Source organism: Helianthus annuus, chromosome 6 (genome assembly GCF_002127325.2).
Source record: "Helianthus annuus cultivar XRQ/B chromosome 6, HanXRQr2.0-SUNRISE, whole genome shotgun sequence".
Taxonomy (NCBI): Eukaryota; Viridiplantae; Streptophyta; class Magnoliopsida; order Asterales; family Asteraceae; genus Helianthus; species Helianthus annuus.
Genome location: NC_035438.2, coordinates 70,830,515 through 70,902,603, shown reverse-complemented (window position 1 = coordinate 70,902,603; position 72,089 = coordinate 70,830,515). Strand labels below are relative to the sequence as shown.

General features: G+C 37.1%; 3 protein-coding genes across 4 annotated transcripts; 2 read left to right on the top strand and 1 right to left on the bottom strand.

Annotated features, from left to right (window-relative positions):
* The first annotated feature begins 26,726 nt into the window (after window positions 1-26,726).
* On the top strand, window positions 26,727-30,358 carry LOC110865628 (probable serine/threonine-protein kinase PIX7). 2 transcript variants are annotated; one of them, XM_022114949.2, is made up of 6 exons: window positions 26,727-27,398; window positions 28,093-28,385; window positions 29,115-29,250; window positions 29,333-29,466; window positions 29,552-29,675; window positions 29,795-30,358. In XM_022114949.2, the coding sequence occupies exons 1-6, from the start codon at window positions 27,269-27,271 to the stop codon at window positions 30,244-30,246; spliced, it is 1,269 nt and encodes a 422-aa protein (XP_021970641.1). In that variant the 5' UTR covers window positions 26,727-27,268; the 3' UTR covers window positions 30,247-30,358. The 2 variants fall into 2 exon arrangements, with proteins under 2 accessions (XP_021970641.1, XP_021970643.1); XM_022114951.2 differs by having other exon boundaries at window positions 26,812-27,398; window positions 28,099-28,385.
* Window positions 30,359-49,570: 19,212 nt separating this feature from the next.
* On the bottom strand, window positions 49,571-56,959 carry LOC110944857. Its single transcript, XM_022186502.1, has 5 exons — window positions 55,946-56,959; window positions 55,515-55,904; window positions 49,832-49,948; window positions 49,718-49,759; window positions 49,571-49,645 (listed from the first exon to the last, which is right to left on the bottom strand). Exons 1-5 carry the CDS (start codon window positions 56,957-56,959, stop codon window positions 49,571-49,573), a joined length of 1,638 nt encoding a protein of 545 aa, XP_022042194.1.
* A 4,098-nt stretch (window positions 56,960-61,057) lies between these two features.
* On the top strand, window positions 61,058-63,470 carry LOC110864061 (auxin-responsive protein IAA12). The gene is made up of 4 exons (XM_022113196.2): window positions 61,058-61,380; window positions 62,224-62,522; window positions 62,731-62,803; window positions 63,246-63,470. Exons 1-4 carry the CDS (start codon window positions 61,070-61,072, stop codon window positions 63,289-63,291), a joined length of 729 nt encoding a protein of 242 aa, XP_021968888.1. The 5' UTR covers window positions 61,058-61,069; the 3' UTR covers window positions 63,292-63,470.
* Window positions 63,471-72,089: the final 8,619 nt, after the last annotated feature.

Below are 72,089 nucleotides of genomic sequence, written 5' to 3'. Positions count from 1 at the left end.
TTAATATCTCATTTCCGAACAATGACGGCTCCTGAAATACACGACTGCCCTTCCCACGTACTCCTATCTAGTACTGGGCCAGACTGGGTCATTAGTTCACCTCCGTCCTCTACAGGCACGGGGTGAGGGTGCCAAACCTAAGTAGCGCTACTAACTAATACCCGATGAGGGACTTACAAAAGATGATAGGTGAGAATATTAACCAATATACTCGTTTTTACCCAAAGACTCATCCCCCCCATGGGATACCCACTGTCTGTCCCCAACCACTGGGACGCATGCTCGAATGTAGTGAACTCACCTTCGGGTTGCTCGGTTAGATTAAACGTCCGTTCACAGTTGGTAAATCAGATCCTAGTATGATCACCAGTGTTAATCAGTTTTTACGTTTACATAAATCACAATCTCTCGTGCACATAGAATAAATAATCACAAGTATGATTCATACAATCACATAAGCTGTAACAAATAGTTTCAACATCGCGTATCCATAGTGTGCATTCAAGCCCTATATCTATTCCGTTTAATTTACATACACAACTCATCATAACATTACTAACATATAACATAACAGTCATGTAATCACATTTACCCCGGTTTGGGCCCTGGCCCAACCTGAATTTCGTGCAGCCGTGCGGCCCAGATTCAGCAAGTGTTGTGGGCCGATCGGTTGGGTTGCCCCGATTCTCAATCCGCGATATACTAAATCATGACTTAACCAATGTTTCAAAGCATTTTGGTGAATTCATCTTATAACAGCAACCATCCAAATCATTAGGTTCTATTCCCATATACGATGAACTGAGTTGATCTTTGTAATACGAATAGCCTACTCCAATCATCAAGAACTTCAACAAACATTTAATTTACAACTACATATATCATCTCTATTATGTTACACGAATCCAACCCATGTACCCAGCCCATTAACCATTCCATACAAAGCTAGCCGACCACTGGCCCATGTATTACCGATGATTCACGTAACCCAACCCAGTTGCGGTCCCTGTGATGTCCGGCCCACTTATCCTACCCTTAAAAATATTGGCCGGCCCAACCCAATGTCATTCAGACCTTTATTCCCAGGGGTTCGATTAGCATAAACTATCCAGAAGCATTTCACATATCTCACTAATCCATCACTAATTATTATAACCCATTCATTATTATAGTCCCTTACCCGAGCCCTGCTACTTATGCATGCATATACAGTTAACAACCTTTGCTATTTATCATCATTCACCTTATTGAAATGCATTAGTAACATCCCTTCTAAGCATCGTTTTTATTACAGTCGGCACATGAACGTATATTATAAACTCGTTATTCTAATCTAGTGCACAGATCATTCTACTTATTGATTACGCCACCATGATCGCTTCGAGATCGTGGTAACGGTTCGTCTCGACATTTACATGCATATAGTTACAACACAGATTTGAATTCACAATTATTAGCAGGTTGCAATCATTCTTAATATATGAAATCAATAGTACAACTACACGCAACATAATTTATCTAGCACCAGATTGTTTCCTCATGCATGCGATTCCTATTAATTCACATATACATCAAGATCCGGCAAGTGAACACTTACCCGAAAGTGACTGACTTCAGTGATCGGAAACCTTGGTTACGGAAGATAATATTGCGAGGGGGGGGGTCTTGAAGTACGCTGCCGTCGCTCTCTCAATAGAGGGATTAGGGTTTAATGTGATGTGTATTTTCTTTGGTGAAAATACTCTACGTTCCTGGGGTTATAAGATAAACACATGTGGGCCGATACAAGTCATTTAATAACACCCAAGTGGGCCGAGTGCCTAAGGTTTTGGGCCAAGATTTTTGTGAGTTTACATTAGCTCATGTGCATACCAAGGAACTGGCCACTTGCATTTGCTAGACATTTGGTGCTTTGGGCCGATTTGGGCCGATTATACTTGCTGACCAAAACGGTCATTTGGGCCGGTTGTTTATTGATGTTGCTCGCCCAGATTGGGCCAAGTCCGATCACTTACGTCAACGGGTTTCTAAATCAACGAGTATATTCACATTGGGGTCCAATTATACGTTACACACACACGCACCACACAACTACCAAGCATATACTAGCACGCTAAACAGGATCACAGGTTGAATAAATAGATTTAAAACAAGAACGGAATCGAAGACACTGACCTTGAAGTTTCGGGTTGTCACATCATCCCCAACTTGAAAGAAATTTCGTCCCGAAATTTGACGAGTAAACACGAAGAATGAAGTGAGAATTCAAGATTGTTGCGGATTTTGCTCAGGTGTTACATCATCCCCAACTTGAAGAGGAATTTCGTCCCGAAATTCACCAGTGATAATCATGGTTGGTTCAACCTCTTGAACCATTGAAGATATTAAAGTTTCAACAGATCCTTATATCCCTATGCAGACTCCAGTCCACGTATTGAGGTTTAACAAACCCACACAATTGTCATGCAACTTATGCTAGCGAACCTTGACTCCTTAGCTCGTGTTTTCGATAGGTTCCCTGATAAATACAACTGTTCTGATGACTTCAGATTCCGACAAGGGTATCATAAGGGTTTCATCAGACAACACGGTCTTACATCCATGGCGTACATACCATTACGACAGTATTCCCACTCCATCAATTAGTCCGAGTTTGTGAGCCATGTCACCGTTTCATCCCAGTAATTCGAATGTTCCCACGCGTCGAAAACTAAGATTACCATGTTTACTATAGCGTACCACACCCTCCTAGGGTGATACTTTAGATTATGACACGTTCGTCCACAACAAACTCCCAGAGTTTCTTAAGCTTATCAGTTTTCCTAGCAGTTACGCGTTGCCATCAAACAATTTCCGATCTAAACAATCTTCAAGAGTTTTGAGCTCAAATCCTGGACCTGTGATTAGGTTATCACCCACCTTAATTCAACAAGGAGATTAGCGTTACTGTCCAAGCGATGCCTCAAACAAGGCTATATGCATACTAATACGGTAACAGCTGCTGTAGAACTCACCCAAAGATAAGCGTCCTTCCAGTTCTACTACAGTTAACCATACACATGCTCACAGCATGTCCTCGTGTGCAAGGATGGTTCGTTTACTCTGATCGTTTGCCCCACGGTGATACGAAATGTCCATGCCTAGACGTAAGCCGAGGATATCGTGTATTGCCTGTCATAAATTAGGTATAGCTCCAATATCAGAAGTAACAGAAGTTGGCACCTCGTGCCTGAGACCGCCTCTCTCAGAAGAACATCCACATCTTGTGAAGACCCGCTAGTTTTCTTGATTGCAAGAGAGTGTGCTGGTTTCGTGAGACAATTGACGATCACCAGGTGATATAAGTTCCGTTCTGAGTTTTAAGTAAACCAATGACAAATTCATGGTGTTTGTTCTCGTTTCCAATGGGTGTTTCTGGTTACTGCCCAAACAAGTAGGTTTCCGGTGTTCCACCTTGACCTTCGCACATGTCCAACATTGTTCATATGTAGTGCTATGGGGCCTTCTTGCCCGGTTATCCATACGAGACTTAAAATCTTAATATCTCCTATCAAGTCCAAACTGCTGGAACATCGGAGTCGGTGTACTTCGCTCAGTATGAGTTCCATACGGTTGCTGTATAGTGGAGTCCACATTTGTTCCATGAGATAGCGAATAGCGTCCGCCTTGCCAATAGTTGCTCCTCCATGCCTTGCATGAACCCATCTTGTGAATTCTCTTCCAACAGGTCTTCACTTCGAACAAGGTGAGTCTGGTCAGAGTGGATAGCGAACTGCAAGGTCATGCACGTTCAGGTTTCACGGTCGTAATCATCCAAAAGTTCCATCCAGCGTTCTCATCAACTGACAAAGCTTCTTTCGTGGCCAGGGTACACGGGAGGCCCTTGTGATCGGTCTAAGTAACGCGTTCGGTACCGCCCAAGTAATGCCTCCAAGTGAATCCAAAGGTCACGATTTCTACCACCGGTTGTGTGTCGTGCTGTTCTTCTTCGTAACTCCATTACGTACGTCGTCACTTTCTTGTGTTGCGTCGGCGTGTAACTGGGACTCCGATTCAAACGTGATGATATACCACTGTATTACCCCCATCCTCGGGTAAAACTATGCTCAGCGCCTTGCAGAGTTAAGATTCGAAAATTGGAAAGGCGTCCTCTTGTTCTGCCTTTCGCAATCACACCACTCGGTTGTACTAGAGAGGTCCAAGTTTTGTGACTTCCGGAATCCTTGCGATTAATCTGCGGTAATATCAAGCGGAACCAGGTAATCGCTGTAGTCTTGGGGAATTCTTCAGTGTCGATCAGTTTCCAACCGAAACGAGTCTTAGCGAGATCCATGTGCATCCCTGCTTCGTTGATTATATGACCCACCAAAGACCCCTCTCGAATCCAGAAGTTACATTTATCGAGACTTCGTACGGTATGGCTCCTCCCTTAGGGCTCTTCTAATAAAATGCAAGAATGTTTGTGATATTCTTTTCTCTTGGGAAAGATTCGAAACGTCATCGAATAACATGGTTGGTTCACATGATACGTAAAGCTGCGGGTGTGATGACCACCCCAAAGATCATGGAATACAAAGTCGCATAGCTGAATTGCGTCGGATATGTCGCTTTAATAATCTTTTCCCCATGGACTTTCATATGATAAAGCTCGTTCCTTGCAACTAGTCGACGGGTCGTCAATACACGGTTATAGAAAACAGTTCCTTGACTGTCGCCTTGATGAGTTCCCGTTAATCAGTACACACACCAAAAAGGGCTCATCCTCCCGGATGTATCTGGGGCTTTCCAAAGCGAAAGCTAGGTCTGACAACCTTCTTGCCGAACAGTTCTCATAGTGGCTTATACTGCTCTTGCACCCCTTCTGATGCAAGACGGTAAGAGTACGAGTATTCGGAGCTTCCTCTGATCGTGAGATCAACGAGTTTCTGACTAATAGTTGTGGTGATATGCCTGAAAGTTCTTCGAGTTGCACATTGAGATTAGTCACAACAATTGGTAGATCCTCGTTCCTATCGTCCTTTATCTGATTATTAGAGTTAGTTGCTACTACAGTGAGGTCATCCTTTCATAGACGCTTTCTGGGCTGTCATTACCGACATGACGCTTTCAATGCATAAGGTGACACTAAATTTCTTCTCACAGGGTGCGTCTGAGTGATTTGTCTAGTTAATGAACCATTACTGACTACTGTATCATAACCACCAAGGATAGCAGAAGTGAGACCGGTGTCGAATGCCTGCCTCCCGTAAGGTCAAGTTTGTGTCCCAACTAACATGTGCGGTCGCAGTTGACTTGCCATCAGCCGGTTCCATAACATGTTTGGTTTTGCGAATCATCAGGGTTAAACAAAATTAGGGCGAAGCGATTTGCTACCCATCCGAACCACCATGTTGTTATTGTCCTATCGTTGCCCACATCAATCCTAACTTCCTTTCCGTGAGCACCACTGCCGGTGCAATTGTTACAGTCACGCGGATTCCTCCCGTATTGTCATCGCTCTCGTGGTTGTGGTCGTTTTTGAATTATCAACGTCCAATACATGCCGAAAGCACCTTCATTTCCATACGGTAGGCTACTATTACAAGTACCTGGGTGTCACGAATACTGTTGCTCTAATGTTGGTGCTTGAAGCCGAACGCCACGTTCTTCCACCACAATGCCCCTCTCTTCACACTTCGTGCCGAGTTCCAAGATACTACTTGTTGTGTTGGAATTTACACATCCCACACTAAAATCGGTTGTCATTGCTAAAGTTCAGATTGGTTTGTAACAGTTGACTCCCACGAGTCGCTGACCAGAGTTAAGTCTTAGATTGAAGTCAGTTCGCTGGTGTCCGTTGCTGGTAATCGGGGTCGTCCAAATATTGAAGTCGGTAGGATACTACACTCATCCTTTTGTCCATTCCAGCAAGTGATTCGAATTATTCCCAGTGTGTTTCAAGAGTGTTGCAAAAGTGTTCGCACTTCGAGGTTTAGGGTGTTAGTGTGTTGGGTCCAAACAAATGAAGATAAGTGAGGAAGGTAATAACCATTCATTCGACGCTACCACATCCAACCCAGGGACGTCCGCACAAGCACCTAACATTCTACACGGTTTGCTAGGCGTTCTGATGAGTGTTCAGGCAATGTTTGTTAACATCGAGGTTCGTAAAGTTTGATGAGAAGTGAAAAGTTCGTGTTTCAAAAATTTGTGTTCATGTAAGAGTCACTCACTGCTATGACTCCTATAGGCTGTTGTGTGTCACATTAATCAAGTAATAGAAGTGAAAAGCCGTGTACACAATATAAGGGTAAGAATACTTGGTACATTCCGTACTATCTTGATAGGCTGCTAAAGCCTCAGCCACGCGGGTGTTGATTAGGTCGGTCAACTCAGCCTGAGTCATGGTGATGTTGCCACGTCCGTGTCCTCGTCCACTCATGTTTCTATAGTTGGGAATTAAACCGATTTAGAGGTCGAACGAGATGAGAGTCAAGTATCATACTGATATTTACGTACTACCAAGTTCACACATAGTAGGGCAGAACCCTCCTCACGCTCGATAAGTCTCACTGGGACTTGCATGCACCCCGCGTTATTATTAAGTGTGCACCCATAATAATAAGGCAATTTGCATGCTTATCTCAGTGCTTCTTAGCTCGCGCTCAAAGTTTCCCCCGTTCAAACAACACAACAGATGATATCACAGGTCTATGGCTCGCATGAGTCGATGTGTGGGGTCACACTATCAAGTCACTATGGTGCTAATTGTTTCAGTTCATATACATTGTGAGTGTGTGACTGTTAAACAAGTAATGTATAAAGTGAGAGAGAAACGAACCTTGCAATCTGGAGCTGAGTGTCATGATCGATTTTCGAAGTTGTTCGGTTATAGTCTGGTTTTATAAAACGTTTTAAAACCTAGTTCACTATAACCAGTGGCTCTGATACCAACTGTAACACCCCCAAAATTTCACCTGCGGAAACTCCGCGAGGCGTGTCACGCATCAGAGTTCTAGCCACCAATCACATTGAACTAATGATAAATATTAAAATAAGTCATGACACTATTTTACCAAAATAAGTTGCCAACATAATATTAATTCTCAAAAGTTGTGTAGCGGAAGCATGTAATAAGTTGTTTAGCAATTGTTTCGTAATAACGCTTAAAACCATTGTATTAAATGTATTTTAATCCAAGAGCCTCGATCCATGACCACTCCAGCACTCCTAGATAGCAAGCTTCCCAATTCCAAGATACCTAACGACCTGCGAGCATGTAACACGTGTATCAGACAAAGCTGGCGAGTTCACAGTTTTAGAAAATGTTTATTACCCGTTGTGTGTAAAACCGTTCAATAACCACTGCAAGTAATATTGTTAATATCTCATTTCCGAACAATGACGGCTCCTGAAATACACGACTGCCCTTCCCACGTACTCCTATCTAGTACTGGGCCAGACTGGGTCATTAGTTCACCTCCGTCCTCTACAGGCACGGGGTGAGGGTGCCAAACCTAAGTAGCGCTACTAACTAATACCCGATGAGGGACTTACAAAAGATGATAGGTGAGAATATTAACCAATATACTCGTTTTTACCCAAAGACTCATCCCCCCCATGGGATACCCACTGTCTGTCCCCAACCACTGGGACGCATGCTCGAATGTAGTGAACTCACCTTCGGGTTGCTCGGTTAGATTAAACGTCCGTTCACAGTTGGTAAATCAGATCCTAGTATGATCACCAGTGTTAATCAGTTTTTACGTTTACATAAATCACAATCTCTCGTGCACATAGAATAAATAATCACAAGTATGATTCATACAATCACATAAGCTGTAACAAATAGTTTCAACATCGCGTATCCATAGTGTGCATTCAAGCCCTATATCTATTCCGTTTAATTTACATACACAACTCATCATAACATTACTAACATATAACATAACAGTCATGTAATCACATTTACCCCGGTTTGGGCCCTGGCCCAACCTGAATTTCGTGCAGCCGTGCGGCCCAGATTCAGCAAGTGTTGTGGGCCGATCGGTTGGGTTGCCCCGATTCTCAATCCGCGATATACTAAATCATGACTTAACCAATGTTTCAAAGCATTTTGGTGAATTCATCTTATAACAGCAACCATCCAAATCATTAGGTTCTATTCCCATATACGATGAACTGAGTTGATCTTTGTAATACGAATAGCCTACTCCAATCATCAAGAACTTCAACAAACATTTAATTTACAACTACATATATCATCTCTATTATGTTACACGAATCCAACCCATGTACCCAGCCCATTAACCATTCCATACAAAGCTAGCCGACCACTGGCCCATGTATTACCGATGATTCACGTAACCCAACCCAGTTGCGGTCCCTGTGATGTCCGGCCCACTTATCCTACCCTTAAAAATATTGGCCGGCCCAACCCAATGTCATTCAGACCTTTATTCCCAGGGGTTCGATTAGCATAAACTATCCAGAAGCATTTCACATATCTCACTAATCCATCACTAATTATTATAACCCATTCATTATTATAGTCCCTTACCCGAGCCCTGCTACTTATGCATGCATATACAGTTAACAACCTTTGCTATTTATCATCATTCACCTTATTGAAATGCATTAGTAACATCCCTTCTAAGCATCGTCTTTATTACAGTCGGCACATGAACGTATATTATAAACTTGTTATTCTAATCTAGTGCACAGATCATTCTACTTATTGATTACGCCACCATGATCGCTTCGAGATCGTGGTAACGGTTCGTCTCGACATTTACATGCATATAGTTACAACACAGATTTGAATTCACAATTATTAGCAGGTTGCAATCATTCTTAATATATGAAATCAATAGTACAACTACACGCAACATAATTTATCTAGCACCAGATTGTTTCCTCATGCATGCGATTCCTATTAATTCACATATACATCAAGATCCGGCAAGTGAACACTTACCCGAAAGTGACTGACTTCAGTGATCGGAAACCTTGGTTACGGAAGATAATATTGCGAGGGGGGGTCTTGAAGTACGCTGTCGTCGCTCTCTCAATAGAGGGATTAGGGTTTAATGTGATGTGTATTTTCTTTGGTGAAAATACTCTACGTTCCTGGGGTTATAAGATAAACACATGTGGGCCGATACAAGTCATTTAATAACACCCAAGTGGGCCGAGTGCCTAAGGTTTTGGGCCAAGATTTTTGTGAGTTTATATTAGCTCATGTGCATACCAAGGAACTGGCCACTTGCATTTGCTAGACATTTGGTGCTTTGGGCCGATTTGGGCCGATTATACTTGCTGACCAAAACGGTCATTTGGGCCGGTTGTTTATTGATGTTGCTCGCCCAGATTGGGCCAAGTCCGATCACTTACGTCAACGGGTTTCTAAATCAACGAGTATATTCACATTGGGGTCCAATTATACGTTACACACACACGCACCACACAACTACCAAGCATATACTAGCACGCTAAACAGGATCACAGGTTGAATAAATAGATTTAAAACAAGAACGGAATCGAAGACACTGACCTTGAAGTTTCGGGTTGTCACATTATTCCCCGGCGAAACGCTTCTGTTTCGCCATCATCGGCGTTTCGTCAAGTATGTCAGTTACGTCGATACAACAGTTACACACAATAACCCTAATTTTCTTGAACAACCGTTTTACACTAATCATCAACAATCATCGATACCATTTAGCATAACAATCATCCTGGCACATAACTTCTAGCATGAACCCTAATTCATCAATAGCAGTTTCAATGAAATCATCATGATTCCCAACGATCTATAAACATAAGTCATCATCATGTACTTGACCCTATTACAGATTCAATACATATCACACAATAGAACATCAATCTGTAACATCAACTTCCGTATAGCGAAACATGGATATAATCACAACACCAGGTTCAAATCAAAAGTTTAGTAACCAACTAATAAACCCTAATGGACCACATACGAGGGTACAGTTTCTAATAACATCCTAGGATCCCTGTTAATACATGGCAGCCTTCAACAAATAAGTCAAGCATAATAATTCGAGTAATCCAATCACATACTAACCGTTCGTAGGACAAACTAGCAAGAGTTCGAGAGAGAGATGATGGTGATAAGTGATGGTTGCCGTCGCACAGGAGAGAACGAGAGAGCTAGGGTTTCACAATAACAAGCTACGTAACCTATGTCCTTTAAATACGTAGGATTTACCGTGTTGGGCCCTTACTGGGCTTCGGAGTGAAGTGGGCCGACGAAACGCCTGTTTGGTCGAAGTGTGGACGGCGAAACACTCCTGTTTCGTCGATCCCTGTTTCGTCGAATTGGGTTATGGCGAAACGCCTGTTTCGTCGGACTCACTCAAGTTAAAACACTTTAAGTTTTTCAAACAGGTTACATGTTATATCATCAAGCACTTTAATCATATTAAACAGATAACATATCCAACAAACATCTCAACATATAATCCAACATGTGCAATTACAAGGCAATCAAGCAAACAACTGAACAGTTAACATGCAATTAATACGAAGATGGAATCTTGGAAACTCGAGTTGTCACATTATCCCCAACTTGAAAGAAATTTCGTCCCGAAATTTAGCATGCGGTTACTGAGGAAGCTAGTTGTTTTGTGTAGCTTACTGGTTTTCCTAGGGTGTCACATCATCCCCCCGTTGATTTGGAATTTCGTCCCGAAATTCTGTAGTAGCTTCAGCCTTAGTAGTAGTTGCATTGTCCTCGAACAACTGGGGATACTTGAATTTCATTTGATCTTCTCGTTCCCAGGTGAACTATGGGCCACGACGGGAGTTCCAACGAACTCGAACAAGAGGTATTCTGGTGTGCTTGAGGACCTTTACGTCATGGTCCGTGATTTCAACTGGTTGCTCGATGAATCGCAACTGATCATCGATAGTGAGCTCCTTCAAGGGAACTATAAGGGTCTCATCTGACAGGCACTTCTTCAGATTTGACACGTGAAAAACGTTGTGAACTCCACCAAGTTCTACTGGTAGGTTCAGTTTGTAGGCCACCTTGCCTATTTTCTCGATGATTTCGAACGGTCCAACGTAACCGTGGGTTAAGTTTACCTCGTTTGCCAAAACGAACTACACCTTTCCACGGTGAGACTTTGAGTAGCACTCGATCCCCAACGTGGAACTCGAGTGGTTTCCTGCGCTTATCAGCGTAGCTTTTCTGACAGTCACGAGCTGCCGCCATTCGTTGTCGTATCTGAGCAATTCGTTCCGTTGCGTCTACTACAAGTTCTGGACCCGTGATCTGACTATCACCCACCTCTGCCCAACAAAGAGGTGATCGGCATTTACGCCCGTACAATGCCTCAAATGGGGCGGCTTGGATGCTGGTGTGGTAACTGTTATTATATGAAAAACTCCACTAACGGGAGATGTTTTCCCAGCCGTTGCCGAGATCGATAACACATGCCCGGAGCATGTCTTCTAGGGTTTGAATAGTGCGCTCAGACTGCCCATCCGTCTAAGGGTGGTAAGCTGTGCTCATGTCTAGTCGAGAGCCAAAAGAATTGTGCATTGCCTGCCACAATTCCGAAGTAAAACGTGCATCACGATCGGAAATAATAGAGGTTGGCACCCCGTGCCTCGAGACAACTTCCTTAAGGTAGACGTCTGCTAGAGTGGAGAACTTATCCGTTTCCTTGATAGCCAAGAAGTGTGCAGACTTTGTGAGTCGATCCACGATCACCCAAATAGTATCATTCCCACGTTGAGATCTAGGCAGGCCAGTAACAAAATCCATGGAAATTTGCTCCCATTTCCGTTGCGGTATTTCTGGTTATTGGAGTAGGCCCGATGTTTTCTGATATTCCGACTTGACTCTCGCACAAGTCAAACATTTGCCAACGTAAGTTGCTATGTGAGCCTTCATGCTAGGCCACCAATACGTAGTTCAGAGGTCGTGGTACATCTTATCCGAACCAGGATGTATCGAATAACGAGACTTATGTGCTTCATCCATTACAAGTTCTCATAAATCGCCGTAGAGTGGGACCCAGATGCATCCTGTTACGTAATAGGCGCCGTCTTCCTTTTGTTCTAACCTCTGTCTTGAGCCGCGTAAGGCTTCAGCCCTGACGTTTTCTGGTTTCAGTGCTTCCACATGAGCATCTCGTATCTGTTCCGGAAGACTAGACTGGATGGTGAGTTGTAACGCTCGCACACGCCTAGGTGTAGTATCCTTTCGACTGAGGGCATCGGACACAACATTGGCTTTGCCCGGATGGTACTTGATCGCACACTCATAGTCATTCAGTAACTCGACCCATCGACGTTGTCGCATGTTTAACTCCTTCTGTTTGAAGATATGCTCGAGACTCCTGTGATCGGTGTAAATGGTGCACTTGGTACTGTACATGTAATGTCTCCATATCTTAAGCGCGAATACAACAGCTCCCAACTCCAGATCGTGTGTAGTGTAATTTCTTTCGTGAATCTTAAGTTGGCACGAGGCGTAAGCAATGACTTTATCCCGTTGCATCAACACACAACCAAGACCCTGAATTGATGCGTCGCAGTAAACCACAAAGTCATCTGTGCCCTCTGGCAATGAAAGAATAGGTGCGCTACAAAGTCTATTCTTCAAATGTTGGAATGCTGATTCTTGGGCACCACCCCAACGATAGGTGACACCCTTCTGTGTCAGTAAAGTGAGTGGCTGCGCAATCTTTGAGAAGTCTTTGATGAACCTTCTGTAGTAACCCGCCAAACCCAAGAATTTGCGTATTTCTGTTTGTGTGCGAGGTGCAGGCCAGTTCTTAATCGAATCTACCTTGGATGGATCAACATGAATCTCATCCTTGTTTACCACGTGGCCTAGAAAGTGGACTTCGCGAAGCCAGAAGTCGCATTTTGAAAACTTGGCATATAACTGTTCTGTTCGAAGGAGTTCCAAGATACGCCGTAGATGCTGCTCGTGTTCCTCCTGACTCTTAGAGTAGATCAGGATGTCGTCAATGAAAACAATAACAAACTTATCCAAGTAAGGTTTGCACACCCTGTTCATAAGATCCATGAAGACTGCAGGCGCGTTTGTTAACCCGAATGGCATGACCAGAAACTCGTAGTGGCCGTAACGAGTTCTAAATGCTGTCTTAGATATATCCTCATCACGGACTCTCAGCTGATGGTAACCTGACCTCAGGTCAATCTTTGAATAGTAGCTCGACCCTTGCAGCTGATCGAACAAGTCATCAATGCGTGGAAGTGGATACGGTTCTTCAAAGTCACCTTGTTGAGTTCACGGTAGTCGATGCACATTCTGAAAGTACCGTCTTTGTTCTTCACAAATAACACCGGAGCTCCCCAGGGCGAAGAGCTAGGACGAATAAAACCCTTATCCAAGAGCTCTTGTAGTTGCGCAGATAGTTCTTCAAGTTCTGATGGGGCTAAACGATAAGGTGCTCGAGCTATTGGTGCTGCTCCAGGAGCTAGCTTGATTTAAAACTCAACCTGTCGATGGGGTGGGAGACCAGGTAATTCCTCAGGGAATACCTCAGGAAAATCACGCACAACTGGAATATCTTCTATCTTCTTCTCTTTCTTCGAAGCGTCAGTAACGAGGGCTAAAATAGCAGTGTGCCCCTTTCGCAAACACTTCTGGGCCTTGAGAAAAGAAATGATGCCAACAACAGCACCACTCTTGTCGCCATGAATCACTAAAGGTTCTCCATTTGAACTAGGAATGCAGACGATCTTCTCCTTGCAAAGGATCTCTGCTCGATGTTGAGATAGCCAATCCATACCAATAACGATTTCGAAACTACCCAGAACGATAGGAATGAGGTCGATAGAGAATGTCTGACCAGCTAAGATAAGATTACAACCCTTGACTACGTGTGTGGCCTCTAAACTTTTACCATTTTCTAACTCTACGACATGCTTGGTGCTCAAAAGTGTGGGTGTGCGCTTTAACATTTGACTAACTTTTAGAGACACATAACTGGTATCGGCACCCGAATCAAATAAGACAGTAACATAGAAGTCGTCGAGAAGAAGCTTACCCATCACCACGTTAGGATCATTCCTTACATCACCCTGACCAATCACGAACGCACGGCCCCGGGCGCCATTGTTTCCATTGTTTCCCCCGTTGTTATTCCCATTGTTGTTTCCGTTGTTCCCCTGATTGTTGTTGTTATTCTGGTTCTGGTTCAACTGAGGACAATTTCTCTTGAAGTGACCTTCAGCACCACACTGAAAGCATCCCGTGTTTCCCTGCTGCTGCTGCTGCGGCTGATTCTGTGGAGCCTGTTGTTGCTGTTGACGATTCTGATTCGCAGGTCGCATGCTCCTGCAATCTTTAGCTTCATGCCCAAACTTGTTACACCTCAGACAAAGGCCCTTGCTGCACTGCCCACTGTGATGCCTGTTGCATCGGTTGCACTTGGGGTGGTTTCCCTTGTATCCACCCTGCCCTTGACTACCAGACGATTGCTGACCAGGACTCTAGTAGTCATCAGTCTTTCGCTGCTGAGACTGAGACTGAGCTGATGTCGTTCCCTTGCTTGAAATCCCATCCCATTTACGCTTGTTGTCGCTGGGAGCATCAGAAGTAGCTGTGACTGTAGTAGTACCAATACGCTTAGGCAGCCTGTTCTGCTCGACTGCCTGGTCAGTGAGACGATGAGCAAGTCGAGTGACTTGCTGGATGGTGGCGAGGTTTGCTGATGTCACATGACTCTGGATCTCTGGCACTAAAACTTTGAGGTACAACTCAATTCGCTTGATGGGAGGATCCACCATAGTAGGACACAAAATTGCCAGCTCATTAGACCTTTTCGTATACGCTTCGTGTCTGACCTTGTCATCTTTAAGTTGAAAAACTCCACCTCTAGCTTGTGGATGTCGCCGCGACTACAATACTCTTCCTTGATTAATTCCTTGAAATCATTCCATGGGGTAGTATTTGCAGCAACAATCCCCAGCATTTGAACCTGAGCGTTCCACCACGTGAGCGCTAATCCTTCAAGAGTACCAGAAGCATACTTCACCCTACGTGCCTTAGGGCATTCACACATTTCGAATACAGATTCGAGCTTCTCGAACCAATGGAGGAGGCCTACATCTCCTTAGTGCCGTTGAAGGTAGTAGGTCGGCAGTCCATAAAAGTTTTGAAGGTACATGCAGGAGGCTGAGCATGTTGACCTGTTGTGTGTGCAAGAATAAACAAAGTAAAGCACAAGTGTTGGTTCACGAGAATAGGATCTAAAGATCCTAGAGTAAGTTGCAATGGCAGGTTATACCTCCTGCCTGAGCGGCTGCGAGTGCTGCAGCTACTTGCTCATTAATTAAAGCCGTCAGCTGGGCTTGAGTCATGTTGATACATCCACTCATGATCTTCACATCATAAGAAACATAAGTGAGAGAGGTTCGCGATAGTGCGATGACAGAAGAGAGTAAGCACACATGTGTTTTCAATTAATAGTTGTTATGTTTATCTAAGTATATCATAAGCAAAATTCTATGTGACTAGCAAGTAGGCAATACAAACATAAACCATACCACCTAGGATGTTGAGTCTTGCACGTGGAGTGAGGCGTCGTTGTGGATCGTTGAGCACTGTACAGGTGATAGTCTGGTTTTAACAAAAACTTTTTCCCTTATTAAAACCAAGTTCACTATAACCAATGGCTCTGATACCAATCTGTCACACCCCTAAAATCCACATGCGGAGTATCACCGCTTGGAGGCGTGACTGACCAGGATCAAGCCACCAATCATATTGAACATAGTAAGTAATAAATAAAATTCAACCACACAATATGAAAGGTGTCCAAAACAAAACATAGTTTAGTGTTTAGCGGAAGCATAAATGTAAAAACCCAACATAAGTATCAAGTTTGAAATGTTATATTGTTTTTAACATGGCACCCACTGTCCATGTCCCACAACGACCGCGCCTCCCTGTGCAAGCTCCATGAGTACCTATAGACCTGCAAGGCATGCAACAACGAGTCAACAACAAAGTTGATCGAGTTCACAGTTGGTTGTTTAGTTTTACCAGTTTGTTTTGAAATCATAAGTCGTTTCGTAAACCACGAGTTAACCAGTTCTTTTGTTTCCCAAACCGTGACCATAATCAGTGGGGGGCTTCCCATGTGAACCACTAGACCATACCATATCGACTACTAACGAAACATAAGTGGTGCCCTACATCAATGTCTATCATCACTGACAATTTGCCATAGTCCATTAGTACACGCCCGTTCGAATGACACGGTGTGAGGTTTGTTAAACCTAATAGCGCTATTAACTAATGACCCGCTCGCCATCGGCCTCGGAGATTAAGTCGATATAAAGAGGAGGGACTTCATGATAGAGTTTTGTCTAGTAAGTTGAGGTTGTTGTCCTACCCAAGGAGGACGAACGTACGTAGTTCTACCCAAGGAGAATACGTAGGAATTATAGTGGCATCCTACCCAAGGAGGATGGCCGTACATATCCTACCCAAGGAGGATATGTAGATTATCGTTTAGTTTATTTACCCATTCCCAACCCTTGGGAATCCCATGCCTTGTAGAAAGTGTGAACTCACCTCGGTTTGCTCGGTATGCTAAGATTACTCGCACAAACAATTCAGTCAAAGCCTATGGTATGCATGTACACACAATCAGTTGATATTCACAGGTTCGACTAACAGGCAAGATAATCACATACATGCAAGTAATAACTAACACATAGCATTTATCAGTCATACAAGTTCATGCAAGTCATGCTTATCTTTTAACCACAGTTAACTAACCCAATTAACCCTTAACAGACTTAACTGAGTTCACTGTGCAGTTTACACACTCAACGAAACACCCCCGTTTCGTCGTGATTTCCTTCGACGAAACATCTCTGTTTCGTCGTGCATGTTCTCGGCGAAACACTTTTGTTTCGTCGTGATTATTCCCCGGCGAAACGCTTCTGTTTCGCCATCATCGGCGTTTCGTCAAGTATGTCAGTTACGTCGATACAACAGTTACACACAATAACCCTAATTATCTTGAACAGCCGTTTTACACTAATCATCAACAATCATCGATACCATATCATAACAATCATCCTGGCACATAACTTCTAGCATGAACCCTAATTCATCAATAGCAGTTTCATTGAAATCATCATGATTCCCAACGATCTATAAACATAAGTCATCATCATGTACTTGACCCTATTACAGATTCAATACATATCACACAATAGAACATCAATCCATAACATCAACTTTTGAATAGCGAAACATGGATATAATCACAACACCAGGTTCAATTCAAAAGTTTAGTAACCAACTAATAAACCCTAATGGACCACATACGAGGGTACAGTTTCTAATAACATCCTAAGATCCCTGTTAATACATGGCAGCCTTCAACAAATGAGTCAAGCATAATAATTCGAGTAATTCAATCACATACTAACCATTCGTAGGACAAACTAGCAAGAGTCCGAGAGAGAGATGATGGTGATAAGTGATGGTTGCCGTCGCACAGGAGAGAACGAGAGAGCTAGGGTTTCACAATAACAAGCTACGTAACCTATGTCCTTTAAATACGTAGGATTTACCGTGTTGGGCCCTTACTGGGCTTCGGAGTGAAGTGGGCCGACGAAACGCCTGTTTCGTCGAAGTGTGGACGGCGAAACACTCCTGTTTCGTCGATCCCTGTTTCGTCGAAGTGGGTTATGGCGAAACGCCTGTTTCGTCGGACTCACTCAAGTTTAAACACTTTAAGTTTTTCAAACAGGTTACATGTTATATCATCAAGCACTTTAATCATATTAAACAGATAACATATCCAACAAACATCTCAACATATAATCCAACGTGTACAATTACAAGGCAATCAAGCAAACAACTAAACAATTAACATGCAATTAATACGAAGATGGAATCTTGGAAACTCGAGTTGTCACATTATCCCCAACTTGAAAGAAATTTCGTCCCGAAATTTAGCATGCGGTTACTGAGGAAGCTAGTTGTTTTGTGTAGTTTACTGGTTTTCCTGGGGTGTCACATCCATACGGTGGCATAGCAATTTCTTGGAAGTCAACTAAGCAAACACTTACAGCAACATCATCAAATCATGCTAAATTGATAGGACTATATGATGCTGGTCGAGAATGTGTGTGGTTGAGATCAATGATTAATCACATACAAAAAGCATGTGGATTAGAATAGATCAAGAAGGAGCCGACGAATATTTATGAAGACAATGCTGCTTGCATAGCTCAGATCAAAGAAGGTTACATCAAGGGTGATCAAACAAAGCACATTTCGCCAAAATTCTTCTCAACATATGACTTGCAGAAAGAAGGGGAAATTGATGTTTGCCAGATTAAGTCAAATGAAAATTTAGATGACCTATTCACAAAATCTTTACCAAGAAGTAGTTTCGATCAGCTATCACACAAGATCGGTCTCCGTAGATTAAAAGATGTTTGTTGAATTCAGGGGGAGAATTATACACACTATACTCTTTTTCCCTTAACTAAGTTTTGTCCCAATGGGTTTTCTTAGTAAGGTTTTTAATGAGGTAGTACAATTGATCCAGTAGTATCAGTTTATTTACATAGGTCCTGAAGTACCTATTTAACATCATCCTGAAATATGTTGTTAACAATGTATAATAAGTAGTAACATATAACTGAGGGGGAGTGTTATGAATATAGATAATACGTCCTGGTTTTTCTCATCTTCAGTTGTATTTTCTGTTACATCTTCCACTACATATGTACATGTATATAAAGATAGAGTTGGATGAATAAAAATACACTTCTCATATTTCTCTCATTTTCTTATCACTTTCTTCATTTTTTGGTTATTTTATTAATTAAAAAGTGAAAACAAACATGGGTTTCAATAAAAGAATCAATTTTTGTGTGCAAATCTTCATGGGTTTCGTCAAATTAAAATGGGTTGAAAGTCACATGAAGTCTTTATTTAATACATACAAGTTCTAAGCCATTTTTGGGTAAAGGAAGAAGCAATGTTTGTCCAACTAAATTGTCTCTTTGTTTTAACAACTGCACGTCGTGTGTTTTTTTTATCAAATTTGGATTTAACGTTAACATAGCCTAAATAAAAATATATACCCTTTTTATTTTTATTTCCTGCAGAGATGTGACATATGTTACTTCGAGTGGATCAATTGTGATTGCAGTAGGTTACCGTTCCAATAACGTTAATGTTGTAATATGGGATACGCTGACTCCATGGACCACATCCTAGGCTTCAATCACGTGTCATGAAGGTTGATCTCCATCCATGAATTTCGCTTTTTCACTGATTTATATTAGACTTAAATATGCGTGTGTGTGTCTGTTTTAGATGGTGCGAGGTTCATTCGTGTATTTGCATTTGCTGATGAGATAGAAAGCAGTTCGGTTTCTCCCCTAATCATGAAAGGTGGAAATGTTGGAGTTCATGATTTTCGTTTCGTAGCCACCCGAATACCAAAAAATGCACAAGAATTCCTATAAAAATGAACAAAAATTCAGTGCATCAACAACAGCAGGCTTGCATAATGAACATATGGATCAAATGTGAAATGAGATTTTGTGGTGCATACCAAAGGTCCAATCTGGTATACTTTTTTTTATTTTTCCCATCCCGTTATATAAAAACGTAACCCTGATCGACACGTTTATAAGTTTTAACCTTCTGTTTGTAGGGAGTATTACCAGAATATCAGCTATGCCAAATACCGTATTTTTCTTAACTGGAAGTAAAGATGGGGATGTAAAGCTTTGGGATGCTAAGAAGAAAAACTGGTATATCATTGGCCAGCATGTCCATCGCGGTAATGCCTTTTGATATAATTGATGTGAATAAGTTGGTTCAAGTTTTCTTGAAGTTGAAATGCATTTAATTTTACTATCTGTTTATTCTACTTGCAAGTACAGGCAATCCAAAACGATACCTGCTAGCAATGGGTTGGAGACCATTTGTAAGTTCTAAGAAGCTTAAAGTAGGAGACGCATGCATTAGTGACATATTAATAATGTATTTTATTTTTGTGAAAGTGTGTGTAATCGTTGCTCTCGTTCTTTACAATAATAACCAGAGCGCAGCTGCAGCGAATACAGGGAATGCCCTTATTTGTTGAGTTATTTCTATGCTTAGGTTATTTCTTTAGCACTGTGTTTGCCAAATGCCCTTATTTGTTGATTTTAATACATTGAAGATTCTCCATATGTTGTTTTATATTCAGGTGTAGGCATTGTAAGAAGCTTGCTCCTGAATGGAAGAAGGTTGCAAAGAATTTGTAGGATGTGATGGAAGAGAAATGTGGTTCAGCGGCCATATGTTTTGTCGCCTTCCTCCCCGACATTTTGGACTCCAAGGCATAGGGACAGAACAAGTATCTAGAAACAGTACTATCGATCGTAGAAAAGTTCAAAAGGAGTCTATATAGGTAAAATATAAATTTCCGTTTCTTTTTAAGTTATTAAATTTGGTTGTTATTATTAGGGATAATAAATTTACTGGTTTGGTAAATTTGGGGCAGCTATGTATGGGCTACTGCAGGTAAACAACCTGAACTTGAGAAACATGTTGGAGTTAGTGGTTTTGGATATCCGGCTTTGGTAGCTTTGAACATAAAGAAAGGTGCATACGCCCCACTTCGAAGTGCATTTGAACGAGACTAGATCACGTATGTTTTTTACTCTCACGATTATGCTTTTTGATATATTTTCTTTGCTTTGTAGGGGGAAGATAGGTGCTTCTCTCCTAGGGCATACAAGACACAGGTTATTGGCGCCAGCCCGCCATATTTAACATATAAAAAAACTTTATATGTTAAGTATGACGATTTTATATGTTAAATATGGCGGGCTGCCACCAATAACCTGTGTCTTATATGCCCTATGGAGAGAAGCACCCATCTTCCCCCTACAAAGCAAAGAAAAATTATAAAAAAAACATTCTCATGAGATTAACAAAGAAACAAATCGTTGTAATTATTGTTAGCAAATTTATAATGTTCAGCATATTGCATTTCGTATTTGTATCGATTAATGAATTTTGGTTAAAGCATTATGTAGTTATGATTGATTTGATGGAAAGATTGATAAACTAACAGCTAAAAAATTAACAAAAGTATATCACCTAAGAATCGATAAACTAACAGAAAAACGAGTGCCAACATATCACGAATAAGAAAACTAACTTAAGTACTATACAATATATCACAAGACGACTGATAAACTAACGGTAAACGAGTATCCTATTGTAAATCGCCACCCCTGCCGCATCGCGCAGGTAAATGACTAGTATACATATATGTATATAGTCAATTTTAAACTATACGTATGTGTATATTACGAAAAGTTTAGGGAAATGTGTAGTCCAGAATGCTTCTCGAGTTTCTCAAATAGGGTTAACTTTTCTTAGGATAATACGTACATGTTTCCGGTTCTGGTTAACTACATTTCTGTTTTAACACTAAAAGACATTAGTTACATTTTCGATAATCAATAGTCATCATAGCTTCGCTAAATTGCTTTTTCGGTTTGCTAGCTAACTCTATCTATATATTTAGTTTCAACGCTCACATTTATATACACTACAAACCTCATGGAGGGGAATAGTGCCATACAGAGAAACCTCATGGAGGGGAATAGTTCCAGGCAGCTGTCTGTCACTTACCCATTTGTCCAGCCGAATTACGATTTTGTCCTGTTTAAATTTACAGTTTTGCCATTTGTTTTTTTTCCCTCTCAGCCAAATTACGATTTTGTCATCAGTTCACATTTACAGTTTTGACATCGTTTTTGTTTCTTTTCCATGTCAAATTATGATTTTGCACCCACTGTAAAATTATAGTTATGCCACCGTTTTAGGTTTTTTTTTTTTTTTTTTTTACAAAACCATAGTAGTGTTTTGTTTTAATCGATATCGGATTTGAATTTATAAAATAATACTACTAGTAATAATAGTTAAATAAACTTCTAAAGTATAGGGTTCATTAAAACTAAAAGTAAACCAGAATTGTTATATGGTACTTATACTAATACTCTAAGAAAAGATTTTTACTTTTTGAAATAGATCAAGGAAAGAAAACACAAATATTTATATGTAATTTATATGTAATAGAGGCTTGTACACATAGCTTTAAGACTTGTATCTAATACTAATAAAAGATTTCAATTAATGTCACATGTCATTCTCTCCTTTAACCTAATTTTTTTAACTTCTATTTCTTTTTAATTTTTCAATAATTAATTAATATATAAATATCATTTATCCTTATCAATAATAATAAAAAAATGTAAATTCTAATAAAAGGAACACTCTTTCCTTTAATTTATTATTTCTTAATATATAAATCTCATAGATTTTATATAAATTTCAATAACATACATACACTTATAAATGTTTCATTAATTTATATATCTATCAGTTAGTAACTTACTTTTACAGTAGAAATTCGATAAATTAATACTCGATTATTTAATAAACTCTCTAAGATAATATTTTTTGCCGGTCCCGACTCAGGGATAGGGTGCTAAATTAATAATTCGCTAAAATTATAAGATAATACATTTTTGATAATTTCTTTAGACCCCATATAAAATATAAATTAATAATTCCTTATATATACCATATTACATGAATGATTTATGAAGGTTTCTTAAGAAATGACTCAATTGTCTTTTGTTTTTTTTTAAATCAATTTTCCCTTGAACATCGTCTCTAATTTTCCTTATCATGGTAAGAACTTCTGGTGTTGTTTTCTCATAGCTCAACAAGAAATTGTTCAATGTGATTGCCGCTTTAATAGCTTCGTTTCGCGAAGGGGGCTCCATTGTATTTATATAGAAAATATTTTTAATGTCCATAAAGTGATACATTGAACACAAGAAGCATAATAAGGTGGGAGATTGAATGTTTCTTTCAAATTGGGCCGTTCATTTGATATACATGCATTGTATACAATAATTAAGTGGAAGCTTGAAAGGTGTTTGTAAACTAAGTATTCTACTATAAATTAATAAAATATTAATTAATATATAAATTAATAATTATTAATTTATCGATTAATTAATAACTCTTTTAATTAATAAATTTTGGTGGTCCCAAATGTATTATTTTATAGAGTTTCTACTGTATATATTAACTAAAATATATTATTGACATACATAATTAATATTTCAAACAAAGTTAATAATAAATAACATATTTTCTATCATGTGATTCCCGATTAAGATAATATACACAAATTGATTTTAAAGTATATTACAATTGTTATTAGCAATTAACTTTTAGATTACAGATAAATAAGAAACGAAACATATCTTTACCCTTATTAATCTAATTTAAAAATTAATAACAATCAGGTTTGATAATGTTAAATCATTCTTCATATTAAATAATATTATTAAATCATAATTTCCCGTTTATCTCTTATTTAGTTAATACTAGGTTAGAACCCCGTGTATTACACGGGTTTAATAAATGAAATTTTATATAGTAAATAAAAAAATAATATATTTTAAAAAACCTCTTTTATTACACGTGTTGAGTAATATAATTTTATATGTTAAATAATAAAAAAGATATATTTTTAAGAGAAAAATACCCGGATAGTCCCTGTGGTTTTGCCTTTTTTTCACCTATAGTCCCCAACTTTCTAAAATTACCTAAATAGTCCCCAAGTTTTCAATTTTTGTTCCGAGATAGTCCCCAGACCTAACTTCAGTTTGTTTTCTCTGTTAAGAGGGTGTGAAATGACAAAAATACCCTTACTAAAAAACAAAATAATTTAACCTATATTAAATAGATTTATTTTTATGTGGGACCCACTACTTTATAAAAAAAAAAACAAAAAACAATCCAACCCCACCCCACCCCCACCCCCACCCCCACCTTCATCATAGACCAACCATCATCTCCGGTCATCTTCTCCGGCCACCGTAAACACTCCGACCAACCTGCAACATCCACCGTTGCCGGTTTGCAGGACTCCCCAGTTTTCAATTATATCAACAGTCTTTCGCCTATCAAGCCGGTTAAATCTGTTCACTTTACACAAATATTCAGCAACATAAGTTTTGCATCGCTTCCATCCGTTTTTACTTTGCCTCATGTCAGTTCCCTAAAAGATTCCAAATTCCTTAGAAGGTAACGAGACTGATTATATTTGATTAGAGGTGCCAATTTACCATTAATAGGGTAATGCACGTTAATTTTTTCTGTAATTGGTCAAACGGAAACAACTCGCTCAAAAGGAAACTTATTAAACGGGTTATCGTAGACCAACCATCATCTCCGGTCATCTTCTCCGGCGAGAGGTAACGGAGGTGCAGTCGACGAACAGTAGATGATGACAATTGGAGGTCGTGGTGGTTATGGTGATGAGTTGCAGGTCGTCGGTGATACAGTGGTCAGAGGTGGTTGATTAACGGAAAGAAGGAGATGAAGATTGAAGATGGTGTCTGCCGGAGATGATGAAGAACTGATGTCGCAAGTGAACGGAGAAGCCGTCAGAGGTTGTCGGAGAAGATGTAGGTTGAACGATGATTAAAATGACGATGACGATGGATGAATCAGTACATGTATGGGGATTAATGGTGATCGACGGAATCGACGGAAGTGTGATGTATGGAGATTAATGGTGATCGACGGAAGTGATGATGATGAAACTGTTGTTGAAGATGGGGGGTGGGGGTGGGGTGGGGTGGGGTTGGGTTGCCTTTTGTTTTTTTTTTATAAAGTAGTGGGTATCATATAAAAATAAATCTATTAAATAGGTTAAGTTATTTTGTTTTTTCAGTAAGGGTATTTTTGTCATTTCACACCCTCTTAACAGAGAAAACAAACTGAAGTTAGGCCTGGGAACTATCCGGGAACAAAAATTGAAAACTTGGGGACTATTAAGGTAATTTTAGAAAGTTGGGGACTATAGGTGAAAAAAGGCGAAACCACAGGGACTATCCGGGCATTTTTCTCTATTTTCAACAACCTCATGTATTGTGCGATTTGAATAAATGTAATTTTATATACCAAATAATAAAAAAAGTTATATTTAAAAAAACATGTGTATTCACGGGTGAATGAAATACAATTTATATACTAAATAATAAAAAAGTTATATTTAAAAAAAAAAAACTCTTTGTATTATACGGGTTGAATAAATCTAATTTTATATAGCAAATAATAAAAAAAAGTTATATCTTTAAAAACCCTGTGTAATACACGGGTTTATCTATTGTTAAAAAATCTTTCTCAATCAAAATGGATTTTTTTTATTATTTTTATCCATTAGTTTTTTTAAATATAATTTTCTTATTATTTGGTATATAAAATTATATTTATTCAGTCCGTTTAATACAAGAGGGTTTTTAAGTATATAACATTTTTTTTATTATTTGGTAAACAATATTACATTTATTTAACCCATGTAATACACGTGGTTTTAAAGATATAACTTTTTTATTATTTGGTATATAAAATTACATTTATTCAACCCGTACAATATGATTCTTATAGATATAACTTTTTATTATTTAATACAAAAAATTACATCTATTCAACCCGTGCAATAAAGGATGTTTTTAACGATATATTGTTTTATTATTTAATATATAAAGTTTATTTATTCAACTCGTGTAATACACGGGGTTATAACCTAGTTATTATTTATATTAAATATAAATATATATTAGAAAATCTATCACCATCTAATTTGTTTTTTTCTTTGGGGTCGGTTTCAATTCTCACTTGAATATTGTAGAATACCGAATATATGTGTAAAAGTGGTTATGCGATATTGTTTTTGTTTAAAAGATTTATATTAATTTAATTAATATTTAATAATTTAAATTAAATAATTATTATCTACAATTAAGGATGGTCTAGAATAATGACAAGTGTCCCTTCATTGGTTTCTTTTATTATATAGTGATATAGATTTCTTTACATAACCATTTCTTTTATTTTTCCGTTTATTAATAATTGTTTAACATGACATTAATCCAACCACATGTAATACACAAAGTTTCTAACCAAATAATAAATAAAGTAAAAAAAAAAGTAAAATGTTATAACTCGTATAACATATAAGTGTTATAATAAGTAAATAGTATATTAAAGATCATTTAAAAAAACATATGTTGATGACTGTATATTTTAACCTATTACATTACATTTATTCAACTCGTGGAATACACGTAAAAAATAAACTTTACTATTCCTTGCACAACAAAACATGATGTTAAAGTAAAAATCATTAATGAAATCTTTGTTCAAACTAAGGTTTAAGATACAACAGTACTAGGGGATTCTTCATGTGTAGCTTTCCATTTCATATTATTTGTAATCCAAGTTGTGTAATTTATAAGTTTTAAATTATGTATTTAATGATAATTAATAATCATTATATGTGATATTCTCTTAGATTGTGTAAATTAATTTCAAAATTATCTGCTTTTTATATAAATTTTAAAGAAAGAAATTGATATTTGCTTAATTATATGTGGTTTTAAACAATTTTATATGGTATCTATCATCTTTAGGTATGTGAGATATTTCGTTTATTTAACTGTGTAATACACAGATTTATAAAAAAAACATAAAAATAAAATAGTAAATGCCAAATGACATCCACCAATTGATTTAGGAATTCCACCAACCAATTAAAACAGTCAAAAATTAAATAAAGAAACATTCTCACATATAAGATACAATAATACTTAATAAATAAGAGAGAGGAAACGAGGGTGATTAGCTTTTATTTTAAATCACCCAAAAACTGTCCCATTTCACCACCTCTTTTTTGGTAATTAGAGAAAGGCCTCCCCCCACAAAAAAAGTGGTGGGCAAAAAAGTAGTTTTTGTACACAATGGTGATGGTGGTGATGATGACCATAATTGATGCTTCTCTCCAATCTTGTACTCAACCAACACCAACAACAAACATAGAATCCTTCATTCTCTCTCTCTCTCTCTCTCATATCAACCAACTAGAATAAAAGACACCCCACACACAACCACATTTTGTTAATATCATTCAAATTTCTTGATTTGAAAACACCCACATAAAGAAACACCAATTTGAGTGATATAAAGAGAATGGATAGTGCTTAAAATCATCCTTTTTTCATATGATTTCAAGATTTTTTGAACTATAAACACCGAACAAGATTAGAGGAATCCAAATCTTGATCTTTGCTCATATGATCTCAAGATTTCTTGAATCATGAAAACCCACATGAAAAAAGATTAATACCAACAATTCTATCCATCATGGAGATCACGTGCGGGTGTTGGTCAGTTTTGCGGCGCAGTGTAAGCAGTGGCTCTTGTAAACCTTCTGCTGAATCAAGATCAAACTCCCTCACTTCTTTCCCTAGAAACAGTCTTGTTTATGATGCTGGTAATTTATTTTTATTGTATTTAAAACAAGTTACCACCTTTATAGTAAGTATTTTATTGTATCATTTTATCTCATCTAATCTAATGATATGATATTTTCTCAAAACAAACTTGAAGAGCATTTTGTATCGAAAACTTGTGCTTTCGGAAAATATGCTATTTTACAATTTTAGACAGGAATATATGAAATTCTCTCTTTGTTATATGAGTGATCTCGTATATCCCCTAAAAACTTGTAAAACGTTATAGATTAAAATGTCAAAATGGTCCCTGAGTTTAGGTCATTTTTACTACTTCAGTCAAAAATGAAACTTTTTTTATGGTTTCATTTTTGTTGTCATTTCCATCCAATTAGCAAAGTGGGTTAGAAATTTTTGTTAACCTCTCCCCTTTTTGTCGTTTTCTTCATTTAAATGGAGGGTATAATTGTCATTTTATGTCTGACCTCCATCAGGAACTCCCTCATTTAAATGAGAAAAACGACAAAAAAGGCAGAAATTTCTAACCTAGTTTGCCAATTTGATGGAAATGACAACAAAAATGAAACCTCAGGGACCAGATACAAAATGTTTTAGACTGAAGTAGCAAAGGTGACTTAAACACATGAACCATTTTGGCAATTTACTCAATATCATAATATAGTTGATTAGTGATTTGATATCATATAATTCGATTGATTCATTGTTCTTGTTTAGCTACAGAGACCAGGTACTTGAATGCCAGCAACCGCGAGATGTGTGCTCCTAACGAACCACGAAGCTCTTCTGATCTGAACCCAAATCATCTTCTTCAGTTCAGTTTTCATGAGCTGAAATCGGCTACAGGAAACTTCAGACCGGATAGCATATTGGGTGAAGGAGGATTCGGATTCGTGTTTAAAGGATGGATTGATGAAAATGGCACCGCCCCGGCTAAGCCTGGGTCCGGTATCACGGTTGCAGTCAAGAGTTTAAAGCCTGATGGTCTTCAAGGCCATAGAGAATGGGTGGTTAGTATATGGTCAAATAAATCTAGTTGTCATATGGGATTTTAATTGCGGTCACTGTCTAAGATACTGACTTTTGTGTCAAGTTGCTGATAATAAAGATGTTAGACAATTGTTTTAGACTTTTTTTCGTGTTAGATGTAAAATAACGACTTTAACTGTTACAAGACAAAATAACCTGTCTTGCAGATATAGAAGTTGTTTTAAATAGTGTCTAGTGCATAATTGAAAAAAAAAGTTTATCTAAACCCAATATTTTAAAATAGGTTTCTATATTGTTTGTTGTAAATAGTATAACTCATAATGTAGAAGTCAATGAAACATGAAGCAAAATGGTTTTACCTTTTTGTGAACTATTCTCTTGTAAGATGCCTGAGAATGAGATTGCTGTTTTTTTCTATTGGTGGGTATTTCAAGTACAACCCATTAATGCATGGGTTTGCTTGGTACAATGTCTAAATGCATTGATGGATTGTAACTTACAAGACATATAAATTGGACCACAATGTGAAGACTAGAAAGTGAAACTAAAAGTCTAAAACTTTCTCAGGTTCCTAAATAATTGCACTGATGGGTTGTAAACTGTACAATACAAAATATTGATTTTCTAACATTTAGTCTTGGACATGTTGTCACATTTTTTTATGGTTTATGGTACAACTTATTAATGCACAAGGATCATAGGTACACCTTAATCATTTTAGACATTTTTTTTTGTGTTGGTATTTTCAGGCAGAAGTTGATTTTCTTGGGCAGCTTCATCATCCCCATCTTGTTAAGCTTATTGGATATTGCATCGAAGACGATCAACGGCTACTCGTTTACGAGTTCATGACTCGTGGAAGCCTCGAAAACCATTTGTTTAGAAGTAAGATTTCTTGATTTTCTGGCAGAAAAAGATGTGTATGATCATAGTGAACATTGCTGATTCATGGCTAAATGTTTTGAAGGAACCATACCGCTACCATGGTCTAACCGGATAAAAATAGCGACCGGTGCAGCCAAAGGGCTAGCGTTTCTTCATGGAGGAACCGAGCCTATTATTTATCGAGATTTCAAGACCTCGAATATCTTGCTTGATACGGTAAGTGGATTTAATAAATTGTAACTTCTCTAAAGTGAAGTTCGAGTGTATGTGACATAACATATTTTCCTTTTTTTATTTAAAGGAATATAACGCGAAGCTTTCAGATTTTGGTCTAGCAAAAGCAGGACCACAAGGAGATAAGACCCATGTCTCTACTAGGGTCGTTGGAACATACGGCTATGCTGCCCCCGAATACGTGATGACTGGTACTATTAATTATGCATGGTGTACAAGTTTTAAAAAACGAATGCTCGCTATACTAATCAAACATGTCACTTTTACAAAACACACACACATATAAGGTGAAGTTTTTTGGGTTTGACAGGACATTTGACGTCTAAGAGCGATGTTTATAGCTTTGGAGTTGTACTCTTAGAGATCTTGACAGGTCGGAGATCAATGGACAAAAAGCGCCCAAGTGGAGAGCAAAACCTTGTTATGTGGGCCCGCCCATATCTAGCCGACAAGAGAAAAGTGTATCAACTAGTTGATCCTCGATTGGAATTAAACTACTCCGTGAAAGGTGTCCAAAAGGTTGCTCAGATAGCATACAATTGTTTGAGCCGGGATTCAAAGGCCAGACCCTCGATGGATGAAGTTGTTAAATCCCTGAGCCCATTGCATGACCTAAATGACTTTGCCATTTTGTCTTATCATGCTCGTATGTCACAACAAGGTAGGCGTAAAAAGAAACAACCCGAAGGGACTCGAAATGTTACTCTGAATCAACCCAAACGGTTTAACGAGTCTCCCTCGGGTAGACAACATTGTAAATAGAAAATACATGTTCTATTTAGTTTGAGAAGATAATTATTCGAATTTGGATATGTTTGTGGTGTATTTTTTTTGGGGTGTTAAATATATTACAGAAGTTATTTATATGTCTGCATCTGAGGTGTGTCAAAAGATTTGGAAGTTTAACACGACTTATTTTTTCCTTATGACATAAACCTATTCTAGTTTATTTATTTTAAGTGTTTCAAATTTAAACATTCAGAATATTAATCATTTAGCTTTATTCCATCAGAGTGCACACATTATTTTTTCTTCTTGAGCTTATTGTTTTTTTATTTAATAATAACAGAACTTTGCTTTACAAATACTTATAATAAACGAATTGAGCCAATAAATATAAATTCATGATTGTAGTGACCTTAATAAAAAAACCTAAAGGGGCAATGTTCCTATAAAAGGGGCAGCGAAATCGAAAAAACGTCAATTTTTTTCAAAATTTACACTAATTTTACACTACTGTCGGAGCGTTAAGGGGCAACGGGTTGTCCCTTGTTCTATGCTAGGTCCGCCCTGCCTTAATTGATATATTTGTTGTTTGGTGATTTTTGTTTGCTTATAATAACCTGAAAGAAAAACATACATCATGTCATTGTCTAATCTATAAGTCATCGTACGGGTATCGTTTAAACGGGTTCTGTGTAATTTCAAGTGGAACTCACAAACACATTTAACTGAACGGATTTATTCTGGTCAACCAGGTAGGTTCACAGGTTGAACTGTTACCCCGTTTAATTTTATTCTTATTTATTAATTATTAATGTGTTTTCTTACATATTTATTTATATAATCTTAAAGAGAATGGTCGGTGGCTGTCACATCAAATTCTGTGGACCCAGGTACGATTCTTTTCCATTACAAATTCTGTGGTATATTTTTTTTTCATTTAGTAATCTCAGTACTTTTTTCTTTTTCTGTTCCATTGTTTTTTTATTTTTTATTCAGTAGCTGTTCTCAACCTTTTTTCCCTTTTCTAATTTTTTTTATTTTCATTTTGTTTCTTTATTTTTCCTTTTCCAATATACATTTGTTTATTATCTTTTCTTTTCCTGTATACATGCATATAATAAATATGATACCTATGAATGAATATATATATATATATATATATGTAGGTTTGTATGTAGATGTTTGTTTTTCGTGTACGACTATCCACTTTCTAATTCGTATTTTCATTGTTTAGCTTAAAATTAAAAAAAAGGGGTAAATTACTTTTTGAGTCCATGTGTTTTAAGGGTTTTAACCACTTGAGTCCAAAATCAAAATGTTTAACGCCCTGAGTCCCTATAGCCACTTTTCTTAACCATTTGAGTCCAAATTTCTAACATCGTTAGAATTTGCTGTTAGTTTTTCATAAAAAGACTAAAATGCCACTGAATTAAAAAAACATATAAACCTAAAACAAAACCTTATCCCTCACACACACTATCTCTCTCTCTCTCACACACACACACACTATCTCTCTCTTCTCTCTCTCCATACACTTGCAACCATAACAAACCTCACAATGCCAAACTACCAGATCTGGATCGTGGAGGCGGAGAGGCGAACCAGAGCTGGCCAAACTCCGATCTGAATTTGCAGGCGGTGAGTGGTGTTTGACGGTGGGTTTGCTTTGCAGCGCCGCACTCAACAACATCACCCTGATCTGGTCAAACTCTGATCTGGATCTCTGAATCTCAACAACATCACCCAGATCTGTTAACTACGCCATCATCACACCATCCCTAAATCTACAATTGGAAGTGCATCATGAACTGTTGCAGTAGCGGCTTAGAACGAGAAATTGCAGATCGTCTTCTAAGGAGTTCGAATGAAGGAGGAGGTATCATGTTTTCAAGACCAGCACATCAGATATGTATCGGATTCGTTCATAGTTCGAATGAAGGAGGAGGAATCAATTTGGTTGTGATTTTGGGTTTTTCTGTTGTGGGTTTTGTAAAAGTTGTTTTTTTTTATCATGGGTTTGTGGTAAAATTTGGATTTTTTAAATTAACTGACCTCAATTTCGTACTGATTTTGGGTTTTTTTTTTTTTTTACTTTTTCTGTTGTGGTTTTTGTAAAAGTTGTTATCTTTATCATGGGATTGTGGTAGGATTGGGATTTGGGTGTGTACAATGATCATGACATCATGTTCTTGAAACACATGCATCTTTATGTTAGAACCGTGAATTGAGGGTTCAAGAATAAGTATTTGTTTCTTGGGGGGTTGTTCAATGTGTCTACAAATTCTGTTTTATGGGTTTTCATTGTGTTTAATATTGCGTGGTTTTGGTTGTAAGCTGAGGGATTGGTATCTGGATTCATTTTGTGATCTGAGATCGTTTCTGGAGATCAAGAATGCAAACGATGAGAGGGAGTTTAAGCAGATGATTAAGATGTTTAAGGTGAGGCATAACAATGTTGTCCTTGCGATGGCTCTAGGAGTTCAACAGTTACACTGTGTTCCCGAGTTTCATTAAATGAAAGAAAAGAAAAGATTTGGAAGGAAATAATTTTTAGTTGTGTTCCAGAGTTCCATTAAAGGAGAGAAGAGAAAATGAGAGGTTTTTTTGCCTAAATTTAATCTTTCCAATTTGGAAAGAAACGGGGAGAAGAGAAAACAAAATGAGAGAATCATTTCTTTTCTTCCCTTAACTTAACTCAGGAACACAACGTTAAGGAGAGAGATGTATAAGAAAGGAGAGAAAAATCTAAATAATTTTTTTTTATTTTTTAATCCTAGGGGTAATTTGGTCATTTAACAAAACTTAACAACAAAATTCTAACTGTGTTAAAATTTGGACTCAAATGGTTAAAGAAAATCCTTATAGGGACTCAGGTCGTTAAACTTTTTGCTTTTGGACTCAACTAGTTAAAACCCATAAAACACAGGGACTCAAAAAGTAATTTACCCAAAAAAAACTATATCACATTGTTATTTTTAAGTATGAGTCATTATAAGTTCACGTTTCGACGTAACTTTTCTCACGTATTTTTTTTGGAAACAAGTCGGGTCAATATAATGCGTTTCATGTTTATTTTTATGGGTGGCTATAAATTCATGTTTCAATTTATATAAATTCACGTTTCGACATAATTTTTTCGGAAACAACTCTGGTTAAGCATAATACGTTTTCATGCTTATTTTTGCATACGATTTTGGTTGGTCTATGTTTTGACGTAAATTATGTTTGGAAACGAGTCTGGACTCTGGTCATTCGACAATATAAATTCGAGTCACTGATTGTTGATGTTGCTAGGTCTTGATTCAAATATAAGGATGATGTAGTGGTTATATGGAACCCTCACTAAACGAACCACCCCGGGTTCAGTTCTGTTTCTTTTGTAACTACAATGCTTATATAGGTTACACTGAGTTAGATCGGATACGTGGAAACACACGTTTTCATATGATTACCGCATCACATAATGTGTCCTTAGCTATAAACAACTAAGTCGTTGCCGCCGCAACGCGCGGCCTACGGCAAGAATCTAGTGATAGCTTAAACTAATAGGTTATTCATCAAATTTAAAATTTTAAACATGACTATTTGTAATCATTTGTACTCATTATTGTAAATTTGTAATTTCAGAATACTAATATTTCAAAAAAATTATAAATCGGGTTAAATGAGTTGTGTTTGTGTCAATTCGTAAAAACTCATATATATTGTGTTTGGTTCATGTATCTAACATGATCTTTTGGGTTTGTGCCGTGTTCGGATTTGTGTCGGGTTCAATCCATCAATGCACAAACACCGTCATATATTGGTGTGAAAGATTATATATGTATTAATTATCAACTCCATTATGGATTAATGGTTTTACTCAATCTTATATGGATTGTATCTGTTTGTCCTTTGTTTTTTTGTTTACTTTTAACTTCGATACTTTTCATCTGTTACAACTTAACTCCAACAGTTTTTTATTTTCAACTTTGATCTCCTATACTTTTAATCTTTTACGTCACAATCTAAATTTTGTGAGTTAACACGCCGCAACGTGTGTGTATGGTTCAATATTTTTACGTTTATTTTTTCCCGTTTAAGGGAGTACTGTTATGTAATATGTTTCGGTCTAATCTTTTCGCATTAACACGCCGCAATATGTGTGCGTGGTTTCTATATTTTTACGTTTACTTTTCGTTTCGGTTTTATTTATTTTTTTTTTTGTTCCTTTCTTTTGTTTTTACGAGCTTTTCCGGTGTTAGATAATTGGTAGCGATGATGTGGCATTGGTTACAAACTTATTGAACAATAGAAAACTTACTCAGTTTTGTGCTATGATTAATAGTTAATTGTTGTTGTTTATACACAAACTCAGAATTATATAAAACAAATTTTACGAAAATTAAGGGCAAATAAAACATGCCCTTTACTTTTATTTTTAATCTTTCAAACAAAAAAGTAAAAATGGCATTTTTATTTCTTTCTGTGAGAAATCAGAAAGCAAGGAGGCAAAGCTGTCATGTATATTGGTTGTTGTCTAACAGCATGAAGACAATTATTTGTTATACATCTAATTAATATTTAATATTATATTATATGTTTGTAAAGCATTCAAATATTTGTAAATGTTAACTAAAACGATCACCGGACCCGTTATATTATATAAGTTGTAGTGATAAATATCCACGATTATAAAAACGATAAATCTAGCTTTAGGCTACGTATAGTCATAAAGCCCTTTGTGGGGCGTTATGCGATAAGTGTCGAAAGGCGTAAGAGAGGGCCTTTATGGACTTTATATAACTTAAGTGTGTAGTGGAGATATATATATGTATGGGGCTTTATATATATATGCGTGTGAGTGGGGAAGGATGAAACACGCCATTATGCATTTCGCGAGAAGGAGAGATTTTCAGCATATGGCGCCCCCGGTAATGGTGTTCAGGGGCGCCATGGGGCGTTATACTTGAGTTTGGCGTGATGTAGCGCCCCATTACACAAGACCTTACCATTAATACTATTAAAATGGGAAATTCTATTGGCACACCGACCTGTCTATTGGCACACTTTGGCAATTCAATACGCCTCGTATAAGCCTATACGATGCGTATTAAGGCACTGAATTTTTGAAGTTTATTTTTTGGTGTGTTGTGTTTGGTTTTTGGTGTTTTGGGTTTGTTATTGGTGTTTATTATTGCTTATTTTTGTTTTAATGAGTTTTAAAATCTTTATTATTTTTTTATCGTTAAGTATCGTATTATTTTTAAAATTTTTGAAGTTTATTTTTTGGTGTGTTGTGTCCAATGCAAGGATCTTCGAATGCGAACCCGAGAAACGAAAGGGATTTCAAGCAGTTGGTCGAAAACATAATAGATAAAGATCTTGCAATGAAAGCCAGTGCAAAAAATGCGGAAATGTTGCATAATTCATTTAGTTTCTATTCGGTCATCTTTCCAAACTGCAACACACGCATGTCACACCCTGGCTTTGCGGAAGCGTGGTTAATTTGGTGTGACTTCTTAATACCATAGCTTAATCATAACAAAGCTATATGAATTAAAAACATGCAAGAATCATCCATTAAATTTTAAAACCAAACATAGTATCATTGTTTAAACGGAACAACACTCTAATAACCATAACATTGTTTCCCAAACAAAACAACTTAAACATAACTTAAACACAGTTTAAGGACTGTGACTTGTCCAGGAAAGAGTCACATTCCCTAAACCCCGGATGACCTTGGAAACTAGTGCAGCGGGAAAACGTGCCATACCGTGCCAGATCTTTTAATTCCCTGAAATACATGTAAGTTGAAAAATCAACAATAATGTTGAGCGAGTTCATGTGTAAGTGAGTAAGTAAACCTTTGTATTTATCAAACCCTGGTATGTAGCAAATAAGGAAAAAGAGATCACCAATGGTTTGCAAGGCCATTGATATGTGTGAAATGCAAGTAGGAAGGCTCAAACCTAGCAGATTTATGCGTCGGGTACAAAGTCATCCCGAGGTCCGTTATGCTGGGCCTGGGACTGGGCTCGCTACACCCAAATAGATCTATCGCTCCTGCCCCTCGGTCCTACCCTGAGGATTAATGACCTCAAGTTTCCGCCTACCCATTCACATGATCTAAAAAGTAACCCTCCTTACGCTAACCATACCATGTATAAAGTAATCATAAACATTGTAACATGTATTTCACCCCCGCAGTTTAGAAAACTGAAAACAGTTAAGAGAAAAGGGGGACATGAACTCACAGTCAGTGCGTCTCTACCAAGTACTCCGAATGTCAGCTGTGCGACGACCTACATGTACTAATTCTATTAGACGGATGGCCGTGCCTTAGCTTTATAGTTTGGGTTTTTGGGAAAATAGTTAGACAACTATTTCGTGTTTATATTTTGCATGTACTTGGTAGTTAATCTCCTTCCCAAGGATGGGGGATTTAATACATGTGCGTTCAATTAATAATATTAAGTCTCACTTAATATATCTTCATTTCAAATATAAATATTTTTCTCAAAAATATTATATTTCCATTTCACATAATTTCCCCCCAAAAAAAAATAATACGTTCATAATCATTTCCGTATAATGTGTAAGTTACGTTTTAGTAATCGTGTGGTAATAATAATTACCGTTGTAACTTATATGTTTATCGTGAAAGCGTTTGTATTATTTTGGGTTTGTCAACGTTTGCAAATATTATTTTACTCTAAAAATAATATTTGTGTATTTTCACAAAATAATCATAAACAGTGTTGTGAAAAATTATATTTACCAAATATATATTTATCACGTTTAGTTTTGTGAAAATCCCACCTCCGAATATTTGTAAATAAAGTTGTGGCGAAATATATTTTGAAAACATGTCGAAAATAATTCTAACACTTGTAAATAATTCTAAGTGTTAGGTTTTTAGAAAAATTTCGCCAGAGTTTCCTTTGTAACGGGAGGTGGCCACGCTTTCAAGCGTATCATTTTCTTTTACAAAATCATTTCAACAACTTCTTGATTCAAGCAAACAATTTCCGACACATCAAACTAGTCGACAAGTATGTAAATCGCATAATCACATGAACTTGTAGTTTTTCCGAAAACTATAGTGTAGATCCCGTTATAGTTTGTGGATCTATGTATAAAGTAACTCAATCTTGTAAAAACCTCGTTTTTAGAATAAATCCATCTTTACAACTTCCCGTCATCTTTCACAAAGATTGTTATTTTGTCGGATCTTTCATTTCACAAGTGTTTATACGCTTGTGGTTTGTAAAAATCACACTTGTTAGTGTGTTATCCGTCTTTTAGAAAACATGATTTTCTCGACACTTGGTCCTTTGAAAATACCACTTGCAGATACGTAGATCCGCTAGTTTTAAACACTATTTTACAAGTAAAAATACTTTTACACAAGTTCATGTTTCTCGTGTGGTAGAGTTTCACCTTTTAACCCTTGTACCGATAGAAACAAGCTTATGTCAAGATCTATGATCTTAACAAAGTCGGGTTAAACGATGATCCGAGCTATCACAACGTAGATCGGGCCTCAATATTCACAACTTTCAAATACTACAACTTTTACACAAGTATTAAGTTTTTACCCAACAATGTTCATGTTTTAGTAGACCTTAAAGATTCAAAATGCAAGTTTCCGAGTTTTAATCGTTACAAATCTTATTAACCACCTTAGAATGATCCGAGTATGAGTTTTAAGTGTTATACCTCTAGCTCGAGGCTAGGGAAGAATCTATGCGAAAATGTGGTGGATAAAAGCAAGATAACGAGGTCCTTCACCTTCCGTTAGCTCCAAGACTCCTTATGCGAGATCCTTAACACTTGTGTGATGTTGGAATGGAATGAACAAGAGCCGAAAATGGATGTAGAAGGGGGAGGGGGTTCGGCCGAGAGGGAGCAAGAGGGAGAGGGTGTGTGTTCTTGTGGTGTGAGAATGTGAATGTTCATATGTGCTAATGAGTTTACTTCTAGGCAAAGCTTTACATGGTTAACCAATGGTTTGTATGTCATCAAGATATGAGACAAGAGCCCATATTATAATGAAAAATGGTACATGTCAAGGTCACAAGGTGACCGATCGGCCCAGGGGGGGGGTTTCTTGGTTCGATTTCAAGTAGATAGTTAGTGTTTAGTTACTTTAAACCAAGTTAGATTTAGGGTTAACTCGGTTAGTCACATGTTGTGCTTTAACGCGGGTGTTAGGGTATTCAGGGACTCTAACTGGCTCAGAAAAAGACCAATAATATTATTGTCAATATTTTTATGTTCCGGGTATAGTCCGGTTGTTCGGTTGGATAGTAATCCGTTAAAGTGCTTAAGTAAGCTTTTAAGTGTCGTAAATAATACTTTTAGTGACACAACTCATTCTGCAAAGTGTCAGGAATATTTTCCTCATGTTTTGGCACTTTATTAGTTAGCCAGAAGCTAGTATGTTAATAAAAGTGCTGTGTTTTGTGCTTAGAGTACGTTTTAGGCACATCCAGTCATTATATCTTATTCCTAGAGACGCAGTTCTACAACCCTTGTATCCCTACACTCACTATGGGTGTAGTAAAATATTTCTGGCTCATACAGGCCTTAGAGGCAGTGTCTGCCTGATGCTGGCTTTATCAGCATGTTCAATAGGTTATCCGTTCTAATGCTACTGTGCTTTAGTGCATCATGTTTGTCACTAAGGTTCAACATGTAAATAGTGTAGTGACAGTATGTAAAGTATGATGCAGGAATATACAAGTACTAGAAATCAAGTAGTAGTTTGTCAGCAATTTCAGTTAAGCACAGTAATTATGCAGCAATTAATTATTAATTAAATCGTACGGATACCTGGTTTTGTGAGGGTTGTCACATTCTCCCCCCGTTAAAGAAATTTCGTCCCGAAATTTTAAGTTCTGCTTGTAGAAGCAGGGTTCTCAGGAAATAAGTGGGGGTATTTCTCTTTCATTCGGTCCTCACGCTCCCAGGTGAATTCAGGACCATGTCTAGCATTCCAACGAACTTTGACGAGCTTGACACTGCTCTGGCGGGTCTTGTTTACTTTCCAATCCGTGACCTCAACAGGTTCTTCAACGAAATGGAGCGTGTCGTCAACATGAATTTCGTCGGTAGGAATGACAACGGTATCTTGTGTTGGACTTCTCTTCAGATTGGATACATGAAATGTATCGTGAACGCCATTCAGTTCGGCAGGTAGGTCCAACTTGTATGCTACTAACCCGATTCTCTCCAAGATCTTGAACGGTCCAATATACCTCGGGTTCAACTTTCCACGTTTCCCAAAGGGTGCCACACCCTTCCAGGGTGATACCTTCAACAAAACCATATCACCAACCTCAAACTCTAGAGGTTTCCTGCTTCGATCTGCGTAGGCTTTCTGCCTGTCACGAGCCGCACTGATGCGGTCTCGTATCTGTGCGATCTTATCTGTGGTTTCCTGTACCACTTCAGGACCAACCAATTGTCTATCACCTGCGTCAGCCCAACAAAGCGGTGATCTGCACTTGCGCCCATATAAAGCTTCGAATGGCGCGGCACCAATAATGGTGTGGTAGCTGTTGTTGTATGAGAACTCAACCAAAGGCAAATGCTTATCCCAGCTACCGCCCAAATCCATCACACATGCCCTCAGCATATCTTCTAGTGTCTGTATCGTCCGCTCGCTTTGGCCGTCGGTCTGCGGGTGAAAAGCAGTGCTCAGATTCAACTTTGAGCCAAAAGCTTCCTCGAAGGATTGCCATATCCTTGACACGAACCTTCCGTCTCTATCAGAGATAATCGAGAGAGGTACTCCATGGCGTGTAACAATCTCTCTCATGTAAATTTCGGCCAATTTGCTCGTATTATCCTTCTCTCGGATAGGTAGGAAGTGTGCTGACTTCGTTAAGCGGTCCACTATTACCCATAAAGTGTCATGGCCTCTTGGCGTTCTTGGCAACTTCGTAATAAAATCCATAGAGATTTGTTCCCACTTCCACTTGGGAATCTCTGGTTGCTGCAGAAGTCCCGAAGGCTTCTGGTATTCCGCCTTAACCTTGGCGCATGTTAAACATTTGCTCACATAAACAACAACATCGCCTTTCATCCTAGGCCACCAATAGTAATCTTTAAGATCCTGGTACATCTTATCCGCTCCAGGATGGATAGAGTACCGCGACTTGTGAGCTTAATCGAAAATATCCTTCCTTAAACCACCAAACAGAGGAACCCAAATCCTTTTCTCAAAACATAACGTTCCTTCCCTGTTTGGTACCAATAGCTTCTCCATCCCACGGAGATATTCTTCTTCAAGGTTTCTTTCCTTGAGAGCTTCTTTCTGCGCTTCACGGATGCGCAAAGAAAGATCGGTCTGAATAATAATTTCCAAAGCCCTAACCCTTATGGGCTTGATCCTCTCTTTTCGACTTAGGGCATCGGCGACCACATTCGCCTTCCCTGGATGATACTTAATCTCGCAGTCGTAATCATTCAACAGTTCTACCCATCGTCTTTGCCTCATGTTCAACTCCTTCTGGTTGAATATATGTTGGAGGCTCTTGTGATCTGTGAAGATTGTGCACTTCGTACCATAAAGGTAGTGTCTCCAGATCTTTAAAGCAAAAACTACTGCGCCGAGTTCCAAATCGTGTGTGGTATAGTTCTTTTCATGTATCTTCAGTTGGCGTGACGCGTAGGCAATAACCTTTTGGCGTTGCATCAACACACAACCCAATCCTTGACGCGATGCGTCGCAGTATACCACAAAATCATCTGTACCCTCTGGTAGGGCTAAGATTGGCGCGTTGCAAAGCTTATCTTTCAATATCTGAAATGCTTCCTCCTGTTTGATTCCCCAATCAAACTTCTTGTCTTTCTGCGTGAGGAGCGTCAATGGTTGAGCGATCTTTGAAAAATCCTCAATGAATCTTCGGTAATAGCCAGCCAAACCCAAGAATTGTCGAATCTCGGTTGGCGTCTTTGGCGTTTCCCAATCCTTGATCGCCTCGATCTTGGTGGGATCCACGTGGATTCCATCTCCATTCACCACGTGCCCAAGGAATTGCACTTCTCTTAGCCAAAACTCGCACTTAGAGAACTTGGCGTACAACTGTTCCTTCTTTAGCAGCTCCAGAATGGCTCTTAAATGCTGCTCGTGCTCAGCCTTCGTCTTTGAATAAATCAAAATATCATCGATGAACACAATCACGAACTTATCCAAGTACGGCTTACAAACTCGATTCATCAAATCCATGAACACTGCAGGTGCGTTTGTCAACCCAAACGGCATAACGAGAAACTCGTAGTGTCCATATCGAGTTCTGAAGGCTGTCTTCGGGATACTCTCCTCCTGTATCCGTAACTGATGGTATCCAGATCGAAGATCGATCTTTGAATAAAAGCTTGAACCTTGTAGTTGGTCAAACAGATCATCGATTCTTGGCAGGGGATACCTATTCTTGATCGTCAGCTTGTTCAACTCTCTGTAGTCAATACACATACGGAAACTACCGTCCTTCTTCTTGACAAACAAAACTGGAGCTCCCCAAGGCGAGAAGCTTGGTCGGATAAATCCCTTGTCTAACAACTCTTGAAGTTGCGTCGACAGTTCTTGCATCTCAGACGGAGCAAGTCTGTAGGGTGCCTTAGCCACAGGCGCGGCGCCTGGAACTAAGTCAATGCGAAACTCCACTTGCCTTTGAGGCGGCAAGCCAGGCAAATCTTCTGGGAAGACTTCTGGGTACTCCCTCACGACAGGGATGTCTTCGATCTTTGGCTCAGCAGCCTTCTTATCTACAATGTGTGCCAGAAAGGCAGCACATCCCTTCTGCAAACACTTTCTTGCCTTCAGGCAGCTAATAATCCTCAACGGCGTCTCACGCTTCTCTCCGTGAACAACAATGGTCTCACCATCATTGGTCGGGATATGAATGACCTTCTCATGACAAACTATCTCGGCCTTGTTACTCGATAACCAATCCATCCCTACTACCACGTCGAAGCTTCCCAACTGGACTGGTAGTAGATCTAGAGCGAACTCACGCTCTCCCAATTCGATTACACAACCTCGAATCACCTCATTAGCTTCTACTAACTTCCCATTCGCCAATTCAATTGAGTACGGAATATCTAACTTACTAGCGGCTAAACCAAGCATATTCTTAAATTCTAACGATACGAAGCTATAATCAGCGCCAGTATCAAATAAAACGGATGCATAGCGTTGGTTTACAGGGAACGTACCAGTGACAACATTGGGATCCTGGCGCGCTTCCCTTGCTTCTATGTTGAAAACCCTTCCGCGGGCTTGGTTCAATTCCGGGCAATTCCTTTTGTAATGCCCAATATCACCGCAGTTGAAACATCCGGGCCTCTGCCCGTTTCCACCATTGTTTCCCGCTTGGTTGTTTCTCTGATTACGATTCATGGCGCCCGCTTGGTTTGCGTTGTTGACTCGGGTTCCATCACTTCCATTGTTCCCTTGGGGGCGATTTCCATTTCCGCCCCGGTTGGTGTTTCTGTTTCCAAATCCTCTCTGGCCTCCCTGGCCAGCAGTAGCCCAACAAGTCTCCTTCAGGTAGCCAGTCTTTCCACATGCTTCACAAACCTTCAAACCACAACGGCCAGAATGATGGCGCTGGCAGTTATTACACTTGGGCTGGGCGCCCATGTATCCCTTTCCTTTCCTCCTACCACCAGTTGTATCTTGTGCTGGCGCATTTGATTCCCCTTTCTTAACCACCACCCCGGTGCCCTGCTTGAAGTTTGAAAACTTCCGCTTGTTCCCTCCAGATGACTCCACATGAGTCTCCTTCTTCTTAGGCTCCACTTCATCAAACTTGTTCAAACGAATTGCCTCCTCCGTAAGAGCCACGCTCAAATCAATGGCTTCAGTGATAGTCGCAGGTTTGGAGGAGGTCACCATGCTTATGATTTGAGGAGCTAATCCCCAAATGAAGCGTTCAATTCTCTTGAACTCAGGTGTGACCATGTAGGGTACCACATGCGACAAGTCGTGGAACCTTTGAACATACTCTGCTATCTTAGGACCTTCCATTTTTAGATGCCAGAACTCGGTCTCCAATCTCTGGATTTCGGCGCGAGAACAGTACTTTTTGCGCATGTGTTCCTTCAGTTCGGTCCATGTCAACGCATAAGCAGCAGCTTCGCCAAGTGTCTGAACTTGCAAGTTCCACCAGGATAGGGCTCCATCCAAAAATAGCCCAGAGATGTAAGTGACTTGCTGATCCAATGCGCATTTGCTCATGCGAAGAACGGATTCTGTTTTCTCAGCCCAGCGGACAAAAGCGACAGCACCTCCTGTGCCATCAAAGTTTACGGGCTTGCAGTCCAAGAACTGTTTGTAGGTGCATCCTGCACATACATTATAACGCATGATTGGCATTAGCACTCTTGCTAAGGGGATCCATTTAGGTCATGGTATGTCTTAATGACTTAGGGTTACCATGAGGTGGATTGTTGTTGTTGCCAGTGTTGTCAGAGTTGCTTCCACTCATTCCTCCTTGAGAGGCAGCATATTGAGCAATAGCAGCAGCAATGACTTGCTGTAGTTCGGCCTGAGTCGTAGGCATCTGCTGTTGTTGACGTCTTGGCGGCATCTTCTAAAGATGTGTTTTCGTCGGTCAGGCCATAGTAACGCGTACGTATATAGTAATAGTAATAGCACATAACATCTCATGTTATCAATACTTCACAAATACGAATCACACCACATCCCATGTCACAAATATTATACACACAACATCCCATGTCATAAAAATATACACACAACATCCCATGTCATAATAATGTAAATAAGCAATCAAGCGAATCAAATATGATGAGAATACTGCGATTGCCATATATATCGAGACCACAACGTAAGTGTATCAGTACATCACTGTGTCATACAATCATCAATCAACTAGGGGCTACATCACCCCTGTCCAAAAGCTATATCAAATCAGTGTCAAATACATCAAATACATCAAGTATGTGTCAAAAGTCAGTATCATCATGTAGTCTCCAAAATGCTATGCAACCAAAAGCAATCGCCGTCCTCTCACCAACGTCTACACAAGCAGTACTGATGAGCTCTATACAGATGGCGGTGGAGGAGGGGGAAAGTAAGTGTAAAGCAAGCGACGTAACTGGAGCCAGTCCTCCTCCATAGCTTGCTGAGTACGGATGACAGAAGCAACCTGCTGCTCTAGTGTAAAGAGGCGAGCAGCATAATCTGGGGGTAATGATCGACATGGCTGAAGAGGAGAGTGTATCTGTCCATGGCATGAACATGGTGGCAGCTGAGCTCTCTCGAGCTCCTGGAGACGCTGCGTGTGTGACTCGTGCTGATGAACGAAGGACATCAAAACGTCCTCTATAGTGTGTCCCACATGAAATGGATGGTAAGGATCAGTAGGTGGCATGACTGGTGGTGTCGACCAAAGCATAGGCTCACTGGTGGGGTCAAACGGTGCCATATGAAACGGTGAAGCAGAGGGTGGAACAGATGACATCTGGGGCATGAAGGGAATAGACATCGGTACGTGCCCAAAAGGATGGGCTGATGAGCCCTCTCCAGGCCTCGCTGGAGGTACAAACTGAGGAACCTGAAAAGTGAAATCAACAGGTCGTGTAACAGGGATCTGAGGGGGCAAAGGTGGAACGTCCTCATCAGCAGGTATCCAACCGTGCTGTGCATGCTCATCCGGTGGATCCATGTGGTCTGAAAATAGTGCGTGCTCAGGCTCAAGTGGAATGGGATCAAATGGGGGAGCAACAATAGGATCAACTGGTGCAATGTGCTCAACAGGGATATCAACAATAGGTGGGGGAACAACAGGATCGATAGCAACAACGACATGATCGCCCTCCAAATGATCATCAACGGGCGGGTCAGCTAGAACAGGCTCAATTGGGATGCCAACATGTACGGGGTCATGCTCGGGCATAGGATCTAGAGCAGCTGCCTGCTCAGGAGCCAAGGCAGGCTCAGGGTCATCAAAAGCCATCTCGAAATCAAAATCGGGATCAATAGGATCAGCTGGATCAGCGGGATCCTCCATGGGCTGGTCCATCGGAATAAACTCAATATCATGATCCGGGTCGAATCCCGGAGGAAAGATGGGATCAGAATCCTCTATATCATCATGGTCAAATGCGAAGCTAGGAATAGGTGCGGCAGAGGATGCCTGGTCAGGATCCGAGTCGTGTGCAAAGTGCTATGCGCTCACCTCGTGAGAAGGTGCGGATGCCACAGACTCAAAGGAGTCTGGGACCGGTGAATGTGCGGGTGAGTCCTCGGCAGGGGCATCAGCGATCATCAGAAGATCGCCAGCAGGAAGTAGGGCTGCGTCCGGAATCTCATCCTCGATAGGCTCATCCTCAAACAGATCGATATCGTATTATTTTTAAAATTTTTGAAGTTTATTTTTTGGTGTGTTGTGTCCAATGCAAGGATCTTCGAATGCGAACCCGAGAAACGAAAGGGATTTCAAGCAGTTGGTCGATAACATAATAGATAAAGATCTTGCAATGAAAGCCAGTGCAAAAAATGCGGAAATGTTGCATAATTCATTTAGTTTCTATTCGGTCATCTTTCCAAACTGCAACACACGCATGTCACACCCTGGCTTTGCGGAAGCGTGGTTAATTTGGTGTGACTTCTTAATACCATAGCTTAATCATAACAAAGCTATATGAATTAAAAACATGCAAGAATCATCCATTAAATTTTAAAACCAAACATAGTATCATTGTTTGAACGGAACAACACTCTAATAACCATAACATTGTTTCCCAAACAAAACAACTTAAACATAACTTAAACACAGTTTAAGGACTGTGACTTGTCCAGGAAAGAGTCACATTCCCTAAACCCCGGATGACCTTGGAAACTAGTGCAGCGGGAAAACGTGCCATACCGTGCCAGATCTTTTAATTCCCTGAAATACATGTAAGTTGAAAAATCAACAATAATGTTGAGCGAGTTCATGTGTAAGTGAGTAAGTAAACCTTTGTATTTATCAAACCCTGGTATGTAACAAATAAGGAAAAAGAGATCACCAATGGTTTGCAAGGCCATTGATATGTGTGAAATGCAAGTAGGAAGGCTCAAACCTAGCAGATTTATGCGTCGGGTACAAAGTCATCCCGAGGTCCGTTATGCTGGGCCTGGGACTGGGCTCGCTACACCCAAATAGATCTATCGCTCCTGCCCCTCGGTCCTACCCTGAGGATTAATGACCTCAAGTTTCCGCCTACCCATTCACATGATCTAAAAAGTAACCCTCCTTACGCTAACCATACCATGTATAAAGTAATCATAAACATTGTAACATGTATTTCACCCCCGCAGTTTAGAAAACTGAAAACAGTTAAGAGAAAAGGGGGACATGAACTCACAGTCAGTGCGTCTCTACCAAGTACTCCGAATGTCAGCTGTGCGACGACCTACATGTACTAATTCTATTAGACGGATGGCCGTGCCTTAGCTTTATAGTTTGGGTTTTTGGGAAATAGTTAGACAACTATTTCGTGTTTATATTTTGCATGTACTTGGTAGTTAATCTCCTTCCCAAGGATGGGGGATTTAATACATGTGCGTTCAATTTATAATATTAAGTCTCACTTAATATATCTTCATTCCAAATATAAATATTTTTCTCAAAGATATTATATTTCCATTTCACATAATTTCCCCCCAAAAAAGAATAATACGTTCATAATCATTTCCGTATAATGTGTAAGTTACGTTTTAGTAATCGTGTGGTAATAATAATTACCGTTGTAACTTATATGTTTATCGTGAAAGCGTTTGTATTATTTTGGGTTTGTCAACGTTTGCAAATATTATTTTTACTCTAAAAATAATATTTGTGTATTTTCACAAAATAATCATAAACAGTGTTGTGAAAAATTATATTTACCAAATATATATTTATCACGTTTAGTTTTGTGAAAATCCCACCTCCGAATATTTGTAAATAAAGTTGTGGCGAAATATATTTTGAAAACATGTCGAAAATAATTCTAACACTTGTAAATAATTCTAAGTGTTAGGTTTTTAGAAAAATTTCGCCAGAGTTTCCTTTGTAACGGGAGGTGGCCACGCTTTCAAGCGTATCATTTTCTTTTACAAAATCATTTCAACAACTTCTTGATTCAAGCAAACAATTTCCGACACATCAAACTAGTCGACAAGTATGTAAATCGCATAATCACATGAACTTGTAGTTTTTCCGAAAACTATAGTGTAGATCCCGTTATAGTTTGTGGATCTATGTATAAAGTAACTCAATCTTGTAAAAACCTCGTTTTTAGAATAAATCCATCTTTACAACTTCCCGTCATCTTTCACAAAGATTGTTATTTTGTCGGATCTTTCATTTCACAAGTGTTTATACGCTTGTGGTTTGTAAAAATCACACTTGTTAGTGTGTTATCCGTCTTTTAGAAAACATGATTTTCTCGACACTTGGTCCTTTGAAAATACCACTTGCAGATACGTAGATCCGCTAGTTTTAAACACTATTTTACAAGTAAAAATACTTTTACACAAGTTCATGTTTCTCGTGTGGTAGAGTTTCACCTTTTAACCCTTGTACCGATAGAAACAAGCTTATGTCAAGATCTATGATCTTAACAAAGTCGGGTTAAACGATGATCCGAGCTATCACAACGTAGATCGGGCCTCAATATTCACAACTTTCAAATACTACAACTTTTACACAAGTATTAAGTTTTTATCCAACAATGTTCATGTTTTAGTAGACCTTAAAGATTCAAAATGCAAGTTTCCGAGTTTTAATCGTTACAAATCTTATTAACCACCTTAGAATGATCCGAGTATGAGTTTTAAGTGTTATACCTCTAGCTCGAGGCTAGGGAAGAATCTATGCGAAAATGTGGTGGATAAAAGCAAGATAACGAGGTCCTTCACCTTCCGTTAGCTCCAAGACTCCTTATGCGAGATCCTTAACACTTGTGTGATGTTGGAATGGAATGAACAAGAGCCGAAAATGGATGTAGAAGGGGGAGGGGGTTCGGCTGAGAGGGAGCAAGAGGGAGAGGGTGTGTGTTCTTGTGGTGTGAGAATGTGAATGTTCATATGTGCTAATGAGTTTACTTATAGGCAAAGCTTTACATGGTTAACCAATGGTTTGTATGTCATCAAGATATGAGACAAGAGCCAATATTATAATGAAAAATGGTACATGTCAAGGTCACAAGGTGACTGATCGGCCCAAGGGGGGGGGGGTTTCTTGGTTCGATTTCAAGTAGATAGTTAGTGTTTAGTTACTTTAAACCAAGTTAGATTTAGGGTTAACTCGGTTAGTCACATGTTGTGCTTTAACGCGGGTGTTAGGGTATTCAGGGACCCTAACTGGCTCAGAAAAAGACCAATAATATTATTGTCAATATTTTTATATTCCGGGTATAGTCCGGTTGTTCGGTTGGATAGTAATCCGTTAAAGTGCTTAAGTAAGCTTTTAAGTGTCGTAAATAATACTTTTAGTGACACAACTCATTCTGCAAAGTGTCAGGAATATTTTCCTCATGTTTTGGCACTTTATTAGTTAGCCAGAAGCTAGTATGTTAATAAAAGTGCTGTGTTTTGTGCTTAGAGTACGTTTTAGGCACATCCAGTCATTATATCTTATTCCTAGAGACGCAGTTCTACAACCCTTGTATCCCTACACTCACTATGGGTGTAGTAAAATATTTCTGGCTCATACAGGCCTTAGAGGCAATGTCTGCCTGATGCTGGCTTTATCAGCATGTTCAATAGGTTATCCGTTCTAATGCTAATGTGCTTTAGTGCATCATGTTTGTCACTAAGGTTCAACATGTAAATAGTGTAGTGACAGTATGTAAAGTATGATGCAGGAATATACAAGTACTAGAAATCAAGTAGCAGTTTGTCAGCAATTTCAGTTAAGCACAGTAATTATGCAGCAATTAATTATTAATTAAATCGTACGGATACCTGGTTTTGTGAGGGTTGTCACAACGCATGTGTGGTTTCAACGAATTGGTGTAATTCGGTAGTTATATAACGATAAGTTTGAAGTTTATATTGAATACATGCCCACAAAGACCATCAACGACCGCGTGTTGTGGGCATTGAGACAACAACAGATAGTGAACGAATTGTTGGACTTCTTGTTCCAAATGCAGCTGTAGGATCTGTACTTAAAGGTCTCTCTCTAAAAGATTCAACTTTACGGCACGCTTACCTTAATCAATCTTCCATGGAGTCACAGATCTGACAATTGGGCCCATGGATCTTATGCCCACCCGAGAATAACCTCTGGATTACATGTTCTCCGAAATCGATTTGGGTCACGTGTTGAATGATAATATTAGTGAAAAAGTTATTGTCATATTCTTCCTATTCGTACGAGGCACCGTAACCGCCTTCATAATACGGAGACCCATAACCATGATCATAGCTAGACACGACAAACTAAAAAAACAAGGGTTAAATCATAACGGCACATCTAAAAGCCTTCGTAATAATAAGTAAATTTATTTTTACCTCGTTCAGATCTAGCAACAACGGTTGGCGGGGCACAAAAAACTAAAAAAACCAACGGGTAAAAGGTAATGGTAAGTTTAACGTCGAATAGAAAAAAAGTAAATATATACTTACCTCGTTGAGGTCTGGCAACAACGATTCATTATGATGAGGACGAAAGTCGAAAACAACCTCCTCCGCTTGATCATCATTTCCTCTCCCATGGTAAGAATCAAGGACATTTGACCCTTCCTAATACAAACGGTGTGCTAAGTATTACATAAAAAACAAAACAAGTTAAACAAACGTTATACCACACTGCTTTACAGAATAAACGTGCTCGTGTTTGTGTCGGACGACTCACCGAAAATGTGGTTGAACCAAGACATTTTTGTTAGCGAATGTGAATATAACGAAGACGATATATATCATTATCTTCTTGATCGTTTAAATATGGGAAGGAGAATGCAAATTTAGAATTCAATACGGGTCGTATAGGCCCATACGACCCATATAGGGCTTACGTCAATCACTTTATTTCACTTTTGAGTGACAGAAAGCAACCTCGTACCTTCAATACGCATCGTATAGTATACGATGCGTATTAGGGTTGCATGTGAACCCTAGATGTCAGCTTTGAAGTACAACCTAATACTAATACGCATCGTATAGGCCTATACGATGCGTATTACTTTTTATAATGGGGACATTGTCAGCCTTTGACTGACCTTGAAGTTTGAATCAACCCTAATACGCATCATATAGGATTATGCGATGCGTATTGCGATTTAAAATTCCAATGTGTGCCAATAATACAACCCATAAAATAGGAAGATTTATAGCTGATACAAGAACTAAAAGATTCTTGTTAGAAATTAGAATCAACTAAAAAACAAGTACGTTATTAAAGAATTAACTTTAAACGGTTAGACATAAAACCGGGATGAAACGTAACGGCCGGATCTTATAAAAAGAAAATTGAACAACTTAAATTGCATTAAATTTTATCTTTGGTGGGGCTGAAACCCTCGATTCAAGGGAATAACATCTTTTTTTTTAACGGTAACTTTCTTAAGGTATTTACATCCCTAAGTCGGGGATCGTAACCAAGTCTGTTCCAGACTTACGTTGTCTTAACCGGATCCGCGCTGGGAGATGTCAGACTTGGCTAACGGCGTTCGCCCGGAAACCGTACCGTCTCCACACGAGACACCTCGCTGGAGTAACGGCCGGATTAAAACCGGGGCGGCTCAGGCTCGAACTTGCGCAACATTGGCTAACAAGCACTTACCATCATTGCCTGGTCCCCACACCTTTGTTATACCCGGGAGTCGAACCGGGGTCTCCAAGGAAACAAACCGGCCCAACTCCTAACTGAGCTGGGGTGGGGGATAAGGGGATAACATCTTAACCCCAATGGTTTTGTTAATTGGACCCAACCCCACCCCGGATTTTATAAAAATTAACTCACATATATTAAATAAATATGAGTGAATTCTGACATTTTATGTTTTATGTTAAATTTAAATATTTTAACCTTTTATTCTAAGAACATCCGTAATGGTTAATGTCGCTTAAGAGCATTTTTTGTCACATCAGTATCATAACGCTCCTTCAAAAATGTATAATGATTAACGCCCCTTAATGCCTTTTTTATCATTACTTTATATTTTTTTCTTCTTGGCGTTATATTTGAAACTCTCATCCCTCTTCATACCCCTATAACGCCGAGGGGCGGTGTTGAGTATTAGCAAACTCATTCACACCCCTATAATGCCCATTATGCATGGTTTAAACATGTAAATAGTGGGTTTTACTAAATCACGCGATTATTTAGTAATTTAATTTCATAATGAATTTCAGTATTAGCAAATTTCTAAAATCACTAACAAATAAATAAATAAATAAATAAAAAGATATACGTACATACATACATACATACATATAGGTAGGTAGGATTACAAACGAACCGAACTTTTAGCAAACAATTCATGAACCGTCCAGCGGGAAGTTTGCTTGTATTCGTTCGTTTGTATTCGTTCATTTAATAAATGAACGGACACAAACAAGAAATTCCATTCGTCTAACTAAGTGAACGAACATGGACAGAGGGCCTGTTAGTGAAGGTTTGGTAATGTGCTCGTTTATGTTCATTTGTGTTCGGTAACTAGGTTATGTGCGTTTGTTTTTTTAAGATACTATTTTATGTTAATTACATTTATCAAGATTACATTAAGTACTCAAGTATGTTTGGATAATTAGGTTAGTATATTTTGCGTGGATCTACATAATGTATGTAATGAAAAATGTTGATTTTATTTGAAATTTAATATATGTTCATTTGTGTTCGTTTCTTTTCATGAACACTTGTTTGTGTTGGTTTGTATTCCCTTGTGTCCATGAAAACTCTTTGTGTTCGTTTCAATTCATGAACACTTGTTTGTGTTTGTTTTTGTTCATCTGTGTTTGGTACCTAAAATTAACAAACAAACACAAATGAACACAAATCATTTTCTTAATTTCCTTAGTTGATGAACAAGAATAAAATATATCATTCGACACGTGTTCATGAACTGTTCGTAAACGCATATACTTCCTTAACAAACGAACACGGGTTTGTTCGTGTTCGTTTGCAGCCCTAGGGGTGGATGCAATGGGAAACCTTAAAAAAGTGGAGAACCGGGAAAACATCATTTAAAATGTTAAATATATTATAAAAAAATCAATGTAACATGTAAAAAACAAAACGAAAAATGAAACTTTTGTATATAAATACTAGTAGCAGTATTTTTAATTATAAAATTCAAAAAAAAAAAAAAAGCTTAAAAACAGTTAAGAAATGAAAAAAAATACATAAATAACTTTTTTATTAGAATGGCTTCTACACATTTTGTATATGCAAAAGCTATGAATTTTTTTTTTTAATTATGATAAATTTAACATATTAAATGCATGGTTTTTGTGCTCCCTATTTTTTTGAAGTTTTCCTTTAAACCTCTCTCTATCTCTATGTATAAATATATATAGGTAAGTTTGTGTAAATTATGTCTACTCTCAAATAAGGTATTTCTTTTTGCCTTTTATGCCTCTTCTCTATGTTAATTAAAAAACTATATTTATGCATCTTTAAATCCAAAATTTTAAAAGTAAATTGTAGGCATAATCACTTAGCATGTGGATATCACGTGTCATTTATACTAAACTGTATTATTATAAAATGAGAATAATTAAAAATAAATATTTGTTGGAAAGGAGAGTTGTCCAAGTCTAATTTAGAGGTCATGTTTTGAATTTTATATTTCAAGTAAATATATTAAAAGGATAAATTTGATGATGTTCCTCAACATAAACCAAACAGAGCAGTCTATGGACAATGTTTCCAATTAAAATAGTAGACATATATATCCTTTATGGTTTTATTATATTGCATTGTTAGTTTGTGTTTATTACATTTGCACTTGATAGTTTGTATTAAATTTAATATTGTATTTGAACAAACAAAGAAATGTACTAGATTTTATATAAAATGTATTAAAATAAATCTGTAGTATTTTTTAAATGTATATATATATATATGAAATATCACTTGATAGTTTGTATTAAATTTAATGTTGTATTTGAACAAACAAAGAAATGTACTAGATTTTATATAAAATTTATTAAAATAAATCTATGGTATTTTTTAAGTGTACTATATATGAAATATTTTATACCTTCATTAAAATGTATTTATTTGTTTATGTAGAGAATTAGGTGTTTCCCGCCCTCGTTGCGGGATTCTTAACTAATTAAAAAAACAGTACCGTAGTTTTGCTAGAAAGAAAAAGTAAAAAGAGTGTTAGGCAGCTCCTTGACACGATTTTTAGCTGGGGGCAAAATCATATTTTTATTTTTACTTGGGGGAAAAAACAAATTTTTTCCCGAGGGTAAAATCCTAATTTTTATCTAGGGGAAAACCATATTTTTATTTTGCACTGGGGCAAAAAAACGTAATTTTGAATTGAGGGCGATATCGTAATTTTTAACCGAGGGGAAATTCATAAATTTTAGCTAGGGGTAAAAGCATAATTTTATTTTGAACTGGGGGCAAAGATGTAATTTTAAACCGGGGGAAAACCATAATTTTAAAGTGGGTATAAAATAATAAACTGGTATAAAATCGTAATTTTGAGCCGGGAGAAAAACAAAATTTTATTTTGAACTGGGGCGAAAACGTAATTTTGGCTGAGGGTAAAAGCGTAATTTTTTTACTGAGGGCGAAATCGTATTTTCGGTTTAGCTGGGTGTAAAGTCATATTTTTATTTTGAACTAGGGGAAAATCATAATTTTGAACCAAGGGTAAAATCGTAATTTTGAGGTAGGGGAAAACCATAATTTTATTTTTAGCTGGGGCAAAAAAATAATTTTAAACTGAGGGTGAAATCGTAATTTTAAAGTAAGGGAAAAATCGTAATTTTGAGCTGGGTGCAAAAGCATAATTTTATTTTAAACTAGGAGCGAAGACATAATTTTAAACTGTGGGCAAAACCGTAATTTTAAAGCGGGTATAAAATAAAAAGCTGTCGGTAAAATCGTAATTTTTTAACCGATGACAAAATCATAATTTTTAGCTGCTGGCAAAAGGGTTATTATATTTTTTTGTTGGGAGAAAAGCGTAATTTTAAACTGGGGACAAAACCGTAATTTTAAAGTGGATATAAAATAATAAAATTGTTGGTCCAATAGAGGAGGGGTGACCGCCCATTTCGACCAATGATAGGGAAACATTATTATGGTTTTTGTATATGTTGAATGAATAATGAATAATGGGCCAATGATAATAATAATATCGTAGGAAAATAGGGTTAAAACATTGTCTCACGGCTTAACTTAGTACAGAACATTCATGTTGGACCCCCTGCCTCTTGATTAATTGTATCATGTTTATACTTTAAACTGTATTTAACTGTTGATATTGGAGATCCATAAGGCCGTGAACAGGTAAGGCATCACCAGAAACCTTTACAAGCGGTGAGTTTTATGGTTTTTGGAGTATTTGAAGAACCAGAAATGAGGCCATATTCGTATCTAAAACCCCTTTGGTTTCAAAGGTTATCGAGGAAACGAAAGCAATGTCTTTCCTTTGGGTTACAAATCAGGCAAAAAGGGGCGCTATCTCGTGGGAAGATTGGAAGATGTTCAAGTTAGAAGGTTTGGACTAACTGTATCTGTTTAGTTGTTTATGTTGTTTTGAGTTGTGCTCATGTATCTTTCATGATGTTGTAAGCTAGTTCCTTACTGGTAGGTGTGTTTAAATAAAAGTTTGGTTTTGTTAGACGTTAAAAAAACTGTTTATATATATTTATTTTAGTTTAAAGTTACTACTATTTATCCTTTTTAAATGCTTAGAAAGGTATACCAATTTGTGGTGTTATATCCATCTATAACGAGTGAAATTTATTAATGTATTATGAATTTACATCGAGATAGTTGGTAAACGGACAACAAGCTGCGCCGCTACCTCTTTTTGAATAGCAAAACTAAGTCTTTTAAAAACTACGTCCATAGATCTCGGGGTCATAACATTACTATGCATGACCCTTTGAACTCGACTAAGTAGTTCCACAGCCTTTGGCGCCAGAAAACCAAAAGTATCAAAAGCAAATGGGATAAACACGTGTTGGTTGTCAAGGCACGCTTTCTCATGTTTGGTCACTTTACCCGAAGCAGTCTTTAAAGCAGCCTGACCCACCGTAAATGCACTACCCCTAGGCCCACAAGCGGGGAAACCCCTGTTAAATCCACACAGGCATGTTTTCCTCCTACCCATCCAAAGACCAGAATGTCAGCTGGTCGAAGGGTAGATCTCCTTTCCAACGGGTCTGTTAAGAAATTAACAGGAGCCTCATTCTTAGCAGAAATACCAGCGCACCTGAATATGTCAAAAAGGACATCCCTAACCAAATCATGTCGGTATTTGAACCCCGGGAGCTCTCTACAGTGAACTGCATGCTCCCCAAAGGAATTCAAACACGCCTTATGACAAACAGGGCATACCTCATCAACTAGGAATAAATGAATCATAAGGCGATACTTAAGGATAGTACGATACTCCATTGGCGACATATGCTGGCCTAACCCATCTATAGGTATAGCAAGAAGGAAATCTTGTGCATGTGGTGCTCGGAGACACTCAAAAACGGCTTTTTGTCTAACGGTCAAGTCAAACTGTACTTCGATTTCGTGGACAATTTTACTAAAAAGAGCACTCGCCAATGCATGTTGGGCTTTAGGGGGGCGGTGTCCTTATTAGCGAAACCGCTGAAGTCAAAGCTTGGAATCGTATCACGAAGACAAGCCAAAGCACAAACATAATCAGAATCCATACCACATATGCCACTACCTCTTAAGATGTGGTCCTGTAGCACCCACGATTGGACCCTCGAGGCCACAAAAGCATAGGATGAAGCCTCTACAGCCGAATACAACCCCAATCCCCCAAACCTAATAGGTAAAGAGGCAAGTCGCCACTGGAGGTCTCCAAAGAAAGGACCTCCACAAACCACCAATTCCTCAATCGCCTCACGCAAACCTTTGTCAAAGAACAATGCTGCATCTTCCATGTGTACAGGTTGGCACGTCCTCAAGCCAAAGAAAAGCTTGGCAATGCCCATACAGGATCGAAGGAAGAGTAGTTCACTCTGCGGGTTACCTAATTTGGGTAGAAGACGCATCAAATCTACCGCCTTAGCAGCTCTTTTCTTTGCCAACCCACCAATAAAGCTTGCGTCTCTACTAACAGCCCCCCCCCCAAGAAGCTTCACCCCGACTAATGGCCTCCCGATGTCCTTAGGAAATAACCCTACACGAAACTTGCTACGATCACAAGAAGGCCAAAATAGCTCAGTTTTCTTAATATTGAGTTCAAGACTCAATGTTGGACCCGTCACCTTAATGATGTCCAACACTCTAGCCACCTCTTCTGAACCTCCAATGACAGTCCCATCATCAAGATACCAAGCATGAAGGAGAAGCTTGCATTTGTCTCTAATCTGATGCACAAGGGGGTGCAAAACAAGAGCGAAAAGAAGTGGTCCCAATGGGTCCCCTTGCTGAACTCCCGTGGTAGACCAAATGTGCCCATCTCCAAGATACAATCTTGCTGGCTGCCCATATAGAAATTCCACCCACAAAGAAATAGAAGGGCACCTCATCCTGACCTCACGAAGTAAGGCTGATCTATCCACCTGGTTAAAAGCATTAGAAAAATCTACAGTAAGCATTGCAAGAGACCCATCAGTGTGACGTTCACTTAGAACCCTGTTAACACTGAATTAAGTTGTAATAATTTGAAATATATCCAAGTTATAGAAATGCTCTACGAATTGTTCTTTTTGTATGACTATTATTCTATTTTGAATTGAATAGACGACTCTAGTATTCTGTGTTCTTGTTTTCTGGTTCATACTTGATCAAACAAGGTGTTATAATTGATTCAGTTATTCCGCTACAAGACTAAGTGACCAAAACAATCAATTAAGATATTAGCAAGTTAGTTATCAGATTTGATCCAAAAAGTGGTATCAAATCAAGAAACAATTTTTGGAGGTAGATTAGTGTCATGGTAGTCGGTAGATCAAGAAGCAAACCATTGTCACAACCTCAATAGCTGAGGCAGAATACATAGTTACTCATAGTTGTGCACACATACTTTGGATACATAACCAACTCCTGAACTATGAAATGAGGTTTCAAAAGACCCCATAGCAAGTATCAACTCTATCACAAGAACCCAATACAACACTCTAAGAACTCAGGATTGTGCTAAAAAGGTAAGATTGAATTGTTTCGTATTTCTAATGTTGGTTGATAAATAGTACAATGACTAAGATATTGCATATAAGATTCCATATGGCCTAAATCAATATAACATGTGTCGTAATAGTGTTGCTATATTGACTAAGGCATACAATCAGGCGTCTAATGGAAAGTCAAGACACTAAACATAACATGGTTAGTGAATTTAACGTGAATGTATGATATCTATTGATATGGTAAGGTTATGATAGAACCTATTCAATCACTTGACCAACGACTGGCAAGACGCTTAGTATACATAAGAATGCTTAAACTCAAAGATTAGAGCACATGTTTAAACCCATTTATTTTTTTATTTGATTTGGTATTCCACTAATTACACTTCTGTTCATTAACATTTTGAAAAAAAAAACAACTAACTGAACAAGCACTTGTATTTAGTTTTTTTTTCTTGACGTTTCAATATAAATGTCGTTAAAAATGGAGTTATACTCATAATAGACTAATTTTTGTATAATCATTATAGTGAGTGTGGTTTTCGATCAATATAAAACACGTAACTATATCCTTTTGGGCATTACCACTAGTTTATTTTTGGGTTTTCTCTCTTTTGGTTGTTATACTTCAGAATGTATATATATATATATATATATATATATATATATATAGGGGAAGGTTCATTTGAGAAGAAAAATTTATTAAGAATAAAAAGAACAAAAGGGTACAATTGTAAAACAATAATAGTTTTTTTTCTCCTCTCATTTATTATTATGTTTGACTAGTTAATTAGTCATTAAGACTATCATCCTCACACAAAAATTTTTTTGCCAATACACATCAAAAGTTATCCTACACATTTCAAAATTTATTCTACACATATTGAAATTTATCCTGCACAACTCGTAATTTATCCTACACGTCTCGTATTTATCCTACACTATAAATGATTTTTTTTTTTTGAGAAAAATATATATCTTAAAAATAAGTTACAAATTTAATATAGTTAGTTATTAAATATGAAACTACCAATTAATGATGTATGTAAGTTTACCAATATACCCTTATGGTTACATTAAATACAAATATTAAATGAAGTCTAATGAAGCATTCCTATTGGTTGAAATTTCTTCTTTTTTCTTCTTACAAAGAATTTCTTCTCATTTGAACTCTCCACTATATATATATATATATATATATATATATAGTGGAGAGTTCAAATGAGAAGAAACTTTTTGTAAGAAGAAAAAAGAAGAAATTTCAACCAATAAAAATCTTTCATTTTACTTCATTTAATATAAGTATTTAATGTTACTATAAGGGTAATATGGTAAACCTACAAAGATCATTAATTAGTAGTATTCATCTTTAATAGATAACTACATTAAAATTTGTAACTTATCTTCAAAATATATATTTTTTCAAAAAAATAAAATAAAATAATTTAGAGTGTATGATAAATTACAATGTGTATATGATAAATTACGGGTTGTGTAGGAGAAATTTCAACATGTGTAGGGTAAATTGCGAAAGGTGTAGGGTAACTTTTGATGTGTGTAGTAAAAAAACATTAGTGTGAAGAATGATAGTTTTTATGACTAATTAATTAGTCAAAGATGATAATAAATGAGATAAATGAAAAAGTATTTAATGTTTTACAACTATACCTTTTGTTCTTTTTCTTCTCAATTAATTTTTCTTCTCAAATAAACCTTCCCCTATATATATATATATAGGGGAGGGTTATTTTGAGAACGCTAAATATTGCGAGAACCGTGAGAACGATTGAAAAAACAATCAAAACCAATTTTTTTTTTAATACAAACCTCATTATAATTAAGATACATCATCAAAACAAGAATTTATAACATCAAATAATTCATTTCTCCTTTCAAAATCACTCTTTTTAGATTTTTTACACATGTGTAAATATAACAGATTTACACATGTGTAAATGCCAAACTTACACATGTGTAAATTTTCTTTATTTACGATTTCACGTAAATTTAAACGTGTAAATTGAATTTCTAACATTGTATTCGAATAATAATGATAAGTGTAGAAAAAAAAATTTGAATTTGATTTGTTTTTGACCAAGTTCTCATGGTTTTTTTATTTGTTCTCACGGTTCTCACAATATTTAGCGTTCTCATTTAAACCATCCCCTATATATATGGGAAGGTTTAAATGAGAACGCTAAATATTGTGATAACCGTGAGAACAAATGAAAAAACCGCAAGAACTTGGTCAAAAACAATTCAAATTCAAAAAAAATTTCTACACTAATCATTATTATTCTAATACAATGTTAGAAATTTAATTTACACGTTTAAAATTCATAAATAAAGAAAATTTACACATGTGTAAGTTTGCCATTTACACATGTGTAAAAAATCTAGATAGAGTGACTTTGAAATGAGAAATGAATTATTTGATGTTGTAAATTCTTTTTTGATGTTGTATCTTAATTACAATGAGTTTTGTATTAAAAAAATTGATTTTGATTGGTTTTTTCATTCGTTCTCACTGTTATCGCAATATTTAGAGTTCTCAAGATAACCCTCGGTTATCTTGAGAACGCTAAATATTGCGAGAACCGTGAGAACGAGTGAAAAAACCAATCAAAACCAATTTTTTTTAGACAAACCTCATTGTAATTAAGATACAACATCAAAACAAGAATTTATAACATCAAATAATTCATTTCTCATTTCAAAATCATTCTTTTTAGATTTTTTACACATGTGTAAATATAGCAGATTTACACATGTGTAAATGGCAAACTTACACATGTGTAAATTTTCTTTATTTATGAATTCACGTAAATTTAAACGTGTAAATTGAATTTCTAACATTGTATTCGAATAATAATAATAATAAGTGTAGAAAAAAAATTTGAATTTGAATTGTTTTTGACCAAGTTCTCATGGTTTTTTCATTTGTTCTCACGGTTCTCACAAATATTTAGCGTTCTCATTTAAACCCTCCCCTATATATATATATATATATATATATATATAGAGAGAGAGAGAGAGAGGGGATTATGAGAAAACTAAATATAAATAAGAAAAGGAAAACACTCTAGAAAAACTTAAAAACACACCAAATATTTTTGTTTTGTAAACTTTTTTTTTATTAAAAAACATGATTTTTAATATACAAAAAAACATTTAAAAAAATTAGTATTACACATGTAATTGGTATTGTAACGGTAAGGAAACAAACTTAGAATTCTTGTGTCTTTAATTTGAATCGATATATGTGTTTATTTGTATTTTTATCAGTGTATTATTATCCTTAAACAATTTATCCGATCATACGTTCACAAATCAACAAATATCATAGTAAAAACATAAATACATTATTTTCTCCTCATGGTCCCCTCTTTATAAGATCTCTCTCATATTTTCACATTCACTATGTGAGAGAGAAGGAAACTCCCCTAGACACACCAACCTTAATCAAATGCCTTGCCTCCTCTCATAACTTTCTCTCAACATATACATACACACCTGTCTGTATATATACATACACCTCATCATGTATACAAGTACAACATACCAAATCTTTTCTAATACATGGTACTTTCTGTCTCTTCATTCTTTGCAAAAAGAATGGAGCTTCATTTGAGTCTTGCTATTTCTTCATCATCTTCATCTGCATCTTCTTGTTCTTCAAGATTCGATCCCAACTATAACATCAATTACACCCATGAACATTCGAACAAGAGAAAACATGATGATTATGATGATGATGATAATGATCAAACAATGCCACTTCTTGTGTGGGGCAACTTTTGTTGCAATAAAAGCCACTTGATCATTGAAGAACACCAAGATCATGATGGTGATGATGAAGTTCAGTCGAATTATGTCTTTGTTCATCGAAGGTAAAGAACAATATTATGATTAATGTTTGATGAATTGTGTTTGTTGTTCTTAGTTGATGTTTTTGAAATTCATGATATGCATGCATAGGATTTAGAGAATTGGAAGAATCATATAAAATTTGGTTAAGTAGTGTTGTTCAACATGTGGGGGAAAGAAAAAGAGAGTTTACCATACACTTGCATAATTATCTTATATCTTATGCATGGGCGGAACTACAACCAAGCTTAGGGGTGCCCCCCCCCCCCCTCCTAAAAAGAATTTTGTGTATTATGTAGTCAAAAGTATGATTAAACCCTCTGGTCGCCTTCCCAGAAAATAAATTTTGAGTCTATCACTGATCATGTCGTTAAAACAATACATAGAGACAGTTAGGGTTTTTTAAAATTGATTTTTAGGTTCTTGATAACATTTTTGAGACTCATGATATGCATGCATAGGACTTAGGGAATCGCGAGAATCGCACAAGTTTTTTATGTAGTGTTGTTCATATGTAGTGGCATAGAAAAAGAGAAGTTTAAACTTTACCGTTACAACGATACAAGTATTCATATGGTTTTTAATCACGGTTCTCTATTTAAAATAGTTTGTTAGGTACTTGTTGAAGTTCATGATATGCATGTATAAGATTTAGAGAATCCTGGGAATTGCATAATTTTTTTTACAAGTATTGTTCTTATGTAATGTGATACAAATAGAGAATTTATTTTGCTATTGCATAATTTATATTATATTATATGGTTAAAACAACATGTACAAATATGTATAAGGTTTTTAATTACGGTTCTTTACTTAAAATTGGTTATGTATTTCATGAAACTCCTATGTGCTTGTATATTAATCAGGAATGAATACGATGGTGGTGCAATTGGGTGGCCGCCGATGAAATCATGCACGGAGAACCTTTGCCAACTAACAATGGGAAACGGAGATGGTGTGATTGGTTGGCCGCCGGTGAAATTATGTAGGAAAAAACATTGTCAACTGAAAATGGGAACCGAAGATGGTGGCGGCGGTGGAAGGTCAAAGTCAACTTACTATAAAGTCCATATGGAAGGTATAGAAATTGCAAGAAAGGTTGACCTTAACCTACATCAATCCTACCAAACCCTTGTACCCACCTTGGCCAACATGTTTGGTAAATGTAAGTTTTGAATTCTAGAAAATGCTTGTCTTTCCTATTTATTACAAATTTTGACTTTGAAATGTCAAAGAAATTGAAATTAAGTTTCAAAATGGTTTAGTTATATTTGAAAACGACAAATAAATGTAATTGTTAATAAGTAATTGTTTGACAGTTAGACTTTGAAAGTCAAAATTATGGCTTATTTTGTCATGCTTTGGAAAGATAGGCTTTGAAGATGTGAAACTGACTTACCAAGACCAAGAAGGTGACTGGTTGCTCGCTGGAGATGTACCTTGGGGGTAATTTAGTCATTTCCTTTTATCCGTTTCTATTTCTGGTTATTACAATGTTTTGAAACCAGATCGAACCTAGTCACATCGCTAGTTCAGTTCATATGATATAGGTCAATGTAGGCAGAACTAACTGGTTTTTGTATTTTTAGTTAAGACGACGATCAAACCCTTTTCTTAAAGAAACTTATTTCGTGTTCAGATGATAATTGATTTTTGAATTGGTTTTATATTTAAGATGACTAAATTTTGAACTATTAACTTGTTTATTTTGAAGATTTTAACTCTACCTGTAAGAATTTTTATTTATGGTAGTTTTCATATATTATAAACGGATTATCAAGTCATCTGATTTTCGAAATCTGTAAAACATTGTATTAATGTTTTACTTTTAGTTAGGAAAATTATATCTAACAGATAATTATATAATTTCTTTTTTTGTTTTTCACAGAACGTTCATTAACACAGTTCAACGTCTAAAGTTGCAAAGAAAATAACAACAGATTCTTTGACTTGGCTCGCCGTTTTTGGAATAACTCTATGAGAAACTAAAAAAAAGTGTACAGGAAGTATATATGTTTGAAATGGACTGAATACTCATGGTCTAATGCAAACATTGCTCTCATATTCCCTATAAGATAGATTTTTGTTGTCTTAAACTTCAGTTTAATATTTACTTGGTATAATTTTATTTAAACTTTATTCAACCAAGTTTTAAAGATCACTTTGGATTCGTTGATTATGGGTTGGTCGTAGTTTGAACCACCTTTTTATAAAATAAATTTGTATAATTATGTAAAAAAACATCCTCTTATCTTTAAATCAACACATTATATCTATAAGGTCATACGGTGTACTCTAATATTCGGAGTGTTAAGAGTGACATGGCATGTTAACCGACATTGTACACCATTTCCTCCTTGTGTTAAGGGGTGTTAAAGGGGCTATTTGTTAAAATGTTAACTCGATGTTAGGAGATTGAATTATTATTATTATTCTTCTTTTTCTTTTTTAAACCAAAAACCACTAAAAATACTGTTAGATAGGGTTAACGGGATTAAATTATTTTCTTAAAGTGAGGCAAAGTTAAGTAAGGAAAAATGAATGATGTGACATTTATGTGGCGTTAAACCCCAAGATCTAACATTTGCAAATTTGATTACCAGTGACTTGATAAGATGGGCCACTTGACGTTTTACTATTAGACCATGTGTAGTGGTAATGTCCTTACCCTTAGGCATTTTGCGCCATGTGGCAGCCCAGTCAGCATTGGGGCATTATGGTGCGTTTTCTAAAATAGGTGTAGTGGGGATGTGGGCATTGCGGTGTAATAGGATTAAATTAAAAAAAAAACCATAAAAATGTTATTGGACAAAAAGGCATGGAAACAGATGATTGCCCACTTCAACTCTCGATCCGGCATGGAATAAAGCACGCTCCAAACGATTTTTGCAATAAAAACGCCCACGGGGGCGGCTTCCGGGGCGTGCTCCGGCGTTTTCAACCAAAAAAAACGCCCAATTTTGAACGAGTACGGAAGGTCTTAGGCCACGTTATTATATAGTTGTTTTCTTTTATCTTAGAGTTAACTTGCGTTTTGCTCCCTGTGGTTTGGTCATTTTAACGGTTTTGCCCCAATAGTTTAAAAAATGTCATTTTCCTCCTTGATGTTTCCATTTTATTGCCAGTTTGCTCACGCCTCTTAACTCTATCCAAATTGTCAGTTATTAGAAGGGCATGTTGGTAATTTTGAATATAAGAATTTAAATATTTATTATTAATTCCTTAAATATTCATTTCTATATTTTTGTTTACCAACACCCTTTCTTTCTATCACCTCTCCCTCTCTCTATCTTCTCTCTACCATCCACCACCACTATCACTCCTGATCACACTTTTCATGATTTGGGAGTTCCAAGCTTAGTATAAATAGGTGATCTTGTTGAACTTTTCATCACACCTTCACTCATTCTCTTCTCATCTGCTTTGGAGCTGCTTCTAGACTTTGAAGCCTCCTTTCCTAAGTTCTAAGCTTTCCTACTGAACAGTAGTAGTGTTCCTTCTAGCTCTTTTAAGTGTTATAGTTGGAATTTATACGAAAGACAAGCAAATTGACTATTGCTTTGACTTTCAGTTCTGACCAATTAGGTTAAGTCAAAGTTCAAACTAAACTTTCCTACGTGATCGTTAAAATGAAGGTATTAATCCCCTGTGATTATATCATCTGACCATCACGTTTTGTCACACCTCAACCGATGGCGGAAACATCGGAGTGAGACGAACGAGATTGCTCGAGACTTCATAACGCTAAATGTGACAAGCATTTTAATAAATGATTTCATTTCATTGCTAATAATAAGTACATTGTTGGAAATTGAAATACAACAAGTTTGAAACGAAATGACAACAGTTATCAAATGACTAAACTAATAAACACGAATCTAAATTTGGTGCGTTTCTAGGGATCCTGCTAAGTTCCGTGCATCATCATCATCATCATTATAATCCTGCAACATGTATTAAAGTATAGTTCAATACAAAAGTATTGCGAGTATACAAGTTTTGAGTACTAGCATATAAGTATAAAAGTTTGAATATTAAAGTATAGTTCAATACAAAAGTATTGGCGAGTATACAAGTTTTGAGTACTAGCATATAAGTATAAAAGTTTGAGCAATCCACATAGCGAACTTAGTTTACAAGTATGAATGAATGACTTAACATGACCTCACGAATAAACAAGTCAACCCAAAGTTTACACAAGTATGAATGAATGACTTAACATGACCTCACGAACACGGGCGGTGCGTTACTCCTATAGTGCTATACATGTTAAGGGTAGGCTCGTACAAAGTTAATGACAAGTTATCACAAAAAGAATAAACCCAGAATAACAAATCAAGTATAACGTATTAGCATGTATGTATTGGATTGTTTGTATGATTGCATTAAAGTATGTATGTTGCGTGTGTTTTGTATATGTACACATATTGCACTTAAAAAGTGTGAAAACGGTAAAAAGGGTGTTGAGTATACTCACAATTTTGCAAAAGCTTTCCGATTATCCGTGAGTGACGAGTTGTTTGCGGATAAGGAATCATAGGTAAGGTTATACGGTGTTTAGGTTTGGGATTTAGAATTTGAGCACAAAAGTATGTTATGCATAAAAGTATATCTAGTCTAAGTACTCATTTTTGACACTAAGTTGTATGTGATTTCATGGGTCCTAGTTTTCTCATTAGAATCGTCAACGAGAGACTTAGATTCATAGATAAAGTAGCCTAAGTTTATGACGAATAACCATAAACTTATTATCACCACAAAGTTGGCCATGTTCATATATGTTCATATATTTACATGTTCATGGAGGATTAACTTTGTTATATGATTCACCACTACACAAATCATCACAAGGATGATTCGGAGGGTCATGAATAAAAAAAATAAAACTAAGTAATACATTCTCAAGTAGCCAAGTAAATCCTAACCCGGGTGAACCACCACGAAATGGAAAGAGTTAACTGAGTGTCGGAGGCTAGGCGGGGTTATGTTACTTTGATACTAGGAAGCCACTTGAGTGTTCATACACAAGTTTCACAAGTGAGGTAGTGGAACTAGATTAGAAAGCCAAAGGTCTCACGGTTCACACTTTTATAAGTCACAAGTTCAACCATATGGAAGATGTTGAATCGTGATTGTTTTCAACACTGGGATTATACTATGTATGAACTTAAAGTAAAGAGTTTTGAACTCATAACTTGGTGGAAAACAACGCAAACCCACAACCATAGCCTAAGTTGTGATCTTGGTGGGTGCAAGATTTCACCAAGTTTTAGCAAAGAAAATGAAGATACATGAACATTGTACAAAATAGAAAATAAGTCTTACTTTGGACCTCAAATATGGTGAGGTTTTACCTTAGTTTGCCATGGAAAACTTGTGAAAACCTTCCTAGAGGTTATCCAAGTAAGATAGAAGAAGAAAACAAGTAAGAATGAGTGAAGAAGTGAGCTAGAACTCACTTTAAAAACCTTGAAACTTTCTGCTCAAAATCAGAATTTGTGAGAGTTCTTGAGAGGATTTGATAATGTTTGTGAAGTTTGGAAAGTGAAAATGAGTGTTAGAATGGTGGTATTTATAGTGGGGGATTATGGTTAGGAGTTAAGAGTGTTTTAAATGAAGTTAGGTGGGAGATATGAGTGAAAATGGACCAATCTCGTAACTAAAAACAACATTCTGTGGATTAAGGGTTTTCACAGGCCGCGATAGACATGGCCTAGGGTATCGCGCCCCGTGAAACCCCACTTTAGCAGCACCAAGTTTGATTTATTGCATTTTGGCCCCTGAACTATGATATTCTTATTATTTTATGCTAGAAACTCATAATTAAGCATGTTTTTAGGTATTCTAAGTGTATCAAAGTAGGGTATGAGTATAATGCACGTATAATTGTTAATTTCAAATACTTCAAGTGTCGGTTTTTTATAAAAACGTGTATTTAATGATTGAATGCATGTGAGACAAGTATGTATAAGTATGAATCTTAGTACGATCAAAGCCTCGAATTACAAAGTTGAAAATGAAATACGAATATGATACGAATACAAGTTTCTATAAATAGAAATACGATTACACTTTCTAAATAAGGAAATTACAAAAAGTGAGACGTTACACGTTTAGTAGGTGAAATGAAGAGTCAAACATGTAATTAGTAAAAGTCAAAAATGCAAATTATGTATCTTAGGATAAATGGACTTTTAAGTATTATAACCACAAGTTTTAACATCATAACAGTTTATATAGCACTATAAGACTTATATTAACATGTCTAACTCGTCATATTTAGTTTAGCACTCAATTCCTAGTCGAAAGTCAAACAATTTGACTTCTGCTTTGACTTTTGATTCTGACCCGTTTGGTCAACTTTAAAACCCAATCAAACCTGGCTACATGATCACTATAATATAGGGAATAATCCCATGTGATTGTACCTTATGATCATCACGTTAAAAGGGTCAAATGACGGGTCCAACATATAATTCTTAAAAAGTCAAAAATGACGTTTTAGCATAAAAACAAGTAAATTGGTTCTAAGCTTATGCATTATACATTCTAACTTCAAGAATGATTTTATAACATCATAATATACATATATATATATATATATATGAACATGTCGGGCTCATCATAGACCTATTCGACCACCCGAACCCGTTTTTATGCACGTGACTAGCTATACGAAAATAATCCGTATAAACTAGTCGTAACGGGTCAAATTATTTCAAAACAATTCCAAATCAGAATGATTGGTTAAATAACCGTATACAATGAGGTCTTGCACTCGGAAGGGTGTAACCCACTTTCTATCCGGTCAACGTTTAATCTAGCAGAACCGAGCGAAATTCTAAAGTTAACAGGTCAAGTCAAAAGACCTACCAATGACCCGTAAACGTGCTAACGGATAATAATTTTATTCATTCCGGACTATAGAGCCCTCCAAATAATAGTGCCTAGGATTAATACATTTAATTACGGTTTTGCTACGAGAACCAAATACTCTGTTATAAGACAGCTAGCAAAGGTAAATACTTTTAGCCTATTTGCTTTACCTTGGGATATGGAAATAGCCACTTTGAGTGGGTATTATATAAATGGGCAAATGCTTTCATAAATATAAGAATCTGGTTTAATCCGTATTGCTTGTATACAATTAAACACTTGTGGGGGTTAATGGTACCGTGTCCGAACATCCCGACTCATTAATAGAAATGGTCATATAAAATATGCACGGGGTTGTAGACATACACCTAAAAGACGTTATTTTAAAGAGTGTGTGTACCTTGATCAAGCACCGGCATAGATTTCTGGTCCCCGACTATATTGACAAATATGTAAAACTTGTGACAAGAAATCTATCCCAAGAAATACTAAATGATTACGTACGGGTTTTCATAATATGTATATATATATCAAATGATTTCCAAAAAGAGTCGGTTAATTGTATTTACCAGTGAAGCTGAAGTATTTTCAAAAGATTAAACCACAGGTAATGAACCTTGATCGTAGGCTAGAAACGGTTCGACCAATAAAAGCTTTGGAAATTTGCGAACCCCTGGCTTAAGAGCTACGATCTCCAAAGTCATTTTTATTTGATCCTACCTTGTGGGACTTTTGTACTTAACAACTTGTTACGAATTTTATTTAATATATTTCAAGCTTTTATATTTATTATTTTATCATCCTATCTTCCACTGCCAATTGTGAAACTGTTATCAATCGTCACGCATAAACCCACTGACCGTGCCCACCGAAAACTGGGGTGTGACAGATTAATCCTGTTGTTGTATATGTTTGAGTTTGATTTTGTGATTCAATGTTGTCATTAAAAACCCTAACTTTCAATGTTGTTCTGTATTTGATGATCCTAAAATCCGAAATCGATCACCATATTTATTTTGATTGTGTTATGTTGATCTGATTCCCTTATCCAACATGTTGTTCATACAAGTTAATTGATGATTGGTGATTTTTTTTTATCCATATTTTGTTCATAATGTTATTATGTTTAACAAAACAGAATCAAAATTTTGAATGTTTGAATTCCTTATCCAATGTATTGTTCCTTATCCAGTGTATTTGTTATTGGTTTTTATATTTATTACCGATACGGTTTTGATTTCCTATGTTACATAATAGTCCTTATGTATGATGTGTTTATGTGGTGGTTTTAGTAAAGCTTATTATTTGAATGATATTGAGTTTTAACAAAGATGATCACATTTCCATACATTGTTTTGCATTGTCTTTTGATTTAGAATTTTGTTTAACAAAGATGTATGAATGTGAGAGGTTTTGTGTAAGTAAGTACAATTTATGAGTTTAACAATGATGTATTTTAGGTTTTGTGTAACTAAGTAAAATTTACCATTCTAACACCGATGCATGTATGTGTTAGAATTCTATTGTTTTCATTTTTATTACTTTGTTTGCATTCATATTACTTTGTGTAGATCATGATCAGCCATCTTAGATTTTCCAAAAATATCCAAAGCAGTTTCTAGAAGAGAACACATTGGTTGTATGCATGTTTTTTCATACATTTATTGATTCTTTTTCTCTTTAAAAATTTTAATCTAAAATTATGATATTTAACAGTTTATTACAATGTTGACAGGAAGATGATATCGTGACATTTCCAAATGAACTAGACTCGTGATTGGAAAACTCTTTGCTTTTAAGATTGATGTTATTGCCTCTAATTTAAACAATTAGATGAAGTATATGGGATTACCCATATATCTGATGATGAATCTATTATTTGTGACCTTAAAAATAAGTTTAAGGTTCGCGAGGTAATTCTAACAATTCCAAAGATATCCTATATATCTTTCCATTATTTACTTATATTTAATTTGTATTCCATTGATAACAATTTAACCATTCTTTTATGTATATAAAGGCACATAAACCCGAATAAGTTAAACGAAATTTTTATGAATTCTCTGACATAAATTCTTGTTTACCTTTGTTTTTAACCAAGCGTCTAATTATTGATTATAAGAACGATGTGGATTCTACCTGAAGTTGTGGCTTTTATGATTCCAAATATTGATATATTATTTGTTAACTTCACGTTATTGAAAGCACTTTCATTCCTTATTTTTTTTTATTATTTCTGAGACGTTTTATTTATTTGAATTCATTTTAATCCTTCATGTTTCAAAAATGTTGGAAGAGATGAGATTGTGAATGCCTCATTAAGTTTGTCATATATATAGAGTAAATGTAACTTGCTAAGGTTAACAAAAAACATGAGACAATTTCCATTATATGTTTTACGATGACAATCAACAAAAGTCAAGGAATATCACTATCTAGGCTTGCTTTGTACTTGAAAGTTGAAACAGTCTGTTTTCACTCGTGGTTAATTGGTTATCGCTTTATCAAGAGTAAGAGTCAGAGATGGAATGAAACTAATGATATTAAATAAGGATGGCAATCCTACAGATAAAACAACAAATTTGATGTATACAAAAGCATTAAGCATTGTTATTTTTTTCTTATTCATTTCTTTTAATTCAGTGTACTTTAATATTTATGTTAGCACTTGAACGTTCCTTTCATTAAAAGTGTTAGGGGTTATTTGTTAACCTCTTAATGGAGCTCTTAATGGTTCAGACCTCTTACTGGTTCAGCACTTAATGGTTCAGACTGTTTGTTTCGTGAGCAAATGTCTGAATGGTTCAGAGATTTGCCTCTGAATGGTTAAGAATTATACAGAGTCTGAATGCTTAAGACCTCTAATCTGAATTGGTCAGACATTTACCTCTGAACGGTTAAGCATTATACTGGCTCTTAATGGTTCAGACCTCTTACTGGTTCAGCATTTAATGATTCAGACCTCTTACTGGTTTAGCACTTAACCATTCAGAAGTTGCCAAACAATCCCCTAGATAAAATATTTTATTGTGAGGTCACCTGTGTAACACACAGAAACTTAAGCTAGTTTAATTTATAAATGCACATGGTCACCAACTATTTACTCGATCAGCATAATTTCACAAACCGTAAAGATTTGTTAATATCACGTGAAATGACTATTTTATCCTTCTAATTAAAAAAAATATATAAAAATTATACAAAAACCCATGTCTTCTTCTTATGTCCCGTCAGTCATACAACTATCGGATCCCTTACGATGATGATGAAACCATCTTCACAATTTTTAGAATGACAAAAGAGGTAGATATCAAAGATTGTTATGTAAAACCGATAATGGTTGTTGCTACAACAAATACAAGACCAATGATAGTGGACAGACTAGTTAGGCAAAAGGCTTCAAGGGTTTCAGTTTGTCTAATGCAGGTCCTGGGGTCCTCCCACATTTGCAGCACGTGGGGTTGGATCACTTGTTATTGTTCACTTTTTGATTCTGGATTGAAAGGAATTCAACCCAGAATGTTAATGTTAGTGAAGTTGCAATGTTTGAAGTGAAGAAGAGAAACAAGCTTGAAGCTAGTCCTCAAGAGAGAAGAGAAAGATCAGAGATTAAGAGTAATCTGAGCTGATCCTGGAGTGGAGTGCATGGATGTCAAGGTTGTCTTATATAGGGAAGACATGTACTATTTAGGGGAACCTTTGATTGATGATCCAAGGCTGTAGTGGGGGATTTACCCATTTAGGGGTTGAAGGCTTCGGACCTGCGGGTAAAAGGGAGTTTCTTTTGCACATGTCCCCTTTTTGCGGCTGAGGGAGCATCTCACAAGTTATCAGTGATGTGATTGACCACTGTGCT

What these genes read in the sequence shown, in the direction of transcription:
- LOC110865628 (XM_022114949.2), top strand. Translation starts at nt 27,269, where the DNA reads ATGGAGATCACGTGCGGGTGTTGGTCAGTTTTGCGGCGCAGTGTAAGC. An exon ending in CGAATATCTTGCTTGATACG is followed by an intron (nt 29,467 to 29,551) that starts GTAAGTGGATTT and finishes TTTTATTTAAAG; the next exon opens with GAATATAACGCGAAGCTTTC. An exon ending in CCCCGAATACGTGATGACTG is followed by an intron (nt 29,676 to 29,794) that starts GTACTATTAATT and finishes TGGGTTTGACAG; the next exon opens with GACATTTGACGTCTAAGAGC.
- LOC110944857 (XM_022186502.1), bottom strand. Translation starts at nt 56,959, where the DNA reads ATGCTTACTGTAGATTTTTCTAATGCTTTTAACCAGGTGGATAGATCA. An exon ending in TTCGACCAGCTGACATTCTG is followed by an intron (nt 49,949 to 55,514) that starts GTCTTTGGATGG and finishes CGTTTGTATTAG; the next exon opens with GAAGGGTCAAATGTCCTTGA. An exon ending in TGTTGCTAGATCTGAACGAG is followed by an intron (nt 49,646 to 49,717) that starts GTAAAAATAAAT and finishes TTGTTTTTTTAG; the next exon opens with TTTGTCGTGTCTAGCTATGA.
- LOC110864061 (XM_022113196.2), top strand. Translation starts at nt 61,070, where the DNA reads ATGGTACTTTCTGTCTCTTCATTCTTTGCAAAAAGAATGGAGCTTCAT. An exon ending in TATGTCTTTGTTCATCGAAG is followed by an intron (nt 61,381 to 62,223) that starts GTAAAGAACAAT and finishes TATATTAATCAG; the next exon opens with GAATGAATACGATGGTGGTG. An exon ending in GGCCAACATGTTTGGTAAAT is followed by an intron (nt 62,523 to 62,730) that starts GTAAGTTTTGAA and finishes TTGGAAAGATAG; the next exon opens with GCTTTGAAGATGTGAAACTG.